The sequence below is a fragment of the Camponotus vicinus genome, unplaced genomic scaffold (assembly GCF_025532165.1).
Source record: "Camponotus vicinus isolate PSW18456_S1 unplaced genomic scaffold, iyCamVici1.0 SCAF_6, whole genome shotgun sequence".
Lineage (NCBI taxonomy): Eukaryota > Metazoa > Arthropoda > Insecta > Hymenoptera > Formicidae > Camponotus > Camponotus vicinus.
The window spans coordinates 14945779-15006726 of NW_028141978.1; the positions used below are offsets into that span (position 1 = coordinate 14945779).

The 60948-nt window shown below is 39.0% G+C and overlaps 1 pseudogene; it reads right to left on the reverse strand.

The window, feature by feature from the left end:
* Window positions 1-27701: 27701 nt before the first annotated feature.
* Window positions 27702-55037, reverse strand: LOC145973279 (uncharacterized; annotated as a pseudogene).
* Window positions 55038-60948: the final 5911 nt, after the last annotated feature.

A 60948-nucleotide genomic window follows, 5' to 3' on the forward strand; every position in this document is an offset into this window, starting at 1 on the left:
CACAGAAATTTGCATCAACATCGCTGCAATGTTACAACATTGCACATTGCAGTGTAATGCTGCAGAAATATTGCAGAGATATTATTTTGTAATATTACTTTGGCAATATTGCAGCAACATTTTAACATAACGAAAATGTATAAAATGTGTTTCTTTACTTGCCGCTACGTGGCGACACCAAACTTAACTAACTCGTATTCGAATTTTCGTCTAAAGTGGATATAAGGTCTAGAAAGGACTAATGCAGTAATTATATTTCTTGTCTTGAGTCGGTTTAATTTCTAATAAATTGACTTGATTTATTTAATATTCTGAATTCTAATAAGGGATCTAGATTATTAAACAAATAATTTATTTAATAATCAGGATCCTTCGTCGGGATTCGGAATATTAAACAGATTTTTCTTCACTGAATGGATAAATGAGAAATAGTTCATTTATTGCACGTATTAAAATATTCTGGTGTCGAGGGTATGTAAAATAATTGTATGTATATTATTGAGATAAAAATTTAATAAGAAACATTTATAGATAAAAAATTAATTATTAATAAATTTATTAATAAGAAACACTAATACATATTTTTTTAAAAGCGTGAAATTTTTTTAAAGGGGAATGTTTTTTTCCTATCTTTCTTAAACATTTTTTTAATATTTTCAAAGTTTATTTATTAAATTTAAAACGGTCTGCATTTGTAGTAAAACGCATTTTAATATTACAAATACATTGCACCGTAATATTACTACAATCTTACATTGCAATATTCCTAAAAGCGGACATTTTAACGTTGCTGCAATCCCACAGCAATGGTGCAGCAACATTTTGCAGTAAATTTGCAATGTTGCAATATTGCGGTGAAAGATTGCTGCAATGTGTATGCAATCTTTGTGTGCTGTATGGGTTTTGATATTTTTAAACCAGGGTTTAAGATAAGGTTTGCTGAAGAATTGGAAGTATTGTTTGTCTTTAAAATTAGACTGCGAATGAAGGAGATTCTGGTGGTCCTTTAGGAGAGTTTCTTTAAGGTGTGTGTAAAAGTCTGTATGTGGAATCAGGGAGTCAAAGTAAGAACCTGAAGTTATAGCGTTTTTAGCTAGGAGATCAACTGTTTCGTTGCCTAAAATACCTGTGTGAGGAGATCAACTGTTTCGTTGCCTAAAATACCTGGGATCCAAACGATGATTATTTGTATTTGTAGGTTTTCTGCTGCTCTAAGCTTGTCTTTGATTAGAGGGATAATGTAACTATAATCTTTGAGCAATATAGGGGAAGAGAGAGCCTCTAGTACATTTTTAGAGTCAGAGAAGATGGTGACCGGAGTTATTTTTTGTTCATAAATGAACTGAATGGCTGAATATAGGGCGAGAGCTTCCCCTGTGAAAATAGAGGCGTTATGATCTATTTTATATAATTTCTGAATATTGAGAGAAGGGGAATAAAATGCCGGTATTAATGCCCTGCTTAGAAGCATTGATAGAGAAGAGATGTCGATTTTGAATTAAGTTGGAAAAAATTGACTGAAATTTAATTTGAGGAAAAGGAGCATTTTTTATATCGCCTATTTCATTTGGAGATGTGAACTCCATATGAGGAGAATATGACACTGATTGATATGAAAAGCAAAATATAGGAGGACGAGTAAATACTGCAATTTTATTTCTGAATTTTTTAAGTGATAAGGATTGATATAGAAGAAAGTTTTTAGAAATATAGTACTGGTTGTTTGTCATTGAGCTTATTTGGAGATCGAGAAGTTTGTCAATTAGAGGATTGTTTGAGATGGCGAAAGATTTAATAATTTTGGAGGTAAGGTATTGGAATCTATGTTTAAGAGTGGGTATTCCGGATTCAGCTAGGACGACATTGGATCTAGGAGGCTATATGAGGCACCTCTTTAACAGGTGCCTCAAGGAAGGTCGCTTTCCCACGGAATGGAAGAGGGCCATTTTGGACCTTCCGAAGGGGGGCAAACCGGGGGACTTACCCTCGTCGTACCGTCCCATATGTCTGCTGGACGAGGCGGACAAGATCCTAGAGAGGATAATTGCCAACCGCCTCGTCCGGCACTCTGTCCCGGATCGGTCCTGACCTTAGTCAGGACCAATACGGCTTCCGCAGCGGGCGGTCCACTGTGAACGCAATATTGCGCGTCAGGTCCACTGTGAAGGCCGAAGTGGAGGGCGGTGGGGTGTTGATGGCGGTGTCTTTAGACATCACCAATGCCTTCAACACCCTGCCGTGGCGGTGGATAATGGGGGCATTCGAACATCATGGTGTGCCCCCATATCTAACCACAGTAGTCCGGGACTATTTTCGAGACAGAGTCCTGGTTTACATAGACCGGGACGGGACGGTGCGAGAGAGGGACATTAAATGCGGGGTTCCACAGGGCTCGGTCTTCGGCCCATTACTGTGGAACCTCGCCTATGACCAGCCCTCCCCCCTGGCAGCAGTGTCGTTTGCTACGCTGACGACACATTAGTGCTTGCCGGGGGTTAAAGCTGGGGGGAAGCGACCACCAGGGCAGAAATCGCCCTGAAGAGCGTGGTGCGCTCCGAGTGCGCTCAGAGTCCTGGGGTTGGAGGTGACGGCCAGAAAGACCGAAGCCGTGATTTTTCACGGCCGGTCGCGAGGCCCGCCGCCTCCGACTCTCATCCGAGTAGGTGAGGCTCGCGTCCAGGGGAGAAGATCAAGTATCTTGGACTCCAACTGGACGCGACCTGGTCCTTCGGCGAGCACTTTCGCTGTCTGGCCGCGAGAGTAGAGGGAGTAGCTATGGCCTTGAGCCGGCTGCTCCTGAACTTCGGGGGACCGGGCGGAAGGGTTCGCCGGGTCTATGCCGCCGTGGTGGCGTCGGTAGCCCTACACGGGGCTCCAGTGTGGACCGAAGACGTGGCAGTCACCCGCCGGCTGCGAGATCTGCTGCGCAGACTCCATAAGGGCCATAAGGGCGGCCAGGGACTACCGCACGGTTAGCCACGCGGCGGCGACGGTCCTGACCGGTATGCTTCCGTTGGATCTCGCGGCCCGAATGTACAGTAATATGTACAGGAGGGTTCGCGGGATCCGTGAAAACGGGGCGGAGATTACCGGTCGGGTCCGTCGAATGATTAAGGACCAGGCTCGACGGTCCATGATACTCGAGTGGCAGAGATCACTCGAGGATCCCCGTATTGCGGGGAAAAGGATCGTCGAGGCCATAAGACCCTATCTTCCCGACTGGATAGACAGGGTCAAGCGTGAAGGCATCACCTATCGGATGACACAGGTGCTCACCGGACACGGATGTTTCGGTGAGTACCTGTGCAGGATTGGGAAGGAGCGCACCGCGGAGTGCCAACACTGCGGTCACTCGCACGATTCGGCGCAGCACACGTTGGAGATCTGTCCGGCGTGGGCGGCCGAGCGTGCGGATTTAACGACCGCAGTGGGGGCGGACCTCTCCCTCCCGACCGTAATAAGAGCGATGGTCGGGAGCGGAGAGGCGTGGAAGGCAATGTCCTCCTTCTGCAGCAAAGTCATGCTGCAAAAGGAGGACACGGAGAGGGAGAGGGAGAGGCGTGGCAGGGGTCGTCGCCGTGGCGCTTCTCCTAATCCGCCGAGAGATGGGGGGATGCCTCCGCCGGATGGAGGCCTGTCTCCAAGAAGGCGGAGACGTCATAGCCCCCACCGCCCTCCCCCAAACACTGATGGGGGAGGATGACCTCGACAGGGGATGGGGGGGCCGCTGAAACGGCCTTCCCGCCCCCGGCCGAGGAGAGAGGGGGTGCTGTTCCGGGGAGTCACAGGGCTCCATGGAGCGGCACCCATAGAGGAGAGATGGAGCTCTCCGGGGGCACTGCCGAGTCCCACTCCCCCAAGGGGAGAGGAGGGAGCACGCCCCCGGAGGGACAACAATGGAAGAGCCCGGAGTGTAAGCCCGAATCCCCGCCCCAATTGGGGGAGGGAAGAAGGCCCACTCCGGGCTCGGGGGGCCGGGCCTCGAGCGGGAGACGAACCCCGACCCCGGTCCCCCGGAAACCCCGAGGGGGCGTGGCGTGGAGGTGATGCCCCTCTGCGCCACAACTAGAAAAGGAACCGCCGCATAGGCGGCGGCGTGGGCGAGCTCCTCAACCCGGCAATTTATTGACGGAGAGGGGTCCGCCCACAGGGTTAGGTCGGATGGGTGGGGGAGGACGTCCGGAAGGAATGCTTCGGTATCCCCGGTCCTCCCCCAGACACCCGAGTAGGCATCCGGTGAGGTTTTAGTCGGTAAACCGGTCCTTCAGATCGGGAGTCCGACATAACCCCTCGCTCCCTCCCCGGGGAGCAGGGGTATCCATAAAGGATTTCCTCATCGTTACAAAAAAAAGGACGACATTTGACGGTGTGGAGTTACGAAGGCCTAGGCAATATTTCAGGGCACGACGTGGAATGATTTCCAGTTTTTCAAAGAGACTGTTATTGCTGTGTGGTAAAAATGGTGAACAGTATTCCATGGAGCCTCTAATTAAGGCCTTATAGATGACAAGTAAAGTACGAGGATCGGAGCCCCACCAGACCCCTCTGAAAGATTTAAGTATATTGCAGAGCTTTGAACATTTACTATGGCGAAACTCGAGATGTGCTTTTCCATTTAATTTATGATCAAGAATGATCCCGAGAAACTTGTGCGAAAGACTGGGGTTAATAGTAATTCCATCGAGATTAATATAAGTGGGGAAAGTATGTTTGATGTTTTTTCTAGTTTAAATGACAAGAGAGGATTTTTGGGGAGAAACTTTTAAGCCTCGAGAATAGAGATAAGGGGATAGCTGATTTGCTGAAGTTTCTATTATTTTTAGCGATTTTTTGAGGTCTCCTGACCTGTTGAAGATAACGATATCATCTGCGAATTGTATAATTTCGCATTTATTGCTGATAAAATCTTTAAGTTTGGCTACGTATAAATTAAAAAGAATAGGACTGAGAATAGATCCTTGGGGAACACCTCGCCGAGATACAAGGAGTTTAGAGCTTTCTCCATTGTAAATAAATTGAGTTTTTCTGTGACTAATTAGATTGTGGATAAAGTAGCAAATTTTTGGAGGAATCCCAAGATCTATAAGATCTTGAATCAGGATATTAGGGATGACGTTGTCAAAGGCGCCGCGAATGTCAAGGAATAGGCATGTGGTGTATTGTCGTAGTGCGAAGCCATTCCAAATTTCTGAGGTGAGAATGCCAAGATTATCATGGCAGGATTTTCTTTTTCTAAACCCGTATTGGGACGAAGGGAGAATGTCGTTATTTTCAACCCACTATTCCAGGCGATTGAGAATGAGTTTTTCCAGAATTTTAAGGAGGCAGGAGGTAAGTGAGATAGGTCTGAATTTATTAGGAGTGGACTTGAGAATTAGAAAGATAAGGGAATGTTGCCAATCATCTGGGAAATAATCGTTATCTAGGATCTCGTTGTATAAATTAAGAAGAATAAAAAATATTCTGATGGAAGATTGGAGATGAGTTTATAATCTATGTATTTGGTCAATTCCTGGAGACGAACGAGTTTTCATACTTTTAACGACAGAATGGAGTTCTGTGATTGTGAAAGGAGAATCAAACAAAGAACATTTTTAGTTGGATGGGAAGTCATTCAAGGACTTGAAGATTTGATGTGAGACAGAGGGAGGAGAGATGTCTACAACTTTCATGACCTCCTCGGGAAACCGTAATTAATGGTTACGGGAGGAGTAAAGGTGTTGAGATAGCGGTTTTTATATCGCTTTATAAATTTCCAAACGTGTGATATGGAGGAATTGTAGAATAATGAGTGGCAAAACTCCTTCCAACCCTTCCTCTTTTCTTTCTTGAAGATTTTTTTGGATAGAGCCTCTTGTTTTTTATATAATTTTTTAAAGAAGGGTCTTTTTTGTATGAAGACATGGCTTGTTTTCTGTTTAGGAGAGCTTCCTCGCAGAAGTCGTTCCACCAGGGAGCTGGGCTGAAGAGTTTGAGGTGTGGCTTGTTGGAGTTATGTTTGGAGGGGGACTTATCTTTTTTGAGTGGGATTTTAGATTTAATGAAGTTAATTAAGATATTGTATTTTTGGGTTGGATTAAGCTCTGGTGCTGATAAATCAGATTGAATAGTTAGTAAAGCAGAGTGCAAAGCGTCTTGTAGGATCATCAAGTCATTTTTTGTTAAATTTATTTTGTGACAAAAAAAAGATTTATTGGTAATATCATAATTAACAAAGGACGAAACAGGGAAGTGGTCACCTAAATAAGTGTCGGAGTGAGTATGGGAGGTCGTAATGGGGAGCAAAGGGGAGGAAACAAACATAAGGTCAATCGTGGTCGAGTGTTGGCCTGGTCTGGTAAGGAACGTGGGAGAACCGTCATTCACACAAGTAAAGGAGGCTTCCAGGGCTGAGCAGAGAAGATAAGATTTTATTTGTTATGTCGCATCCCCAATCTTGGTGATGTGCGTTAAAATCGCTCAGGATGATGGAGGTTGGATAGGGATTGCAAAAGTTGAAGAGGGTTGACCATTCTTGGTCATTGGTGAGAGAGTGAGGATATCTGTAAATAGAAAGGAGCAGATGGGAATTTTCAAATGGGATGGAGACTGCTATGCTTTCCATTTTATTTGGAAGGACGAGATCTCGACCTATAAAATTATAAGGGAGATTTCCTCTGATGGCTAGGATTAATCCTCCTTGGTTGATTTGAGAGTAATTTCTTCTGAGGATGTTAAAATTGGGCAACGTATAATATGTATGATGTATGAAAAAGCCAGGTTTCTGAGAATGCAAAGATGTCGTGATTTTGTAATAGGAATTTGACGGAGTCGATTTTATTGTTAATAGAGTGACAATTCCATTGAAGAATTCTAAGTTGATTAGAGGGATGAATAGAAGTTTGACTTTTAGGGACGGTCATTGAGAAAGTCTGCAAGTGAGTTTAGGAGATTTGCAAATTGATCTTGAAAACCGAGAGCTGTAATTAGTGGGGAGAATCTGACAGATAGAATATTGAGTAAGTCAAAGAGTTGGATTGCAAAAGGGGGGGTGGTGTCATTGTCGGAAGGAGAGGGGTTAGGATTATTTGGTACTTGGGAGTAGTGATTGCTTTCATTTGTAAATTTGGATTGGAATTGTAAATTGGAAATTTGTGGGAATCTTCCATTAGGGGCGATAAGGAGTGTATTAATAGAAGAAGGTTTTTTGGGAGGGGGTGAGTTTTTGTGTTTTATGGTAGAATGGGATTTGGGGGGGAGGAGGAAGAAGTGGAAACTTTAGCAGGAAGAGCGGGGGTATATTTTGAAGGAGGATCTTTCTTTTTACTCCTTTCAATATTTTCCATGTTTTCGCGATGATATGTACTATTGGAATGATGTGAGTATTTGGTGGCGGCTTCCGCGTAGAAACATGGAAAAGAGGGGGAAGAAGAAAGGTTTTGTGATGAAGGGGGAATATGAGGAAAAGGGAGAGAGCCTTTCAGAATGTTGTGACTCACCGAGTTCAGAAAATTCCGAAAATCGGAATTGATGATTTTTTATTTTTCTTGGTCCTTTAATTAGATATTTAGCGTCGACGAGAGAAATGTTTTTATACGCAATCAACTCTCTGATTGTCGCTTGGATATTGTATTCAGTACACCTTTTATTGATGGATTTGTGTTGCCCTTTACAATTAACACAACTTGGAGGTAGTTCATTTGTTGGACAGGGGGTATCTTTGCCATGATCTTTGTCACCACAGTGTGTGCAACGAGGATGACCTTTGCATTGAGACTTTTGATGACCATAACGAAGACAAGAGAAACATAAGGAAGTTTTAGAAACGTATGGACTCATCTCGTATCTAACCATGTATAAGAATACGTATTTGGGAAGAGATTGACCCTTAAGAGGATGCCGAAGTCGCAGTCGAACTCCAACGGGTAGGCGCCCTCATTTTAACATAACTAAAAGTGTCGGTACATTACCAACACTTATAGTTATGTTACCGACAGTATTGTCTAGAATAAAAAGACATGCATATTTTATTTAGGAAGAGCAATGTGAAAGCTTTTTTTGTATTGTGTTTAATTGTTTATTGAAGCAAAAAATATATTGCATTTTTACTGCTCTATCGTCTCGTACAAGCAACGATTTTAGAGCATAGATCTTTATTGCGTATATATATAAACAATTCTATTATTGCTCTCATTAGCTATATCTTTCTTTTTATATATATAATAAAAATAAATGAAAAAATAATAAATGTTCCTTATAAATTTTATGAAAATATAATAAATATTACTTATAAGTTTTATAAATATACAATATTACATCTCAAACAATTAGTATAATTTTATATTGTTAGCTTTTGATTATATCGATTTAACAAACGTCGTGCATAAATTGTAATTTGTAGAAAGTTATATGCAAATATCCTTTTTATTGTACATACAGAGTATCGCAAAGTACTATATATGTATAAGCGCTTGTGAAGAAAGCGCAGTAAATTGAAAAAAATCCCATAGCATTTTACGATTTTCGCAATAATAGAAATATTAAATAAAATCAGACGAATGTGTATCTCTGCGTGTGTGTCTGAAAAAGGGGGGGGGAGAGAGAGAGAGAGAGAAACGCTCGGCCATTCGAGCTATCGCACGGTCTAGCATGATAGACATTTTGTCGGCGCGCGGCAAGGGGAAGGACAGCGCGGCGCAACGATGACGGTGTAACCGATAGTAGCGGCGTGCCGACAAAATGCCAAACACACTGGATCATGCGATAGCTCGAACGGCCGAGCGCTTCTCTCTCTCTCTCTCACAAACACACAAACACACACGTAGATACACATTTGTTCGATTTTATTTAATATCATTATACACTATTCAAAAAAATTAAAGGAACAAAAAATTTTTAAAATTTTTTGGGTCATTTTTGAAGCGCTGTAACTTCTAGACAAATGATCGTACAGAAACGACAAAAAAAGCATTTTGAAGCTTGAAATCTCTAGTTTACAACCCTTACATTAAAAATTTTTTTGGAGCTTCCGTCGGAGAGCAAACAAAAGAAATATGCCGAAACAAAAATTTTCGAAATTTTGTTTCAACTTTAAAGGCATCCACGGACTTGAAAAAATGTTTTTGGACTTTTTCAGTACCAGAGTCAGAAAGCCTGATCATTTAGCTTTAATTTGCTTTTTGAACGAACTATGTACGACCATTTGTTCCGGAGATATTGACGATTGAGTGAAAAGTGACCATTTTGTCTTTAATCTCTGATATCTCATGAACCAATAACACTACAGGAAATCTAAGGACGGTTCTGAAAACTTGAATAAATTCTCTAAAAGAACTGTTCATTGCGTTTGAAGAAAAAAATTTTTTTTCACCTCTCACATTGGTTTGAAAAAAGTACAAAAAAGAGACTTTTTTTGCTTTTTCAGTGAAGTTACTGCACTTTTGCAAATAATCACAAAAAGGCTAATATTTTCAAGTTTTTTTAAGCTTAATGTATCCTCAATAGCCCTGTAAAATTTCAAAGCGATCGGTTGATTCGTTTTTCTTTCCCGAATGATCAAGCTTTTGAAAAAAATTAAAGGAACACGTTTATCACCCTAAAACATCAATTAATGATTATCGACATGGAAAAAACTTTTTTTTTCCTGTTTTTCCTCTACGATTTCACATTCATCACTTGTAAAATTTCGAAAAAAAAAAAATTCCAAAATATTTTTCTAAATTTTTTTTTAATTTTTTTATCAAATTTGACCGCCACCATTAGCATTACCCAAAGCGTACCACGTGGAGGTTGGATGGTCGGATTTACGCTTCTTGTGTGTGTGTGTGTTTGCGTTTCTTAAGGATATAAGACCCCACGGCTCATCAGTTCCGCGGTATTTAATGACTCCAAACTCAATCCCTAAGATGTGTGTTCGTGCGTGTGATGTTAATATCGGGTGTTGCCACCTCTTGCACGAATCACTACCCTCAATCGCTCTGCCATATTGATGCATCGTCTTATCGCTGCTATTGGAATAGTCCGCCAGATGCGCTGAAGTGCTCGTTCCAATGCAGCTAGAGTCTGCGAACCCGGATACTCCCGTCTCAATCGGCGCCCCATCATATCCCAGACATGTTCAATCGGATTTAAATCAGGACTCATTGCTGGATGCCCCAAAACAGTGATTTGATTATCTGCTAAAAACTGTCTTGTGATGTTAGCCGTGTGAGGGCGAGCATTATCCTGCATGAGTATAAATCCTCTTGAACGTTCTCGGAGAGGCAAGACGATGGGTTCGAGAATTTGATCGATGTGTCACCTAGCATTCAAATTCTCTCGGACTATCACTAACGGGGTACGCCTCCATCATGAAACCCCACCCCAAACCATTACCGATCCTCCATTGAAGGTGGCAATAGGTTGAACGAAGTTCTGCTGAAAACGTTTCCCACGACGACGCCAAACTTGAGGACGTCTATCGTTACCGAAGAGGCAAAACCTACACTCGTCTGTGAACAAGACATTACTCCATCGCCGTGTACCCCATGGCAAATGTTGACGTGCGTAAGCTAAACGAGCTTGGCGATGTCTTACATTCAACATGGGAACACGGTTTGGATGTCTTGCTCGCAGTTCCAATTCACGATGATGATTTCTAACCGTTCGGTCTGAAATGTTACGCTGTCGTTGTCGATAACGTCGGTTGGGAAAGTGCCGAGCAATAGAATTTGCCTGAGCAAACGGTTCTCTCCGAACGTGCCGAATAATCGATCGTTCCATGGGGTAGTCACACGACGTCGACCTTGTCCAGGTCGGCGACTGTATGCCGCAGTTTCTTGATAACGCGTGTAGGCGCGATGCACAACGGACTGACTAACGCCCATCATGTTACCTACTTCGCGAAAACGGTAACCTTCCTCGACGAGAGTCAATAGCCGAGCGACTTCGGGTTCTGATAAATGCCGTCTTGGCATGATTGAGAAAAAAAAAGACTGTTTATTAAAAAATTTTCAGTCTTTTTTGATAAAAAAAGGGTAGTTTTGAAAAAAACTGTTTTTAGGATCTTTGCAATTGTAAAAAAACTGTATACCCCAAGCTGTTTCCCGTACTGAGTTTTTACGCATTCGAAAGGTTATTTGGTAAACGATATTTTTTAGCTTGCAAATCTTACAGGTGATCCTAAAAACAGTTTTTTTCAAAACTACTCTTTTTTTATCAAAAAAGACTGAAAATTTTTTAATAAACAGTCTTTTTTTTTCTCAATCATGCCAAGACGGCATTTATCAGAACCCGAAGTCGCTCGGCTATTGACTCTCGTCGAGGAAGGTTACCGTTTTCGCGAAGTAGGTAACATGATGGGCGTTAGTCAGTCTGTTGTGCATCGCGCCTATCAAGCGTTATCAAGAAACTGCGGCATACAGTCGCCGACCTGGACAAGGTCGACGTCGTGTGACTACCCCACGGGACGATCGATTATTCGGCACGTTCGGAGAGAACCGTTTGCTCATGCAAATTCTATTGCTCGGCACTATCCCAACCGACGTTATCGACAACGACAGCGTAACATTTCAGACCAAACGGTTAGAAATCGTCATCGTGAATTGGAACTGCGAGCAAGACATCCAAACCGTGTTCCCATGTTGAATGTAAGACATCGCCAAGCTCGTTTAGCTTACGCACGTCAACATTTGCCATGGGGTACACGGCGATGGAGTAATGTCTTGTTCACAGACGAGTGTAGGTTTTGCCTCTTCGGTAACGATAGACGTCCTCAAGTTTGGCGTCGTCGTGGGGAACGTTTTCAGCAGAACTTCGTTCAACCTATTGCCGCCTTCAATGGAAGATCGGTAATGGTTTGGGGTGGGGTTTCATGATGGAGGCGTACCCCGTTAGTGATAGTCCGGGAGAATTTGAATGCTAGGCGATACATCGATCAAATTCTCAAACCCATCGTTTTGCCTCTCCGAGAATGTTCAAGAGGATTTATACTCATGCAGGATAATGCTCGCCCACACACGGCTAACATCACAAGACAGTTTTTAGCAGATAATCAAATCACTGTTTTGGGGCAGCCAGCAATGAGTCTTGATTTAAATCCGATTGAACATGTCTGGGATATGATGGGGCGCCGATTGAGACGGGAGTATCTGGGTTTGCAGACTCTAGCTGCATTGGAACGAGCACTTCAGCGCATCTGGCGGACTATTCCAATGGCAGCGATAAGACGATGCATCAATATGGCAGAGCGATTGAGGGCAGTGATTCGTGCAAGAGGTGGCAACACCCGATATTAACATCACACGCACGAACACACATCTTAGGGATTCAATTTGGAGTCATTAAATACCGCGGAACTGACGAGCCGTGGGGTCTCATCCTTAAGAAACGCAAACACACACACACACACAAGAAGCGTAAATCCGACCATCCAACCTCCACGTGGTACGCTTTGGGTAATGCTAATGGTGGCGGTCAAATTTGATAAAAAAATGAAAAAAAAAATTTAGAAAAATATTTTGGAATTTTTTTTTTTTCGAAATTTTACAAGTGATGAATGTGAAATCGTAGAGGAAAAACAGGAAAAAAAAAGTTTTTTCCATGTCGATAATCATTAATTGATGTTTTAGGGTGATAAACGTGTTCCTTTAATTTTTTTCAAAAGTTTGATCATTCGGGAAAGAAAAACGATTCAACCGATCGCTTTGAAATTTTACAGGGCTATTGAGGATACATTAAGCTTAAAAAAACCTGAAAACATTAGCCTTTTTGTGATTATTTGCAAAAGTGCAGTAGGTTCACTGAAAAAGCAAAAAAAGTCTCTTTTTTGTACTTTTTTCAAACCAATGTGAGAGGTGAAAAAAAATTTTTTTCTTCAAAAGCAATGAACAGTTCTTTTAGAGAATTTATTCAAGTTTTCAGAACCATCCTTAGATTTCCTGTAGCGTTATTGGTTCATGAGATATCAGAGATTAAAAACAAAATGGTCACTTTTCACTCAATTGTCGATATCTCCGGAACATATGGTCGTACAGAGTTCGTTCAAACGTTCGTTGTAAACTAGAGATTTCAAGCTTCAAAATGCTTTTTTTTTCGTTTCTGTACGATCATTTGTCTAGAAGTTACAGCGCTTCAAAAATGACCCAAAAAATTTTTAAAATTTTTTGTTCCTTTAATTTTTTTGAGTAGTGTACAATTTATTTATTTTATAATTTCTATTATTGCGAAAATCGTAAAATGTTATGGGACTTGTTTCTTCAATTTACTGCGCTCCTCACAAGCGCTTATATATGTATAGTACTCTGCGACATTCTGTATATACAATAAAAAAGATATTTGCATATAACTATCTACAAATTACAATTTATGCATGACGTTTGTTAAATCGATATAATCAAAAGCTAACAATATAAAATGTTTTATGCAAATTGATGTAATGTCATAAAATTTATAAATAATATAAATATTTTCATAATACATTCTTTGTCTCAAAATCATCGAAATGATAGATTTATATCGATAATATAATAGGTTTCATCGTCCATTTCCAGACGCAACCATAATATATATTTTTTTCGTCTCTCCGATATATGCAAATGAGATATTTGTACTGAGGCGTCTTTTTCTAACGATATTCATTGGAATATCGTGATCAGATATGATAAATGTAAGATATATGAATAATTTATCACTTTGGAAAAGGCAATTTACTTTCTGCTATAATTTTAAAAAATATTGTTTTGTACATTTCACATTATTGAAATATTTTTCCTTACAAGGATTTCCTTCTAAGGCTATAGTTTATAATAGTATAGTGAAAGCCGCAGCATAAATTTCACAGCATATGCTATCAAGTCGAAGCTTTTCAAATATTATATTATTTGTAGGCAACGGCAATGAAAGTAATTTTTTTTTAGGCACCAATAGACACCATATAGCCGGGTAGGCTATCGTACATTCGAAGCTTGGTGTCATCGAAAGAAATCGCCAGCGATCAGTATAATTTGCTCCAATAATTTGTTAGCTTTTGTCGCTATATGACATGCTACAATTATATAAGAATTATCGCAATATATAGCACACTTTCAAAATAAGAATCCTCTTATAACGTGTAAAAATCGGTTCAATGATTCATTTTATCTGGATTTTTATTCTTATTAAATATGCCTTTTAGTTGAGGCAGTGTCTTTATGACCTCTGAATTAAATTTCATTTAAATTTCGCTTCCAGAATGCACATGCAAATCGTATCTGATGTAAAACATTTTTGAAAGTAACCAGCACACAAATTAAGATCGCTTCTCGAATTTTCTTTGAATAATCAACATACAAATTAGATCGACTCTAGATTTTTTTTGAATAACCAGCACACGAATTAAATCGCCTCTGGAATACTTTTCGAATAGCCAGCATCAGAATTAAATCACCTCTTGGTTTCTTTTAAATCAGCATACGAATTAGATCGCCTCTGGATTTTTTTTAATAATCAGCTCACGAATAGATCGCCTCTGAAATAAATATTTTAAATAACCAAAGCGCACATGCAAACCGCATCTGATATGAAATATTTCTAAAAACAACCAGCCTACGAATAAATTGCCTCTGGATTTTTTTGAATCATTAGCACACGAATTAAATTGCCTGCGGATTTCTTTTAAACCAGCACACAAATTAGATCGCCTCTGGATTTTTTTTTCAATAACCAGCACACAAATTAAATCGCCTCTGGGTTTTTTTAAACCAGCACACGAATTAGATCACTTCTGGACTTTTTTTTAATAATCAGCTCACGAATAGATCGCCTCTGAAATAAATATTTTAATAACCAGAGCGCACATGCAAACCGCATCTGGTATGAAACATTTCTAAAAACAACCAGCACACGAATTAAATCGCCTCTGAAATTTTTTTTAATAATCAGCTCACGAATAGATCGCCTCTGAAATAAATATTTTAATAACCAGAGCGCACATGCAAACCGCATCTGGTATGAAACATTTCTAAAAACAACCAGCACACGAATTAAATCGCCTCCGGATTTTTTTTGAATAACCAGCACACGAATTAAATTGCCTGGAATTTTTTTTAATAATCAGCTCACGAATAGATCGCCTCTGAAATAAATATTTTAATAACCAGAGCGCACATGCAAACCGCATCTGGTATGAAATATTTCTAAAAACCACCAGTCCACGAATAAATCGTCTCTGGGATAAATATTTTTTAAAAAGTATTTTTTAATTAATAACTAGAGCGCACATGCAAACCGTATCTGGTAAAATATATAATCTGTACGTGTATATATATGTGTGTGTGCGCGTGTGTGTGTGGGTGGGTATGAGTGTGGGTGTGTGTATGGACGTATGTATGTATAAAAGTGATGCGAGAGTTACATGAGGAAGCGAGGTAATAAGAACGAGCGAAATAACAATAAGAGCGAACGAGATAGAAATAGCACGAGCAACGAGGACTCGAACTCGAGAATCGGATCTTTCTTTCACACTATTATTTTCCTCTCGCTCGCATCTATTACTGTCTCACTCGCTCTCGATTCTTGGGTCCGCTTATCTTTTCGAGCTGTCTATCACGATTGTCAAGTGTGACGGAGAAAGCAAGACCATGAGTAAAGAGCGAGCGAGATGATCTATCATCAAAGAGTTCCGAAGTCTCTTACAATCGGTTTCTTTACTTCCTCTATCCATTCCGAATTCATGAAAATGTAAACATCTTATAAAATAAAAATTGAAACTTTTATTTTTAATTTCATCGGTTTGAAAATAATTTTAATGAATTAATAAGATTTTTACGATTAAAATGATATCAAGCACGGCGTAAATCGGGTAATTTTTAATTAGTCTGATAATACAAGTTTTATAATTATATATTTAACTAAATTTATGCCACTTATATCGTGTTTGATATTATTTTAATCGTAACATTCTCATTATTCTATTAAAATTACTTTCAAATGAATAAAAAATGCATTTTATTTTCTGACATATATTCGTGAATATTATAAGTAAAGTCTCATGTAAGAGACTTCGCAATGTTCGACATCGGAATCTTTTTCGTTATTTACAATAATTCATAATAATTTATAATATAATAATTTACGACTTTAAATTGCCATAAAATAAAAACTAAAACTTTTATATTTTATTTGATCTGTTTTGATAAAAAGAGATTAATGAAATTTTTGCGTTTAAAATGACATCGAAACAATATAATTCGGATAACTTTTACTTATTGTTATATAACTAAAAGAATGTATCTAATTGAAAATTATTCGAATAAAATGTTGGGTTGTTTAATGTGATTTTAGCCGTAAAAATCATATTAATTCTAAAATTATATTCAGTAAGATAAATTAAGTAATGTAAAAATTTTAGTTTTTAATACATTTTCAATGTTATCAATTGTGGTGTTCACATGACGTCTCCTGGTCTAAATATGGTCGATATAATTAATATTAAATGATCTATATATTGTGCAGTGAAACAAATTATCTTAATTTATTATACATATTAAAATAATTTATTTCTTTCTTTCACATATTTAAATGTACCAGAAGATGTCATGTGAACATCACAAATGATAACATTGAAAATGTATTAAAAACTAAAATTTTTACATTACTTAATTTATCTTACTGAATATAATTTTAGAATTAATATGATTTTTACGGCTAAAATCACATTAAACAACCCAACATTTTATTCGAATAATTTTCAATTAGATACATTCTTTTAGTTATATAACAATAAGTAAAAGTTATCCGAATTATATTGTTTCGATGTCATTTTAAACGCAAAAATTTCATTAATCTCTTTTTATCAAAACAGATCAAATAAAATATAAAAGTTTTAGTTTTTATTTTATGGCAATTTAAAGTCGTAAATTATTATATTATAAATTATTATGAATTATTGTAAATAACGAAAAAGATTCCGATGTCGAACATTGCGAAGTCTCTTACATGAGACTTTACTTATAATATTCACGAATATATGTCAGAAAATAAAATGCATTTTTTATTCATTTGAAAGTAATTTTAATAGAATAATGAGAATGTTACGATTAAAATAATATCAAACACGATATAAGTGGCATAAATTTAGTTAAATATATAATTATAAAACTTGTATTATCAGACTAATTAAAAATTACCCGATTTACGCCGTGCTTGATATCATTTTAATCGTAAAAATCTTATTAATTCATTAAAATTATTTTCAAACCGATGAAATTAAAAATAAAAGTTTCAATTTTTATTTTATAAGATGTTTACATTTTCATGAATTCGGAATGGATAGAGGAAGTAAAGAAACCGATTGTAAGAGACTTCGGAACTCTTTGATGATAGGTCATCTCGCTCGCTCTTTACTCATGGTCTTGCTTTCTCCGTCACACTTGACAATCGTGATAGACAGCTCGAAAAGATAAGCGGACCCAAGAATCGAGAGCGAGCGAGACAGTAATAGATGCGAGCGAGACAATAATAGAAGCGAGCGAAATAGTAATAGATGCGAGCGAGACAATAATAGGAGCGAGCGAGACAGTACTAGATGCGAGCGAGAGGAAAATAAGATGAATAAGTGTGAAAGAAAGATCCGATTCTCGAGTTCGAGTCCTTGTTGCTCGTGCTATTTCTATCTCATTCGCTCTTATTGTTTTTTTGCTCGTTCATGGGTCTGTTCTTTTTAGCTGCACTGCTGCACTAGTGCAATAAGTTGGAAAGAGACAAACATACTTTCTTTCACTCTAACTAATTGCACTAGTGTAGCAGTGAAGCTAAAAAGAACAGGCCCCTTATTACCTTCTCGTTTCTTCACGTAACTCCCGCATCATTTTTGTACATACATATGTCCATACATACACACACCCACACCCACACACATCCACACACACACGCACACACACACGCACACGCACGCACGCACGCAACACGCACGCAACACACACACACACACACACACACATATATATATATATATATTGGCCCGTATTCAGAACGCGCTTATAAAGATGTTAGTGCGTTGTTATCCAATAGAAGTATCTGTTTTATGTAAAACAGATACTTCTATTGGGTAACAACGCACTAACATCTTTATAAGCGCGTTCTGAATACGGGCCATTGTGTATATGTATAACTTACACAGAATATTTTCTACGCAACACGTTGTAACGCTGTTTTTCCGCAGCTTGTTACGCGTACGATTGTTACGCCGCTGTGTGACAGCGAGTATCTATGACGCGAAATTCGAGAAAGAAAACGCAAGAGTGTAATGCTTTAGTGTGCGCGTACATGTATACTGACGTATACTATTACACGCAAGATGAAAGAGAAGGATGGTACAAGATTGTCTCTCTTTGTCACACAAACCGATTATAGCGCCGTCTGTCGCGATATCGAGCAACTAATCTACAGGTCTGTTTTACTCTCGTGTCTCGATTTCGCGCACACACATATGCACGAAAGTCTTATAGACCGAAACCTTTTTTATTAGACTTCTAAACTCATTTCTGAAAGCTCACTTATATTCCTTCATGCCATCTCTTCCAGGCAGTAATCTTATTTTGCACATACAAACTGCAAAACTTTTATATTAAGCAAATATTGTTCCGACTCGACGCTAGAAGCCGATAAAAAAACTGTAATTTTGCAGTTTTCTTGATTTTTTTATATAAAACCGGGAAGTTCCAGGGTTATTTTTATATGTACTTTAATCGTGCAGAAGCATTTATTATTCTGTGCAACTAATAAAAAGCTTTCGGTCTATTTATTTTATCGATAAAAAAGGAAGGTCCGGCATCCTCTTAAACGTAATCAAGATTGTCTTTGAAGGAGAATATTTGGGAGACGAGTTCTCCGACTCCATTCTTCTGTTGAGCTTTCTAGTTGATATGGTTGTGAAAGGACATTCGAGACCTTGCTTAATTTCCTCATCTGAGAGATCCAAGGGGACTCCTTTGATAACTCCATAACGACAAGTTCTAAATGTAGGAATGAAAGCTGTTAGTTTCTTAATTTTAAGGATAGGATTGTTAATGAAGTTGTTCGCTGCCTCATAATTTTTAAAATAAACCGAGATTTTTGCAAACCCTGTTTTTTTTATTTCTAAGGTCTTTTTTTAAAGAGGAACTGAGGAGACGACCTATAGTTAAAGGATCGAGCAAACCAGAGTGTTTTTTTTCTTCTGGTTGTATGTGGACTTCGAAAGGGCCTTGATTATTTTTGTCGTATTTATAATTTTTGAAGGAGGGATTATTATTAGAGTTAGAGGACGTATCTTGTTGCATATTGCTTGTAGTATTGTGAGATTCAAGTGATGATTTTTTGTCAGAGGATGAAGATTCATTGGGATTACTGAATTTTCTTTTAACGGTGGATTTTTTTTTCTGAAATGCTGCAATCTGTTGGACCTATGGAATCTTTGAGGGATTTACTTGTGTTGGAGGAATTGTATAGAAAAGAAGGATCGGAATTATAAGAAACCGCCGTGGGTAGTGATGCGGATTGGAAGTCCATTGCATGAAGGGAGAAGGATATGGCGGGAAAGACGAAGAGATGCTGTCAAGAATAGACAGTGCGTCGACCGCTTTTTGCGTTTCCAGAACGTAGCTTGGCGAGATCGTCCTGTCTCCAGGGAGGGAAGATCTTCCCGGATCCGGTGTGGACATTATCACTTGTCCGAAAAAGACCGTTTATTATCGAGGGCCAGTCAATATGGCGGCCAAGACAAAGGGACGGCACGTGCCGAGATTTTAGGATATTATTCTGAGTCACTTAAAAAGTTTTGAGTACCGACTCGAGCCTTTCCAGAACTAGAGTGGGTAGTTAAAGCTTTTAGAAGGGCTGATTGCAATCACTTTGATGAATAACGATAATTATATTCACTTTTCTGAGAGACAACGTACGGCTGAACTTCTGTACCTCACAGATGGCGCTCCTTGCTAAAGTAATATTACAAAATAATGTCTCTGCAATATTTCTGCAACATTACACTGCTATGTGCAATATTGTAACATTGCAGCAATGTTGATGCACGCTTCTGTGCTGTATGGGATTATTTGTATATTATACATGTATAATATATAGGGTATCCCATTTAAAAAAACGCACCTAGATAATTCTTCAATGAAGCATTTTCAGCAAAAATGTTTCAGACAAAAGTTGTATAATTTCAAAGGGAACATAAGATGGTGTCATTAATTTGACCTTGAATAGTTACTTGAAGGTCACGTGAAGGTCACCTTTAATTTTTTAAATGGAACCGCTTACTTTTTATTACATATTCTTGCAGCTCATCTCGAGAGCTTTCCAAAACACTATAATTAAATTAGTTTTCATTAAGTACTTTCGGAGTTATGAGGCTTGAAATAATTTCTCAATTTTACATAAACCATAAAATCTAGTAAAATATTAATTTTTCGATTATCTTATCTTAATACTTTTATGCACAAAATAATGAGAGGAATCAATTGGTGTAAAGAAAACACATAATTGTTTCGAAGAAAAAATATGTAAATTGCAATTAACCCCTTCACAGTCCAGCGAAAAGAAACTTTCCGTGCCAAAAGTGTTGAAGAAAAAAAGTTTTTAAAATTGCATGAATACATCAGTATAAATATTATTGAGGTCGCCAAATCCGAATCTGAAGCCAGAATTACAAAATTCAAAATGGTGAATCCAATATGGCGGATCAAAATTCAAAATAATTTTGGATTTCGGACTTGGTTAGCGGATGTGGACGAGTGAGTGTCACAGAGTGTGTAAGTGCGATAATCTAGCGAAAATTTAGAGCAGGCGATAGTTTGTTAAGGTGCGGGGGGCAGGAGTGGGCGAGTTGTGAGGGGTGGAAGCGGCGTAATTGAGGGGAAGACGCGAAACGCGGCAGGGACGCGAATAAGTAAGAATTAAAATAAGTGAGTGGCAGAATAGGTTAATGTAAGATAAGGTAACAACACGCGATAGGCACGGTTAATTTACGGAGGTAGATAGGAAACCGAATCGGTAGGACGGGTGGTGGCTTGCGGCGGCGAAAGTAGGCGGTACTGGGCAGGCGTCCTTTAAGCTCCGTTTACATGTCGGAAGAAGTGCAAGGCATAGGCAAGAAGAGGCCCGCGAGGGAACTGAAAGGAAGGGAAAGAGCAGACTCGTTGAGTATATTGGATTACGTACGCGGTGGGGAAAAGGAGAAGGGGAAGGAACACAACAAGAGGAAATGAGAAGAGAGGGAGAGACTGGCGGATGAAATTTTTAAGAAAAGCAATATGATGGATAGAACACCACCAAGTTTGAAGCAGACAGGAGAGGAGGGGGAGCTGAAGAATGAAGAAGGAACACTGATGGGGATGTTGAGGGAAGTAAAAGTAGAAATGGTAGGAGTGAGGGAAATAAAAGAAGAATTGGTAGGATTGAGGAATGAGATAAAGGAAATAAAAGAAAACTGGGAGCTAAGAGTGGAAAGAATGAAGAGAAGGTTGGTTGAGATGGAAAAGAGAATGAAAGAGATGGAGAGACAGAGAGGAGAATTCGGAGTTGCTAAAGGAGAAAATATAGAGGAAATAGTGGAGAAGGTAGCGGAACTAGTAAAGAAAAATAAAGGAAAAGAAGAGATGCGAGTAATGGAGGGGGAAGCAAAAGACGAAATAGGACAAGAAGTGAGAAGATTGAAAAGAATAATAGAAGAAAAAGAGAAAAAAGAGAGGAGGAACAAGATTGTAATAAGGGGGTTGAATACAAACACAAGGTCGAGAAGTATAAAAGATGTAGCTAGGGAATTTCTAGAGAAAGAATTTGAGGTAAAAGAAAATGTAAAGAGTATACAAACTGCGGGAATAGAAGAAAGAGAAGTGGTAATAATAGAACTGGAGGACTGGGAAACCAAAGAGAAGATAATGAAAGAGAAGAAGAAATTAAAGGACATATCTGCAGGCAGAATTTATATTGATCATGATGTGACGAAGACGGAGAGAAAGGTGCAGAGAAAAATAAGGGAGCGTGCAAGAATAGAGAGAGTAGAAGGAAAGATGTAGTTAAAGTAGGATATAAAAAAATGAATATAGGAGGAAAACAGTATATGTGGAGCGAGGAAGCAGGTGAACTAAGAGAAAAGAAAAATTTCCAGATGGTCGCCAAGTTAGGAGAAGAGAGTCAGTAAGTTATGGTATTCAAGATGGCAATATGCAAACAACACGAATGGAGGTCGGAGAAAAGAAGCAGCAGAAGAAAGAAAATAGGCGAAAGATAATTTTTTGGAATGTAGCAGGTATCGAAAGACAGGATAAAGATTTTTGGAATTACATAGTAGGTTTCGATTTTATAGGGTTATGTGAAACATGGTTAGAGGTTAAGGGGTGGGATAGAATTAAGGATAGACTGCCGGATACGCACATCTGGGAAAACATTAACGCTGTAAGAGAAAGGAGGAAGGGTAGGGCGAAGGGAGGTTTACTAATAGGCATTAGAAAAGATTGGGGGTCGGAAGCGGAGAAAAATGAAAGTGTAATGATCAATGAAAGAATTGCGCGAACGAGAATAGTAAATGAGGAAAAAGGTCTAAATATATTTACAGTATATAATGTAGGGGCAAAGAAAGATGTAGAAGAGATAATGGAGAAAATAACAGAGCAATGCGAAGGATGCGAAGGAGAGGATATTATTATAGGAGGCGATTTTAATATTAGAATAGGAAACTTAGGAGGGTGTAGGGAGGATGAGTTTGACTTTGAAAGGAAGAGTAAAGATAAAGTTATAGGAGATGGCGGTAGAAGTTTCGTGGATATGATAAATGAAAAAGAATGGTATTTTTTGAATGGATGTACAGAGGGGGATTGGGATGGGGAATATACGTATGTGGGTGCGAGAGGATGCTCAGTAATTGACTATGCAATTGTAAATGATAGTGCGCAAGAACGAGTGTTGGAATTTAGAATAGGGGACAGGGTGGACTCGGATCATCTGCCTTTGACCTTGGTACTGGAAGAAGAGGAGAACATGAAACAAATAGAGAGGAGGACAGAAGAGGAAGAAGATGAACGGAATATGTCGAAAAAGATCATATGTTGGAACGAAGTGGCAAGGAAATTATACAGGGAGAGGACGGAGGTATGGATTGAAAATGAGGACCAGGAAATAGAGTCAGTGGATAGGAAATGGAAGAAAATCAAAGACTGGATCCTTGGAGCTTTGGAGTATAAGGATGTCAGGATAAAGAAGAAAAGGAAAATAGGGCACAAGGACTGGTGGGACAGGAGTTGCACCAGAAAGAAGAGGGAGGTGAAAAGGAAATACGGAAGATGGAGGAGTGGCAAGGGGAGGAAGGAAGACTATTTGGAAGGAAAGAAATATCTGAAGGAGTGGTTGGAGAGGAAAAGGAAGGAGAAGAGAGAGAGGGAAGAAGAGGAATTAAGAAAACTGAAGGACGAAAAGAAAATCTGGAATTACATAAACAGTCGAAGGAAGAAGAAAGTATGGAAAGAGAATAATATTCGGAAAGAGAATTGGAGAAGATACTTCATGGAGTTATTAGGGGGCACTGAAATGGAAGTAGGGGAAGAGGCGACGGAGGTATATGACATGGGGACAGAAGAAATAAATGAGGAACAGTTTCAAGATACAGAAAGGGAGTTGCAAGAAGAGGAGATAGTGAGGGCAGTCAGGAATATGAAGTTAGGCAAAACTGCAGGTGTCGATGGAATTCCAATGGAAGCATGGTGGTATGGTGATACAGCAGTAAGAAGAGGTCTAACTGACCTGATAAAGCTCATTTGGAAAGAAGGTAAAATCCCGACTGAATGGCAAACAAGTATAGTTGTCCCCTTATATAAAAGGGGGGATAAAGAGAGAACAGACAATTATAGAGGGATTTCTCTGCTGTGCACTGCATACAAGATATATGCGGAAATACTAAGGAACAGATTGGAGGAAACAATGGAGAAGAAAGGAGTGATACCTGACAGCCAAGCTGGCTTCAGAAAAGGGAGGTCTACGATGGACAACGTTTTTATCTTGAACCATATAGTACAAAGGGAGAAGGAGAAAGGTAGGCGACTGGGAAGGACAAGATTTTCGCAATATTTATGGATCTAAAAGCAGCATTCGACAACGTGGACAGAGGAATTTTATGGAAAACAATGGAAAAGAAAGGGGTGGAGAGCAGTTTAATGAACAAGATAAAGGAAATTTACAATGCGACGGAGGTGACAATAAGGACGAAAGATGGGTTCACAAGGGACTTCAAGACGAAGAAAGGTGTTAGGCAAGGCTGTGTGATGAGTCCTGCCCTGTTCAACTTATACATTGCGGACATTGATAAAGTTTTAGAAAAGCGTGGCATAGGAGGTGTAGAACTAGGAGGAGTGAGAGTGTGGTCATTGGCATACGCGGACGATATGGTTTTGGTAGCGAAAAATAGAGAGGCTTTATTAGATATGATGAGTATGTTAAAAAGATTTTTAAAAGAAAGGAAATTAGAAATACAGAAAAAACAAAAGTGCTGGTTTTTAATAGTAAAGGTAAAAAAGGCAGGAAAGCATGGAAATGGGATAACAAAATAATAGAGGAAGTAGAAAATTTCAAGTATCTGGGATTCACGTTTAATAAGAAAGGTAATTATGCCGATCATATAAAAGAACTGAATAGGAAAGGAAGGATCGCTGCAAATAGGGTTTGGGGTTTAGGAGAAAGATTATGTAAAGATGATTTTTATAGGAGATGGATGCTTTTTAAGTACCTAGTGAAAAGTGTAATGGAGTATGGAGCAGAGATATGGGGGTGGAGTGAAAAAAAGGAGTTGGAAAAAGTCATGATGGATTATGTAAGATGGGTGTTTAGGCTAGATTTTTGTACACCGAGGTATGTTATATTAGGGGAACTAGGATTGGAGAAATTAAAAATTGGTTGGGGTATAAGAGCTATGAGGTACGAGAAAAGAAAGAAGACAGAAACAAGACGGAAGTTTGATAAGGGCATGCTGGGATGAAAAGGACATAATGGCTAAAAAGAAAAAGGATGTATATAATTTGGAACGAGAAAGATTTTATAATAACAATGGTTGGAGCTCAGAAGTAATAAAAGAATTAAATAATGAAGGTAAAAATACTGAAGGCTTAGTAAGAATAAGGGAACGGGACATTCAAGGGCAAATAATAAACAGTAAAATAGCAGAGACAAGGTATAATACAAGGTACAAAGAGATAGAGGTGAGAAACGAAACACCCAGTTATTTATTAAAAGAAAACCTGGATAAAGTAAAAACAGGAGATGAGATTAGAGTGATGGTAAAATTAAGATACGGCAATTTAGAGGATACAAATAAATATTGGCTGGACGAAGAAGATACGAAATGTAGATTCTGCAAGATAGGTAGGGATAATTTAGACCATTATATAAGCGAGTGCAATATCACAAGTAAGTGGTTTGAAATTCTAGGTAGGAATAACAAAGAAAGACTAGAGAATACATGCGATGACAAATTTAGAGTGGAAAAAGGAAAGGTGTTAAATAGATTATGGAAAGGAAGAGAGGAATGCTATAAAAAAAAAAGATAGGATAAAGGAAAAGAAAAATAAGAAAGAGAAATGGGGAAGGAGCGTGAATAGGAGTAGTAATGGAAATAGCTTTAAAAATATAACGGTTGTAAATAATATTGATTGCGGCGTTTATGTAAAGAGGAAAGAGGGATGATGTGTGGATGGATGTGTGTTCTTTTAAGTAAGAAATGTAAACCAAGTCCTTTTCTTGGCGTATAGCTGAAATAAATAAAAAATATATTATAATAATTTTGGATTTCAATAAAAATGTGTATCATTTTTGTGGTTGCAATATCCAAACCTAATAGATTTTCTAAATTGAAAATGGCAAATCCAATATGACGGACCAGAGTTCGAACAAATAGTTGACATACATAAAGGTTGTATATTTCTCTCTTCAATTATTTTTAAATCCCACTCTCTGCCGAACCCAGAGTCACGAATCGAGGACATGGCGGTTATTGACTCCGTTTTTTTATTTTTTTTATTTCTTGAAAATTGGTATACGTTTCCACTTCTGTGCAAACAGCTTGATTTGATAATTCGTGACTCTGGATTCAGCAGATAGCGGGATTTATAAGTAATTGAAGAAAAAAGTGTACATCTTTTATGTATGGCAACTATTTGTTCTGGTCCGCCATATTAAATTTGCAATTTTTAATTTGGAAAATCTGATATTAGATTCGAATTCGGCGACCCCAAAAACGATAAGAAACATATTTTTATTCAAACCCTTTTTTTATATCAAAATTATTTTGAATTTTGACCCGCCATTTTGAAGTTCGAAATTCTGATTTCAGATTCGAATTCAGCGACCTCAGAAACCTTAAAATACCCAAGGACAATCAAATCGTAACAGTAATAACATGTTTTTTTCAAAATGCCCCTATAGGGGCCATGAAGCAAAAGTGGCACGAATTTTTTTGGCCCCTATAGGGGTCCCTGACAGTGAAGGGGTTAACAATTACATATTTTTTCTTCAAAACAATTATGTGTTTTCTTTACACCAATTGATTCTTCTTATTATTTTGTGCATAAAAGTATTAAGATGAGATAATCGAAAAATGAATATTTTACTAGATTTTATGGTTTATGTAAAATTGAGAAATTATTTCAAGCCTCATAACTCCGAAAATACTTAATGAAAACTAACTTAATTATAGTGTTTTGGAAAGCTCTCGAGATGAGCTGCAAGAATATGTAATAAAAAGTAGGCAGTTCCATTTAAAAAATTGAATTGACCTTCACATGACCTTCAAGTAACTATTCAAGGTCAAATTAATGACACCATCTTATGTCCCCCTTGAAACCATACAACTTTTGTCTGAAACATTTTTGCTGAAAATGCTTTGTTGAAGAATTATCGAGGTGCGTTTTTTAAAATGGGACACCCTGTATATTCAATTATAAATAAGTAAAAACATTTTCAATGTTTTTTAAAATTATTCTTAAATTTAATATTTATAACAAAAAATGTAATATTTTTTAAAAATAAAATATATTACAAAATCTTGCTAACGTGCACGGACTCCAACTTGAGTTTACAGGGTGATAGATTGAACACCTCGCACCCCGCCATTACGCGTTATTCATTTACGATTTTATATTATTAATATTTATGTGGGCCAGTATATATTTATATGTGTATATCGGTATAATTGAAAAAATATCATTATTATTTATAAAACTATGATTATGATTGCTAAAAAATAATATCAAATAAAGATTGACATCATGCTATCTCTCTATATCGCTAATATGATGTACGAAATATCGATAATATGAGAAAGCAACGAATTACCGAGTTTGCCTAATACACCCGTGTCATATTGTACGTTTGTTAAAAATGTAATAATTTTTATAATAAAATATATTATAAAATAATTGTTGAACAAAATTGACTTTTAATTTAATAATTTATATTGGTTCAAACTTAATTTCTAATGTTACAGATTAAATATCTTGTACTCAATATTAATAATATTTATATATTCATTATGTATTACTTATATGTGTGGTATCACACTATCAGTATTTATGCAGCAAATGTTTAATAAATTATACACTTTATTTTTTATTTATTTATCTAACTGCTAAGAGAAAATGTTATCTAGGAACTGACTATATATATTCTATAATTCAATATTCATAATAAAATGTATTACATTATGAATACGATTATTGGAAGATGTCAGACAATAATTATCATTATCCTTGTTGCTTCATCAATGCTGCAGGAACAAGAAAAATAATAGCCGATTTTTGTCTGGCATTATCTTTCAATAGCTGTGTGTGCAATATATTGGTGTTTGTATAAACACAGACATTACATACATATGAAATGCAAGAGAGACAAAGAGCAATAATCTCTCCTTGTCATGCCGCCAGTATATTATCACGGAAATTTCCCCATGAACTGTTCCTTAGATAAATCTAGTAATATTCGTAAACACATTTTTTCTCCTCGAAGAAATGAGATTTTTCCATAAATTTTTTTAAATATATTCTTTGTAGAATTACTTAGCTCGCCACAAAGTCGGATTTTGCATTTTGGCTCTTAAAAATTTATAATAAATAAAATACACGGACGATACCTAACTGCATCTGACCCGCGAGTAGCTGCATAGTTCTGCACGCAACTTGAAAATTTTTTTTATCTTTTTTCCAAAACATGACTGTGGCTAGAAATGATCCTGCTGCTTACAAATATCATAATTTTTATACAATTCTCTTTGTATTTTGGCTAAAATAATGCTTTTACGAATTGGTAGTTCCCGACTCTCCGTGAGAGGTCTTCACCGTCCCTCCAGCCGACCCTTAAAGAAAAAAACCGCCCCTTCCCTCTCCTTCCTTTTTTCTCTCCTTCTCCTTACCTACTTCCTTTAATTTGTTATATCCTTTGATTATATATCTATGGACTGCTAACTGCCGACCCTCACTTGTCCCATTTAAGGGTCGGCTGGAGAGACGGTGGAGACCTCTCGCGGAGAGCCGGGAACTACAAATTCGTAAACCCATTATTTTGGCCAAAATATAGGGAGAATCATATTAAAATTATGATATTCGTAATCAGGAGGATCGTCTGCAAGGTGCCACAGAGCGATTTTTTGGATAAAATATCAAAATTAAATAATAAAATTGCTAATAAATGTAAAAGATGCGCACTTAGTAGCGGATCAGGTGCAGCTAGGTACGAGTTCGCGTATTTTATTTATTAATAGTGGTCTAGAGCAGTTGCCCGAAAAGCGAAAGACTCGGGTTCGATTCCCGATCCAGCCACTTGCGCCTCACATATTTTTCTAGTCTGCGAATATTGTTTTCTAGTAATTATTCGTTGGGCTGAAAAATGTATGAATGCTCTCTCCACAGGATATGCGTCGATGCCATTGCCACGAATGGATTCTGTCGCGCGTTAATCAAATGGGCGTATAGACACGTCCGACCTCCTCCCACATACATCCCTATCTTTACTGGATAAATAAATAAATAAATAAAATTTTTAAGAGCCAAAATGCAAAATCTGGCTCTGTCGCACCGTACATAATTTTATAAGGAATGTACTAGAAAAAATATTTATGGAAAAATATCATTTCTTCAAGAAGAAATAATGGGTTTACGAATATTACTAGATTAGAGAGACGTGCAGCTAGTAGCAGATCAGGTGCAGCTAGATACGAATTCGCGTATTTTATTTATTATAAATTGTTAAGAGCCAAAATGCAAAATCTGACTGTCGCACCGTGTATAATTCTATAAGGAATATATTTAAAAAAATTCATGGAAAAATATCATTTTTTCCAGGAGAAATAATGGATTTACGAATATTACTAGATTTATATCTAACAGGGAATGCCTCGTTTGACCACGTTGCGATTGACCACAGCCAATTATATCGACCTGTACCTAGGGTAACCAGCAACGATTGACCAATCAGAGAGGCCTATTTTGAATTGGCCAATTGGCGACGTAGTCAATTGGGTGTCACCCTATCTAACATATGTCTGGGGAAATTTCCGTGATAACATACTGGCGGTTTGACAAGAAGAGATTATTGCTCTATCTTTGTCTCTCTCTTGTATTTCATATGTATGTAATGTCTGTGTTGGTACAAACACCAATATACTGCGTACACAGATGACTATTATTGAAGGATAATGCCAGACAAGAATTGACTATTATCCTTGTTCTTGCTAGCAACCATAATCATAGTTTTACAAATCATTTTATTATTTTTTTAAATTGTAGTTTTTTTTAATAATTAAAACAAAAGAATAAATAATAATAAAAAATAAATAATGGGTGTACTTCCGAAAACCGATTACCTCCGATTTGAATGAAATTTTGTAGAAAGCTTCCTTTTAGCTTAAAATACAAGCCTGTAAAAGGAATTTTAGCGACTGCTACAAAAAAGTCATTTTTTTAAAAGCGAGATTCCACATGAATTTGTAACTTTCCACGCGAAGCGAGGGGGACGGGGTGGGTGCGGGAGGGGGGACCAAAGGCTCCCCCTTGCACCTCCCCCGTGTGTGTATTTGGCTTGTTGCGCGACCTTGTTTACATTTATTACGATTTGTTTACATTTTTTGCTAGCCGTTACTCGTGGTCTACGTTTCGATTTGTGCTGAATACGTATGTATCGTTCAAAGAAGTAACGTTAACTAGTAAGCTAATAAAGCTTTGTTTAGTATTTTTTTGTGTATATATTCTAATCTTATCTATTATTATATATATTTCCCTTATTATTATATTTTTCATTTTCTTTAAAAAAATGACTTTTTGTAGGAGTCGCCAAAATTCTTTTTACAGGCTTGTATTTTAAGCTAAAAGGAAGCTTTTTACAAAATTTCATTCAAATCGGAGGTGATCGGTTTTCGGAAGTTTATCCTAAATAATAATTAAAGTAACAGTAATAATGACTACAAGTGAGTGAGCAAATGAGAGAAAGAGTGAGGAAGGGAGAGAGAGGCAGAGAGAGAGAGAGGCAGAGAGAGAGAGAGAGAGAGAGAAAATCTATGTATTCGCAAGTGTGTATATCATATACAGGGTGATTCAGAACAAACGTTTGTCTTTAAAAAAATAAATTGTCGAGTCTATTCTAAGACGATTTTCCCTTTATCAAAATTGTCTACGAGGCTTAGTTTTTAAATTATTAAATAAAATAGTTTGCGAATTACGGAACGAGTACAAGAGGTAGACAGGGACGGCGCAACTCACCGTCCGATACAGGCGATCATGTGGGGCGCTCGACGCGATCAGCTGATTGCTGCACACGATGAGTGTAACAATCAGTGTGTGTGTGTGTGTGTGTGTGTGTGTGGGGTGTATTTATGCACGCGTATCCACACATGCACCGTACTCTCTCTCTTTCTCTCTCTCTCTCTCCCTCTTTTTCTCTCACTCTCTCACTCACTCACTCACTCACTTATTCTTACCTTAATAATGAGATTCTTCATACTGCTGATAAATAGCAGCGCCCAGTGTGTTGCACGATAATAATCGTCGTCGACGAGACGTCGTTTCTTCAACACGCAGTCTGACACATCGTCAAATAAGCGAAGTTTTTTCTTTCATCACTTTCGACACTTTTACAAATTTACTCGCGCACTTAATCACTCACGATTGATAAAAGAAGGAATTTACCAACGGTTATGGTACGAATTTAATAAACGGTTAACGCATTTAATTATTAATTACACACTCGATTAAAGAAACGCGTTAACAGAACGCGATACTCGATGCAAAGCGCGTAATGCTACACGTTTATGTTTGGCAGCGCTAGAGGCGCTAGTACTAACCTGACCTGCTTGTCGTCGGTCGTCGCATCGCGCGCTTTGCATCGAGTGTCGCGTTCTGTTAACGCCTTTCTTTAATCGAGTGTGTAATTAATAATTAAATGCGTTAACCGTTTATTAAATTTGTACCGTAACCGTTGGTAAATTCCTCCTTTTATCAATCGTGAGTGATTAAGTGCGCGAGTAAATTTGTAAAAGTGTCGAAAGTGATGAAAGAAAAAACTTCGCTTATTTGTGTCAGACTGCGTGTTGAAGAAACGACGTCTCGTCGACGACGATTATTATCGTGCAACACACTGGGCACTGCTATTTATCAGCAGTATGAAGAATCTCATTATTAAGGTAAGAATAAGTGAGTGAGTGAGTGAGTGAGAGAGTGAGAGAGAAAGAGGGAGGGAGAGAGAGAGAGAAAGAGAGAGAGTACGGTGCATGTGTGGATACGCGTGCATAAATACACCACACACACACACACACACACACACTGATTGTTACACTCATCATGTGCAGCAATCAGCTGATCGCGTCGAGCGCCCCACATGATCGCCTGTATCGGACGGTGAGTTGCACCGTCCCTGTCTACCTCTTGTACTCGTTCCGTAATTCGCAAATTATTTTATTTAATAATTTAAAAACTAAGCCTCGTAGACAATTTTGGTAAAGGGAAAATCGTCTTAGAATAGACTCGACAATTTATTTTTTTAAAGACAAACGTTTGTTCTGAATCACCCTGTATAGCGACCAGCTGATCGCAGCAGGCGCCCCGCGTCTGACGGTGAATCGCAGTGTTCCGATTAAGGATTCCCTCTACGCGCATGTGCGGCAATACGCTGTCAGTGAAGTACCTTATACTAATAAAAAAGGGCACCGTTACCCAGCTATATAAAAACGTATGAAAAAATTATAGATAAAAATATGTATGTGTGTATAAAGACACGTTATATATATATATATATATATATATATATATATAATTTAATTATTTTATACATATTAATTATTATAAAGGATAAAAGGAAAGAGGAAAAGGTTATATATTCTTTAAATAACACACTCTATTTACAAAATAAAACAAAAATATTTTATTTGGCAGACATCTCAAAGAATACCAACATTTGTTGCAAGGGTAAGGAAAACTGCCAAAAACCTTACCAGTATTCATATAACAACAAAAAATTTCTTAATTATTAAATAATACTGACAATAATAAAATATAAATATAAAATTAAAATCTGAAATTAAAACTAAAAATTGAACAAATATTAGGTACTGAAACACAAATATAATATCACAGTTAAAATATTACAGTTAAAATAAACATGTTATCATATTGTTAATAATAAAAAATAAAATAAAATCTGAATCTAATATCTAACGTAAGTCCAATACAACAAAATAAAATAAAATCTGAAAACATAACAGCATGTACAAAGAGAGTCATTATGGTTAGATGTATAAAATTAATTATATGAAAAAAATAATATAAAAAACATAATAAAAAATAAAAGTATATTAAGAACCATCACATGAATTGCCTGGTTTTGCATATAAATTTTGCGGATTGTGTAGTTTTAAATGTTCGGAATCTACATCAAAATTAGTACAATTAATGCCTTGAAAACTTGATCTTATTGTACATATCGCGGAAACAGTCTTGTTTGATAATCGATTTCTTTTTTCATTTTTAACATCATTAACAATAGAAAAAATTCGTTCGGCTTCTGCATTTGAATGTGGAAAAGAAAGGACTGTTTCGACTAATGACTCTAAATTTAGTAACATTTTCTCGTCGTCATAATTTTTAAATTCTAATATTTTTTTCCACATTAAATCTATTTCAAAAGACTAATTCTTTTTTTTCTTTATTATTAAAAACGGATGGTAAAAGCATTTGTTTGCTGAATATGTCATATCAAGCTTGGCTATCTGGATAAGTAATTATCTATTATTAGCACATTTTGCATTAACATTTAATGATTTTTGTCAGATATATATTTTTTCTTTCTAGATATAGACAATGCAAAAAGTTTCTATTTTTCGGATGGATTAATTTTCATTAAGAAATGTTTTACATGATTTCTAAGTCTACATATACATACATTATAATAAAAAATATTTAGTATCCATTGGAAGAATGGCCTGTTTATTCTGTAATTTTAGAAGAATATGCCAGTAAGTGTGTATTTATTTCTATTATATGTATATCCATGTGTTTTTTTTATCAAACAAATGGATTAAATAAATATAATACATTTCTAACAGAAACATATTAAGAAGCAGTGGACAAAGTTGCATGCTTAGAAAAAGAAGAACATGTTTTTATTGGAATCTAATAATAATGCCACTTTAATTAAAAAAGAAGCAGAAACCACTATTAAGCAAAATAAATTTTTAAAAATGAGGATTTAAAAAAAGATGGTCCTATTTACATAAGTGTGCAAAAAATGCAAAATTATAAACCTTTTAGATTTCAAAGTTAGTATATATTCTATATGGATGGTTAAAAAACATATATATAATACAATTGATTTGTACATTAAATCGGTAAATTTTCTATTTTGCTAACAATTTTCGAGTTGAATTGTTTATAATAATTGCATAACAAATATTTTAGTCACTTCATCTATTTTGAAATTTGTTTCCATTCTTACTAACTTGTATTTGATTTCATTTACATATATATTAATATTCTGCCTTCTAACGTTTTGCATAATTTCAAATATATATAATTGAGTAGAATCGCAAGAATAATTATACAAGGTATTAATTTTATCATATTTTTTTGCATTACAGTAAATATTATTATTTTTCAAAAATATTTTGTTTATTTCAATAACAGTCCCATTATTTAAAAGTATCATATTATTGGGACATTTTGGTGTTAATAAATATTGTTTATATTTTATTTGCAGAATGTCTTTAGAATTTTTACTTATAATTTCTTGCTCTTGAGGCAAAGTGATACATTTTTTTGCATGAAGTTTTCTTTCATACTCTCGGCGACAGAATTGTGAACAGTGTGATGAGGAGAATGTATAATATTCTTTATTCTTCCAAGATGGGATTCAAAACTATATGCACTTATTAAATTTATAGGACAATTCATAATTTCAACATCATCTACGATATGATGTAAATCAGTGCTCGGAATTAGTTGCCCTTTTCAAGCCGATTTCTGAGGCGACGCCTACGGTTCCCCCACTACCGTCCGAGGCTCGACGGCCGAGCCGCCGATCGCGCGCGTAACGCTATGCTTCAGAAGCGTCCGCCAAGCCGTTTCGCCAAATCGTCATTAAAATTTTCTTTGGTAAATCATTTTTCTTTTTATAAATAATTAAATATTAAAATTTTTATTATTATATAATATAAGTAGCGATACTAGGAGGTTTCTAACTCAGGTCCTCTCAGGGGGGGGGTGAGGCGCGAGGGGAACCGCAGCGCGGGGGAGTGACGTCACGCGCGGGGAAGGAGGAACTGCAGCGCTCAGCGAGTGACGTCACGTGCGGGGAAGGAGGATCCGCGGCGCGAGCGATGGACGAGGGGGTCCGCGCGGGTAGGGCGGATCCGCGGCGCGACCGATGGACGAGGGGGTCCGCTAGGAGAAGGCGGATCCGCGGAAAGAAGACGGTGGTATGAGAAGGATAGCGCTAGTTGTGGGAAAAGGATAGCGCTAAGTGTGTGAAGAGGACAGTGCGACAAGGATAGCGTCAACGTACGACAAGGATGACGTCAACGTGGGACAAGGACGATGCATTGTAAGATGGCGCATAGGTGGGAGAAGGACGACGCAAAGGTAAGTGAGTGAGTGATAGCGACGAGCATACGAAAGAGAGAGGACGATAATAGCGCAAGACAACGCGTGCGAGAGAGAACGATATTGCAAGAACAACGCGAGTGAGAGAGAACGCATACGAAAGAGAGACTTATGATTAACGCGAGACTTACAACTAGCGCGAGAGAGAGAGGGATACCAAAGGATGAGACCGCAAGGAGAGGTATGCAAATAATTAGATTTTTTTTCTTTTTGTAAATTAAAATATATAAAATTTATTAAGTGTGTAAATACATTTGTGTGTGTGTGTGTGTCTAATAATAGTAATATAATAATAATAATATAAAATATAAAATTTAAAATATAAAAATAAGGGTGAGGGGGGGGTGATACGCCGAGCTAAGGGGGAGGCCGCTCCTGGAAGGCTAAGGGGTCGATGTGCCGGGCTGAGGGGGGCCGCTCCTGGAACAGAAAAGGCATACATTTGAATAGTTTTTTAATAATTTATTTGAGAACTTTTGATGTATTATAAATTGGAAGTTACTTACTACAATACTTTCCATGGCATTTTCCATTCATCGTTATACAATAAACACAATTTATATTTTGATGCAGGTTTGGATTCACATATCTGTTTATCCTCTCGTCGGCCATTCATATCATCGCGTAAACTTTAAAATCAAACATATTAATTTTAAGTGTTTTAAATTTATTACACATCGACAAAAATATTTTACCTTCAACGTTTCCAATTTCCGCCGTAGTATATTCTCATGCTCATCTTCTTCCAGTTTTTCAAAATCTTCTATTAATTCGAGATTTTCACGCAGTTTATTTCCAATACATTTTACTTTAGAATTATTAGGTTCTATATTGAAACATTTACATCCATGATATTTTGCAAAATCTCGCGCACATATTTCTCGAGCTAGGAGAAATGTCCTCAACGAATTTGTGCGAGGTTTTTCCAACCCGAGCTCTTGATGTCTTATAAACTGAACGATTGAAGTTTCCAGATTCTTCTTTGAAAGTTGTTCCCGCTCTATTCGAAGTAATTCTTCATCTTGACTAATCCGAAAACGGAAATCAGGTTTCCCATCGGATGATTCCTCCTCCATTTCTCTCTCCTCTCTCTCTCTCTCCATCTCATCCATTTCTCTCTCCATTTCTCTCTCCTCTCTCTTTCTCTCCATCCAATAATCATCATCATCCGTATCGTCATCGATGATAATAACGTCGTCTTCAGCCATTATACGTGACCAGCAAAACACAAGACCAACGAAACACAGAACAACGAAAGAAATAATATTATAATGCTGCAGACTCCTCTTCATTATATATCTTTTAATATCTTTTGTCTCATTCCAACTAGAGCATCACGTCTCATCTACCTCAGCATTTCTCTACATCTTTAGCGGAGCGTGTTGAGAAAAATTGTCAACTATTCTTATTCGTATGAAAGGAAAGAATTAAAATCGCAGATGGAATAAAAATAATTATTTATTGCACGCATCGTAAAGAATATCATTTACAGCGCATGTTAGTAATTCGCAATCAATTAATGATTCGCTGTTAAAGACATCACTATCGCGTATCGTTTTTACAGCATCGCATACAGTAGTAATACTGTTACGTTGTAATACAGTTTCAAATTGTTTAAATTTTTCATTCACGAGATACGTATTCTCGCATAACCAATTGTGCATATGATCGATACAATTTTCAAAATTAAATAAATGTAATAATGTTTGTGGTTTCATGTACAAAGAATTGTCACATAATGTGAGTTTTACAATTTTCGATTGATACATTTCGATCGATAAATCTCCAATCTTTAATGGGAGAGCAGTCGATTGTAGAAAACAGTCAATGTCTGCTTGCTTCTGCATCAACAAATTCCACGTTGAAAAAGGCAACACTATTTGATTGCCTCGATTATCGCCGAGAATCAGTTCCACGTACGATACAGCTCCAACGCTTATTCCAATGTCCAAATACTTGTACGACGTTGGGGTTAGAGCGTATCTTTTTCCAAGTATACGAGTCGCACGACGAGGTTGAATACTATAAAATATATATATATAAATTAGACTAATATTTAAAAAAATTTTTAACAAATAGAAAATTTTTAAACGATCGAAACTTACGTGTCATATTTTTGCTTCTTACACGGTGGAGTTTCACAGTTTCGAATCGGAACGTAAAAATTCATATCGATTTCTTCAGCCGTGAACCTTTTACACGCGCGATTGATGTAATACTAATCGTATTAGAATTAATATCAATTCAAATAGTATCTCAAATTGTGATGTAGAGGGGATTATTGCCGACGCATCATTTTAATTTCCTCTAAAATTTTGTCGCGCCGATGTACGGCTGCGATGACATCATCCTCAGAACAAAGATTTAGCTGAATATAACAAAAATTTTCAAGCGCCGATGTACGGCTGCTCCTGATGCAATCACGTTAGATTTTTCAAATGCACGTGACAAAATGCGAAAAAAATAACTGTCAAGGTTAAAACGCACATCACCCCTAGACAAAGATTTAGCCGAATGCGCTAAAATCGAGCGCCGATGTACGACTGCTCCTGATGTAATCACGTTCGATTTTTCAAATGTGCGTGACAAAACGCGAAAAAGAAAAAATAACCTCCAAGGTTAAAATGCGCATCATCCCTAGACAAAGATTTAGCTGAATACGTTAAAATCAAGCACCGATGTACGGCTGCCCCTGATGCAATCACGTTAGAATCTTCAAATGTACGTGACAAAACGCGAAATCAAGGTTAAATTGCACACGCTATTCCGGGGAATTTTTTAAGATGAAATCATTCTAGAATGTTCGATGATAAAACAATGTATGAGACAGTATATAAATCATGATAAAGAGGCACACCCCGCCAGTACCTAAAGTACATCAGAACAGCTCATTGGAAAGCGCTTTTCGCAAATCTGTTACAATATGGATGAGCAAATTTTGCGAGAGCAATCCACATTGATTGATTCGCTGGAAGATTACATTGTGTGGGAGCAACGATGCGATACGTACATCGAGTAGTTGGAAGAGCAAAGTCGCATCAAGCGACCGCGATTATCGATCGGAAATCGACAATCGCTGATTGCTCGGATCGCGCGTCTCGTAGGGTTGAAAAATTCGGTACGTAGACGTTTCATACACGCGGGTGCCGGATGTAGCGCGTGTCAAAATGGACTTGTGTGGCGTGAGATTGATACGGCGTTCGAGAGTCGCGTATCGACTGGTGCGGTGATAAACTATAATCACATCGAACCTCGTCAATTTCTCGAGGACGCCAAAGACATTGTGAAAGAACATGTGAAGAACATTATGAAGAAACATTATAATGTGAAAGTGAACACAATATTTAATGGTGAATTCGTGACCGGAGATAAACGTGCCAACAAAAGTATCAATACGAGAAACTATGAACTCTTTCGCACGTCCGATTTACGCGAGTGGTACGAACGGCGCGTTATCGAGCCCACCCTAGCGTCGCTGGAAGAATTTCAAGAACGCGATAGCGGGTGGGCTTTGTCGCGAATACTAAATTTAACTGTAAATATAAATAAGTATCATCCTATGCGCGCGGGATGCCACATTAAATTGCCGCGGGAGATTATGACGAAAAGAGCGGTGATTAACGTGCAATCTAAAGACAATGCGTGTTTCGTGTGGGCAGTGGTCGCCACACTATACCCCGCTGAAAGAAAGGCGGAACGGGAATCATCGTACCCGCATTACGCGACAGTGCTGAATCTCCGGGACATTGAGTTTCCAGTGACTGTGAACCAAATAAAAAAATTTGAACTTGCCAATGACGTTTCGATCAATGTGTACAGCATCTAAGACAAGAACAGCATTGTCCCGATACGTCTTTCGCAGCAGAAGCGGGACAAGCATGTGAATCTGCTATATGTGGAAGACGGCAACAACGTAGGACATTTCGCGTGGATCAAGAACTCATCCCGGCTCGTGAGCTCGCAATTGAGCAAACACAAGAATCCAAAATATATCTGCGATCGGTAAGTTTAATTTATATTATTTGAATAATTATAGATTATACACTTTGTTATATAAATCTTAATTAAAATTTTTCTTTTACAGATGCTTACATTATTTTAATTTGGACGCCAAGTTGCAGTCGCATACGGTCGACTGCGGAAAGATGAACGATTGCGCTATCCGATTGCCGAGCGATAAGGACAAGTGGTTATCGTTCAACAACTTTAATCGGAAGGAGCGGCTTCCATTTGTGGTCTACGCAGACATGGAATGCGTTCTGGCCAAGACGGAGGAAGAACAGCGAAATTTGTGCCAGCATCACCAAGTATTTAGCATAGTTTACTATGTACATTGTTCGTACGACGAATCTTTATCGGCGTATCATTCGCGTCGCTGTGCCGATTGTATAGCATGGTTCATTGAAGACCTCAAAAATTTAGCATTGCGTGTAAAAAGTATTTTAACTACTAATGTCCCCATGGTAGATTTGACGTCCGAAGAGTGGGAGAAATTCCATAGCGCTACTCAATGCCATATATGCGAAAAACCATTCGCGGAAGACGATACACGCGTACGCGATCATTGCCATCTGACCGGGCGGTACAGAGGTCTCGCACACTCAAATTGTAATTTAAATTATAAGGAATCTTTTTGTATTCCGATAGTTTTTCACAATTTATCCGGTTACGATTCGCACTTTATTATCGAGGAAATAGCTACAGCGTTCGAAGGGAGAATCGATTTATTACCAATAACAAAAGAGAAATATATATCGTTTACCAAAAATGTTTGTATGGAAGAAGAATCGAAAACTCATGTAAAATTACGTTTTATCAATTCATTCAAATTTCTCGCATCGAGTCTCGACAAATTGGCATCATTTTTGGACAAAGACAAACTCAAAATTTTAAATCAGAATTTCAAAATTTATCAACAGAAAATTTCAATTTGTTAACGCGAAAAGGTATATTTCCGTACGAATACATCGATTCCGTTGACAAGTTGCGAGATACGTGTTTACCACCGTGCGAATCATTTTACAGTTCCTTGACCGGTGACACTGTATCCGAGAGCGATTACGCGCACGCCGAGAACATCTGGACGCGATTCTCCATTCGGACGCTAGGCGAATATAGCGACTTGTACCTCAAAATTGATGTTTTGTTATTAGCCGACATTTTCGAAAACTTTCGAGATAAATGTATCGAAAGTTACGGACTCGACCCCGCGTATTACTATACTCTCCCCGGATACACGTGGGATGCCATGTTGAAGCATACGAAAATTACGTTCGAGTTGCTTACAGATATCGACATGGTTATGTTCATCGAACGTGGTATACGCGGCGGTCTGAGTCAATGTTCCAACAGATACGCTCGTGCTAATAACAAGTACATGGAGTTGTACGATCCATCGAAACCATCATCGTACTTGATGTACTTTGATGTAAATAATTTGTACGGATGGGCAATGTGTCAACCGTTGCCTTACGCCGATTTTCGATGGGTCGATGACGTGACCAATTTTGACGTATCATCAATCGCGCTAGATTCGCCTACAGGCTATGTCCTCGAAGTCGATCTCGAGTATCCGCAACATCTTCACGATGCGCACACTGACCTATCGTTTTGCCCGACACGCGACAAACCACCTGGCAAGCGAGAGCTCAAACTGCTCGCAACGCTATACGATAAGAAGCGTTACGTGATACACTATCGCAGCAGTGTACACGTCACGGTCTTCGCGTTACAAAAATACATCGAATTTTACAGTTTTCTCAATCTGCATGGCTTCGAAATTACATAGAATTAAATACACATTTTAGAACATTGGCTAAAAATGATTTCGAAAAAAATTTATACAAATTGATGAACAATGCGGTATTTGGCAAAACGATGGAAAATGTGCGGAATCGTGTAGATGTAAAATTACTAACACACTGGGACGGGCGGTACGGCGCAGAGGCAATGATCGCAAAGCCAAATTTCCACAGCAGAAGCATCTTTTCAGAAAATTTAATAGCTGTGGAATTGCGCAAACTCGAGGTGAAATTCTACAAACCGATTTACGTTGGTATGTGTATACTCGACATATCCAAGACATGTTTGTACGAATTTCATCACGAGTATATGACGCCAATGTATCGCGACAAATGCCGGGTAATGTACACCGATACGGATAGTCTCATATATCACATTGAGTGCGCAGATGTGTATGAGAATATGAAGTGTGATATCGTCAGATTCGACACGAGTGATTATGCGGTGGATAATGCGTACGGTATACCGCTTGTAAATAAAAAGGTACCAGGCCTAATGAAGGACGAAAACAACGGCGCCATAATGACCGAATTCGTCGGGCTCAGAGCAAAGATGTACGCGTTACGAGTGAATGGGAAAAAGGACACGAAGAAAGTTAACGTTTTCGCGAGAACGATAACGTTTGACGATTACACGCGGTGTTTAAACGAAGAAATTGAAATGACGCGTCAGCAGTCGTGTATAAGATCGAAATTACATCAAGTATACACGATCAACGAGACGAAAATTGCTCTGAGTCCGTACGATGACAAGCGGTATATCGTACCCGAAACCACCGATACGCTACCGTGGGGACATTATAGGATACCTTTGTAAATAAATGTATATTTTATTTATTATTAATTGTGTATATTTTGTACATAACCATGTATATATTTTATATATTTTATATATTATTAAATATTTATATATTAAATTATTTATATAGTTTATATGTATATTATTTTAATAAATGTTTATAATACATTATTTTTATGTATCCAAGAGTTGTGTGATTTATTCATTCCCAACCATTTTACGTATATGTCATCACCCTTTTCCCGCAAAATTTTTTCCACGAGATATACGTCGGGATTAGCGACGCGTTGTAACTCGTATTCGTAGAATCCTCCAGCGACGGGATTTCCACGCGATTCTTTTGAATATGAATGTCGCGGGATTATTCGATCGTCCAATTTGGCATAAAACCTTTTTCAAAGATGATCTTGTCTTTACTTACGCGTACCGAATCATCTACTTTGAATTATATCTTTTTTATCGTATGATTTGGTTCGTAAAGCATATTTAAAAGTTTATCTAAGATGCGGGAGTGACATCGACAAGTCTCATACCGATAGTGTGATGTATACAATACATAATTTTTATATATCCAAGAGTAGAACGATTTATCCATTCCTAAACATTTTACGTAAACGCCTGATATTACATTTCAATACTACTACATTGCGGTACATGATAAAACATTTTAAATATTTAATAGATAATTGAATATAGATTTGCGTTGATAGTCGCTTGATAGCCGTTCGATATCCGTTCAATTGCCGTTCAACGGTCGTTCATTTCCGTTCGACAGCCGTTCGATAGCCGTTCAATTGCCGTTCAACGGTCGTTCATTTTCGTTCGACAGCCGTTCGATAGCCGTTCAACGGTCGTTCATTTCCGTTCGATAACCGTTCGACAGTCGTTCATTTCCGTTCGATAGCCGTTCAACAGAAATGAACAGCTGTCGAACGGCTATCGGACGACCGTTGAACGGCTATCGAACGGAAATGAACGACTGTCGAACGGTTATCGAACGGAAATGAACGACCGTTGAACGCCTATCGAACGGCTGTTGAACGAAAATGAACGACCGTTGAACGGCAATTGAACGGCTATCGAACAGCTGTCGAACAGAAATGAACGACCGTTGAACGGCAATTGAACGGCTATCGAACGGTTGTCGAACGGAAATGAACGACCGTTGAACGGCAATTGAACGGCTATCGAACGGCTGTCGAACGGAAATGAACGACCGTTGAACGGCAATTGAACGGCTATCGAACGGCTGTCGAACGGAAATGAACGACCGTTGAACGGTAATTGAACGGCTATCGAATGGAAATGAACGACCTTTGAACGGCAATTGAACGGTTATCGAACAGCTGTCGAACGGAAATGAACGACCGTTGAACGGCAATTCAACGGCTATCGAACGGAAATGAACGACTGTCGAACGGTTAACGAACGGAAATGAACGACCGTTGAACGGCTATCGAACGGCTGTCGAACGAAAATGAACGACCGTTGAACGGCTATCGAACGGCTGTCGAACGAAAATGAACGACCGTTGAACGGCAATTGAACGGCTATCGAACGGCTGTCGAACGGAAATGAACGACCGTTGAACGGCAATTGAACGGATATCGAACGGCTATCAAGCGACTATCAACGCAAATCTATATTCAATTATCTATTAAATATTTAAAATGTTTTATCATGTACCGCAATGTAGTAGTATTGAAATGTAATATCAGGCGTTTACGTAAAATATTTAGGAATGGATAAATCTTTCTACTCTTGGATATATAAAAATTATGTATTGTATACGAAACATCACACTATCGGTATGAGACTTGTCGATGTCACTCCCGCATCTTAGATAAACTATTAAATATGCTTTACGAACCAAATCATACGATAAAAAAGATATGATTCAAAGTAGATGATTCGGTACGCGTAAGTAAAGACAAGATCATCTTTGAAAAAGGTTTTATGCCAAATTGGACAATCGAATAATCCCGCGACATTCATATTCAAAGAATCGCGTGGAAATCCCGTCGCTGGAGGATTCTACGAATACGAGTTACAACGCGTCGCTAATCCCGACGTATATCTCGTGGAAAAAATTTTGCGGGAAAAGGGTGATGACGTATACGTAAAATGGTTGGGAATGAATAAATCACACAACTCTTGGATACATAAAAATAATGTATTATAAACATTTATTAAAATAATATACATATAAACTATATAAATAATTTAATATATAAATATTTAATAATATATAAAATATATAAAATATATACATGGTTATGTACAAAATATACACAATTAATAATAAATAAAATATACATTTATTTACAAAGGTATCCTATAATGTCCCCACGGTAGCGTATCGGTGGTTTCGGATACGATATACCGCTTGTCATCGTACGGACTCAGAGCAATTTTCGTCTTGCTGATCGTGTATACTTGATGTAATTTCGATCTTATACACGACTGCTGACGCGTCATTTCAATTTCTTCGTTTAAACACCGCGTGTAATCGTCAAACGTTATCGTTCTCGCGAAAACGTTAACTTTCTTCGTGTCCTTTTTCCCATTCACTCGTAACGCGTACATCTTTGCTCTGAGCCCGACGAATTCGGTCATTATGGCGCCGTTGTTTTCGTCCTTCATTAGGCCTGGTACCTTTTTATTTACAAGCGGTATACCGTACGCATTATCCACCGCATAATCACTCGTGTCGAATCTGACGATATCACACTTCATATTCTCATACACATCTGCGCACTCAATGTGATATATGAGACTATCCGTATCGGTGTACATTACCCGGCATTTGTCGCGATACATTGGCGTCATATACTCGTGATGAAATTCGTACAAACATGTCTTGGATATGTCGAGTATACACATACCAACGTAAATCGGTTTGTAGAATTTCACCTCGAGTTTGCGCAATTCCACAGCTATTAAATTTTCTGAAAAGATGCTTCTGCTGTGGAAATTTGGCTTTGCGATCATTGCCTCTGCGCCGTACCGCCCGTCCCAGTGTGTTAGTAATTTTACATCTACACGATTCCGCACATTTTCCATCGTTTTGCCAAATACCGCATTGTTCATCAATTTGTATAAATTTTTTTCGAAATCATTTTTAGCTAATGTTCTAAAATGTGTATTTAATTCTATGTAATTTCGAAGCCATGGAGATTGAGAAAACTGTAAAATTCGATGTATTTTTGTAACGCGAAGACCGTGACGTGTACACTGCTGCGATAGTGTATCACGTAACGCTTCTTATCGTATAGCGTTGCGAGCAGTTTGAGCTCTCGCTTGCCAGGTGGTTTGTCGCGTGTCGGGCAAAACGATGGGTCAGTGTGCGCATCGTGAAGATGTTGCGGATACTCGAGATCGACTTCGAGGACATAGCCTGTAGGCGAATCTAGCGCGATTGATGATACGTCAAAATTGGTCACGTCATCGACCCATCGAAAATCGGCGTAAGGCAACGGTTGACACATTGCCCATCCGTACAAATTATTTACATCAAAGTACATCAAGTACGATGATGGTTTCGATGGATCGTACAACTCCATGTACTTGTTATTAGCACGAGCGTATCTGTTGGAACATTGACTCAGACCGCCGCGTATACCACGTTCGATGAACATAACCATGTCGATATCTGTAAGCAACTCGAACGTAATTTTCGTATGCTTCAACATGGCATCCCACGTGTATCCGGGGAGAGTATAGTAATACGCGGGGTCGAGTCCGTAACTTTCGATACATTTATCTCGAAAGTTTTCGAAAATGTCGGCTAATAACAAGACATCAATTTTGAGGTATAAGTCGCTATATTCGCCTAGCGTCCGAATGCAGAATCGCGTCCAGATGTTCTCGGCGTGTGCGTAATCGCTCTCGGATACAGTGTCACCGGTCAAGGAACTGTAAAATGATTCGCGCCGTGGTAAACACGTATCTTGCAACTTGTCAACGGAATCGATGTATTCGTACGGAAATACACCTTTTCGCGTTAACAAATTGAAATTTTCTGTTGATAAATTTTGAAATTCTGATTTTAAAATTTTGAGTTTGTCTTTGTCCAAAAATGATGCCAATTTGTCGAGACTCGATGCGAGAAATTTGAATGAATCGATAAAACGTAATTTTACATGAGTTTTCGATTCTTCTTCCATACAAACATTTTTGATAAACGATATATATTTCTCTTTTGTTATTGGTAATAAATCGATTCTCCCTTCGAAGGCTGTAGCTATTTCCTCGATAATAAAGTGCGAATCGTAACCGGATAAATTGTGAAAAACTATCGGAATACAAAAAGATTCCTTATAATTTAAATTACAATTTGAGTGTGCGAGACCTCTGTACCGCCCGGTCAGATGGCAATGATCGCGTACGCGTGTATCGTCTTCCGCGAATGGTTTTTCGCATATATGGCATTGAGTGGCGCTATGGAATTTCTCCCACTCTTCGGACGTCAAATCTACCATGGGGATATTAGTAGTTAAAATACTTTTTACACGCAATGCTAAATTTTTGAGGTCTTCAACGAACCATGCTATACAATCGGCACTGCGACGCGAATGATACGCCGATAAAGATTCGTCGTACGAACAATGTACATAGTAAGCTATGCTAAATACTTGGTGATGCTGGCAGAAATTTCTGTTCTTCCTCCGTCTTGGCCAGAACGCATTCCAAGTCAGCGTAGACCACAAATGGAAGCCGCTCCTTCCGATTAAAGTTGTTGAACGATAACCACTTGTCCTTATCGCTCGGCAATCGGATAGCGCAATCGTTCATCTTTCCGCAGTCGACCGTATGCGACTGCAACTTGGCGTCCAAATTAAAATAATGTAAGCATCTGTAAAAGAAAAATTTTAATTAAGATTTATATAACAAAGTGTATAACCTATAATTATTCAAATAATATAAATTAAACTTACCGATCGCAGATATATTTTGGATTCTTGTGTTTGCTCAATTGCGAGCTCACGAGCCGGGATGAGTTCTTGATCCACGCGAAATGTCCTACGTTGTTGCCGTCTTCCACGTATAGCAGATTCACATGCTTGTCCCGCTTCTGCTGCGAAAGACGTATCGGGACAATGCTGTTCTTGTCTTAGATGCTGTACACATTGATCGAAACGTCATTGGCAAGTTCAAATTTTTTTATTTGGTTCACAGTCACTGGAAACTCAATGTCCCGGAGATTCAGCACTGTCGCGTAATGCGGGTACGATGATTCCCGTTCCGCCTTTCTTTCAGCGGGGTATAGTGTGGCGACCACTGCCCACACGAAACACGCATTGTCTTTAGATTGCACGTTAATCACCGCTCTTTTCGTCATAATCTCCCGCGGCAATTTAATGTGGCATCCCGCGCGCATAGGATTATACTTATTTATATTTACAGTTAAATTTAGTATTCGCGACAAAGCCCACCCGCTATCGCGTTCTTGAAATTCTTCCAGCGACGCTAGGGTGGGCTCGATAACGCGCCGTTCGTACCACTCGCGTAAATCGGACGTGCGAAAGAGTTCATAGTTTCTCGTATTGATACTTTTGTTGGCACGTTTATCTCCGGTCACGAATTCACCATTAAATATTGTGTTCACTTTCACATTATAATGTTTCTTCATAATGTTCTTCACATGTTCTTTCACAATGTCTTTGGCGCCCTCGAGAAATTGACGAGGTTCGATGTGATTATAGTTTATCACCGCACCAGTCGATACGCGACTCTCGAACGCCGTATCAATCTCACGCCACACAAGTCCATTTTGACGCGCGCTACATCCGGCACCCGCGTGTATGAAACGTCTACGTACCGAATTTTTCAACCCTACGAGGCGCGCGATCCGAGCAATCAGCGATTGTCGATTTCCGATCGATAATCGCGGTCGCTTGATGCGACTTTGCTCTTCCAACGACTCGATGTACGTATCGCATCGTTGCTCCCACACAATGTAATCTTCCAGCGAATCAATCAATGTGGATTGCTCTCGCAAAATTTGCTCATCCATATTGTAACAGACTTGCGAAAAGCGCTTTCCAATGACTGTTCTGATGTACTTTAGCTGCTGGCGGGGTGTGCCTCTTTATCATGATTTATATACTGTCTCATACATTGTTTTATCATCGAACATTCTAGAATGATTTCATCTTAAAAAATTCCCCGGAATAGCGTGTGCAATTTAACCTTGATAATTTCTCGTTTTGTCACGTACATTTGAAGATTCTAACGTGATTGCATCAGGGGCAGCCGTACATCGGCGCTTGATTTTAACGCATTCAGCTAAATCTTTGTCTAGGGATGATGCGCATTTTAACCTTGGAGGTTATTTTTTCTTTTTCGCGTTTTGTCACGCACATTTGAAAAATCGAACGTGATTACATCAGGAGCAGTCGTACATCGGCGCTCGATTTTGGCGCATTCGGCTAAATCTTTGTCTAGGGGTGATGTGCGTTTTAACCTTGACAGTTATTTTTTTCGCGTTTTGTCACGTGCATTTGAAAAATCTAACGTGATTGCATCAGGAGCAGCCGTACATCGGCGCTTGAAAATTTTTGTTATATTCAGCTAAATCTTTGTTCTGAGGATGATGTCATCGCAGCCGTACATCGGCGCGACAAAATTTTAGAGGAAATTAAAATGATGCGTCGGCAATAATCCCCTCTACATCACAATTTGAGATACTATTTGAATTGATATTAATTCTAATACGATTAGTATTACATCAATCGCGCGTGTAAAAGGTTCACTGCTGAAGAAATCGATATGAATTTTTACGTTCCGATTCGAAACGGTGAAACTCCACCGTGTAAGAAGCAAAAATATGACACGTAAGTTTCGATCGTTTAAAAATTTTTCTATTTGTTAAAAATTTTTTTAAATATTAGTCTAATTTATATATATATATTTTATAGTATTCAACCTCGTCGTGCGACTCGTATACTTGGAAAAAGATACGCTCTAACCCCAACGTCGTACAAGTATTTGGACATTGGAATAAGCGTTGGAGCTGTATCGTACGTGGAACTGATTCTCGGCGATAATCGAGGCAATCAAATAGTGTTGCCTTTTTCAACGTGGAATTTGTTGATGCAGAAGCAAGCAGACATTGACTGTTTTCTACAATCGACTGCTCTCCCATTAAAGATTGGAGATTTATCGATCGAAATGTATCAATCGAAAATTGTAAAACTCACATTATGTGACAATTCTTTGTACATGAAACCACAAACATTATTACATTTATTTAATTTTGAAAATTGTATCGATCATATGCACAATTGGTTATGCGAGAATACGTATCTCGTGAATGAAAAATTTAAACAATTTGAAACTGTATTACAACGTAACAGTATTACTACTGTATGCGATGCTGTAAAAACGATACGCGATAGTGATGTCTTTAACAGCGAATCATTAATTGATTGCGAATTACTAACATGCGCTGTAAATGATATTCTTTACGATGCGTGCAATAAATAATTATTTTTATTTCATCTGCGATTTTAATTCTTTCCTTTCATACGAATAAGAATAGTTGACAATTTTTCTCAACACGCTCCGCTAAAGATGTAGAGAAATGCTGAGGTAGATGAGACGTGATGCTCTAGTTGGAATGAGACAAAAAATATTAAAAGATATATAATGAAGAGGAGTCTGCAGCATTATAATATTATTTCTTTCGTTGTTCTGTGTTTCGTTGGTCTTGTGTTTTGCTGGTCGCGTATAATGGCTGAAGACGACGTTATTATCATCGATGACGATACGGATGATGATGATTATTGGATGGAGAGAAAGAGAGAGGAGAGAGAAATGGAGAGAGAAATGGATGAGATGGAGAGAGAGAGAGAGAGGAGAGAGAAATGGAGGAGGAATCATCCGATGGGAAACCTGATTTCCGTTTTCGGATTAATCAAGATGAAGAATTACTTCGAATAGAGCGGGAACAACTTTCAAAGAAAAATCTGGAAACTTCAATCGTTCAGTTTATAAGACATCAAGAGCTCGGCTTGGAAAAACCTTGCACAAATTCGTTGAGGACATTTCTCCTACCTCGAGAAATATATGCGCGAGATTTTGCAAAATATCATTGATGTAAATGTTTCAATGTAGAACCTAATAATTCTAAAGTAAAATGTATTGGAAATAAACTGCGTGAAAATCTCGAATTAATAGAAGATTTTGAAAAACTGGAAGAAGATGAGCATGAGAATATACTACGGCGGAAATTGGAAACGTTGAAGGTAAAATATTTTTATCGATGTGTAATAAATTTAAAACACTTAAAATTAATGTTTGATTTTAAAGTTTACGCGATGATATGAATGGCCGACGAGAGGATAAACAGATATGTGAATCCAAACCTGCATCAAAATATAAATTATTTGTATTGTATAACGATGAATTGAAAATGCCATGGAAAGTATTGTAAGTAACTTTCAATTTATAATACATCAAAAGTTCTAAAATAAATTATTAAAAAACTATTCAAATGTATGTCTTTTTCTGTTCCAGGAGCGGCCCCCCTCAGCCCGGCACATCGACCCCTTAGCCTTTCAGGAGCGGCCTCCCCCTTAGCCCGGCGTATCACCTCCCCTCACCCTTATTTTTATATTTTAAATTTTATATTTTATATTATTATTATTATATTACTATTATTAGACACACACACACACACACACACACAAATGTATTTACACACTTAATAAATTTTATATATATTAATTTACAAAAAGAAAAAAAAATTTAATTATTTGCATACCTTTCCTTGCGCTCCCATCCTTTGGTATCTCTCTCTCTCGCGCTAGTTGTAAGTCTCGCGTTAATCATAAGTCTCTCTTTCGTATGCGTTCTCTCTCCCCGCGTTGTTCTTGCAATATCGTTCTCTCTCGCACGCGTTGTTCGCGATGTTATCGTTCTCTCTCTTTCGTATGCTCGTCGCTATCACTCACTCACTTACCTTTGTGTCGTCCTTCTCCGACCTATGCGCCACCTTACAATGCATCGTCCTTGTCCCACGTTGACGTCATCCTTGTCGTACGTTGACGCTATCCTTGTCGCACTGTCCTCTTCACACACTTAGCGCTATCCTTTTCCCACAACTAGCGCTATCCTTCTCACACCACCGTCTTCTTTCCGCGGATTCCCCTTCTCCTCGCGGACCCCCTCGTCCATCGCTCGCGCCGCGGATCCCCCTTCCCCGCACGTGACATCACTCACCGAGCGCTGCAGTTCCTCCTTCCCCGCGCGTGACGTCACTCCCCCCGCGCCGCGGTTCCCCTCGCGCCTCACCCCCCCTGAGAGGACCTGAGTTAGAAACCTCCTAGTATCACTACTAATATATTATATATATACAATTTGTTATACATACATATTATACATACATGTATGCTATAATAATATATTTTAAAGTTTAAAAGATATTATTATAACATACATGTATGTACAATATGTATGTATAACAAATTGTATATATATAATATATTATAATAATAAAAATTTTAATTTTTAATTATTTATAAAAAAAAAAATTATTTACCAAAGAAAATTTTAATGACGATTTGGGGAAACGGCTTGGCGGACGCTCCTGAAGCATAGCGTTACGCGCGCGATCGGCGGCTCGGCCGTCGAGCCTCGGACGGTAGTGGGGGAATCGTAGGCGTCGCCTCAGAAATCGGCTTGAAAAGGGCAACTAATTCCGAGCACTGATGTAAATTATGAACATTTATTGTAATAAAATGTTTTCCATATAAGTCTTTAACAATTGAAACAAAACTATTTAAATATTCTCTAGCATAATTTATAAATTCATTATTTCTTCTTGTAGATAATAAGCGATATGACACATGTAATAACAGAAAATGGTTATATTTGAAGTCATCAAGGATGCATTTCAAAACAATTAGACCACAGTACAGCAAGAAGAATCTATATTCTGCTGCCTTATATTTTTCAAAATATTTAATGCTCCGAAATTTTCTATCAAATTCGTATGGAATCCATTTTCTTATCAAATTAGTTCGCCGATCAAGTTCATTTCTTTCCATGACACTTAATTTTACATTTTTATGACATAGCCAAAAATCTAATAATCTCTTCATAACTCCTTCATCAAACAAATGCATTGGATCTAATACGAAATGATTGATCATATTTATATTTGGTTCTATATAAATAAGTGCAGATACTCCAACGTGATGATTTACAGTAAAATTACGAAATTCTATATCAGTACGTTTTTTACAGTGAAGATGTAAAAATACTGTCGTATTTTCATGTTTTTCAACTTTTACATAACATCTTTCACAACCATCAAATGACATATGCCCTTTCACGCACTTTAAATATGAATGTGCTGGAGTATCACAAATGAAGGCTTTTATCTTAACCAAGAAATGTGTTTGTTCAATTATTAATCCTTTGAAAAGTAATTACTAATTCATTAATTTCGCAGATAAATTTGTATAAATACTCTTCAAGTCTTTTTGGCTTATGTGTTCCTGAATATAATGCAACTGTAAAAGGCTTGTAAATATCAGATTCCAAATAAACTTTACATAAAATTGGCACAGAGTTTTATTACTACTTTTGTATGGTTTCATACCATCTATGTTGAATAAAAGTTCTATTTGATGATTTTGATGTAAAATTACATTTACACAGTCTTGTAGTCCTTGCTCAACACCTAAATATGTAAATTCGCCTATAGAATTGTCTGAATCTTCCATTTCTTCTATTTTATACTCTGCAGATGTGGTGTGCAATAACGTTTTTGTAGATTTTGGAAGATTTGGTAGTAATCCGTGTCTTAATATTTTTAATAATTTATCGCTATGTACATGAGGTATTCTGTATGATACTATCCACTTTCGTATTTCCTTTATTTCATTAAAATCTTCATTAAAATTAAAATTATTTTTATTTAAATTTTCATTTGAATCAAAACTATTTTCTTTATAGTCTTCATCTGAATCAAAGTTAAGATTTTCATGTCTTATTCTTTCATCACTCATATCATCAGAATAATCTGAATTCTAAACAATAAAATCAGTATTAGTAACATAAATAAGATAAAAAGTAATATAAAATTCCTTATTACTTACGTATCTTTCATTTGCGTGTATTTCTTGCTTACTTGTCACTTGTAATTTTTGACAATTGTCATTTTTAACCTTTGTGGGAACTTTTATGACAGAATTAGTAAGCTGTTTTAGTTCTACAAGTTTTCTTTTCTTTGCTCTATATTTTTGTACGCGTTTAGACATTTTTATCTAATTTTATTTGCTTATTTTACACATATAATATTAAAAGAAATATATTATATGTATATAATAGGCGATTTTTGGCGATAGTTTGGTACATGTACCAAGGTTGTTTTTGGTAGAGGCGGAACTTATTCTGGTACATAACATCTTGTACCCTGCTTCATTTTTGGTAGCGTGGTATCAACCAGCTAGATACCAAAACGACTAGCCACGCCTCTACCACAAACTACCAAACGCGCGAAAATGTTCTGGTAGAATCTGGTATACTTTGGTTGATATACCACAGTGACGCCAAAAATCGCCTAATATATCGCAAACACGTGCGCGCGCATACGTACATATATAAGCATAAAGCAACTGATCAAAAACTAATCAAAAACTTTTCATAATATTTACTATAAATTTTGTAAAGATTTTACTCACATATTATACAGTAAAATTGCTGTAAGTAATTTTGTTCAGTTACTATGCAGTATTTCTGTATATAAAGAAAAATCAGTAATACTAGATAGTAACGGGTCCAGTGTTCAGTCAAACTGCATGAATTTCTACTAGGGTACATTTATATACAATACGATATGTACACAATTATTACCATAAGTACCATTAATACAATATATTTGGAATATTTTATATTATTATTATAAAACTTATTTTCGTGCTCGTATGCCTCGCGAAATTATGAGTATGTTCGAATATGTTCAGGATATCGATGTTCATCAGTAGCAGATTCAGGATTATCTCATGGCACTTGATGTCCGTCAGGAAAAGCCAATTATGAACTGGCCCACACATTATATTTTGTCGTGGATAACTTCGATTCTGTAACAAATGAAAATGCATTTATTTATTTGTATATATATATTTTTATACTTTTAAGGCTGCAATTCTTTAATATACAGGGTGATTCTAAATAACTTTATGCTTTTGCAAAAACATAATCTTGACTGAATTCTAAGACGATTTTTCCTTTGGCAAAATTTCGTCCGAAGCTTAGTTTTTGAATTATTAAAGGAAGTAGTTAACGTATGACGGGTCGAATACAAGAGGCAGGCAAGGGTGGCGCGATTCACTATCAGACGCGGGTGCTTACGCGGGGCGCCTGCTGCGATCAGCTGGTCGCTATACACATACAGACACACATGCGAACACATACATTCTCTCTCTGTCTGTCTGTCTGTCTGTCTCTCTCTCTCTCTCTCTCTCTCTCTCTCATTCGCTCACTCACCTGTATTTTTTTTTTTACGAGAGAGGGGAAAATGCATTTTATGCATACCCACCGGTCGATCCAGTGAATTATGTGGGACTCGAGTACCAAGTCGAATTACCAACTCGGTACTCCCTACCCACTAAAAACCCCTCTCTTTTCACGAATTTCCTTTGACAGCGGGATGCTGTCCGGAGGATGAAGCCGAATAAGGCTCCCGGTCCGGACGGCATTCCGGGTAAGATTTGAGCCCTGGTCATGGGGGAAGCTGGCGAGTCCCTGAGGTACCTCTTTACGAGGTGCCTCAGGGAGGGGGTCTTCCCCTCTCTTTGGAAGAAGGCGAGATTAGTCCTCCTTCCGAAGAGAGGGAGGGACCCCGACGATCCATCGGCTTACCGACCTCTCTGTCTTTTGGATGAGGTCGGTAAGCTGATGGAGAGGATATTGGTGGGGCGGCTCAATGAGCACCTGCAACAGATTGCGGGGCTCAACGAGTCCCAGTTCGGGTTCCGGGCGGGCCGGTCGACCATCGACGCGATCGATGGTCTGCGGGCCCACTCGGAACAGATAGTCCAGCACGGGGGAGTGGCGTTGGCTGTGTCCCTGGACATAGCCAACGCGTTTAATACTCTCCCGTGGGACATGATAGGGGCGGGACTATGAGCGCACAGAGTCCCGGATTACCTGTCCAGGGTAATCCGGGACTATTTCATGGGAAGGAGTATCTCCTGTCGCGATGCCGAGGGGGTGCGTAGGCGGTGGCCCGTCGTGCGCGGTGTTTCGCAGGGGTCCGTTCTGGGCCCGTTGATGTGGAACATCGCGTACGATGAGGTATTGGGGAGGGTCCTTTCCCCCGGCTGCCATGTCATCTGCTACGCGGATGACACGCTGGTGGTAGCTGGGGGGAAAGACTGGAGGGATGCGACCGCGTTGGGGAACATCGCGGTGGCCGGGGTGGTCCGCGGTATAAAGACGTTGGGCCTGAGAGTGGCCCCCCGGAAGACGGAGGCCGTCTTTTTCCATGACGGCTCCCGGGGAGCCCCCCCCCAGGCTCACATTTAAGGTGGACGGACACGACGTCCAGGTGGGGACTCGGATGAAGTATCTGGGTCTCCACCTGGACGGAAGGTGGACCTTCGAGGAGCACTTTGCCCAGCTGGCCCCCAGGATAGGGGGGGTAGCGGCCTCGCTGGCGGGGCTGCTGCCCAACCTGGGGGGGCCGGACGGCCGTGTCCGCAAGCTTTATGTGGACGCGGTCGGATCGGTGGCCCTCTACGGGGCACCGATCTGGGCGGGTGTTGCCTCGGGGTCCAACAAGATCAAGGGAGTGCTACGGGGGGCGCACCGCCCCATAATATTAAGGGCCGCGCGTGCATACCGCACGGTCGCATATGCGGCGGTAGCGGTGCTGGCGGGGTCGCCACCCCTGGAGCTCCTGGCCCAGGCCCGGGCCGAGATGTACTGGGGGATTAGGAGGCTCCGGGGGAGGGGAATTGTGGTGGGGCCGGGGGCCAAGAGGGCCATCAGACTGAAGGCGGCAGACTCGGTCCTCGTGGACTGGCAGCGGCAATTGGCCGGGCCAGCCCGCGAGAACCAAAGAGTTGTGAGAGCCGTCCTCCCGGTCTTCGGGAGGTGGATGAGGAGGGCCTGGGGGCGGATCACCTTCCGGGTGGCGCAGGTGGCGACCGGGCACGGGTGTTTCGGTCACTATCTGTGCCGCATCGGGAGGGAACCAAACCCCAGGTGCCACCACTGCGAGGAGGACCGGGACACGGCGCAGCACACTCTCGAAGCCTGCTCGGCTTGGGAGGTGCAGCGCCGTGCCCTGGTCACAGTGGTGGGAGCTGACCTCTCCCTCGGCGCCGTCATTGAGGCGATGCTGAGGGGAGAGGAGGAGTGGCGGGCAGTGGCCTCCTTTTGCGAGGAGGTCATGCGGAACAAGGAGGAGGCGGAGAGAGATCGGCGGATGATGCCCGCCCCAATGGCAGCACGAGGAAGAGCAGCGGCCAGGAGGACCCGGCGGGGGAGGAGAAGGCTGATTGGGCCTCCGGCCCCACCGCTGGACAGGGACTGAATGGGGGGAGGGACCTTGTTGAGACCCACTCCCCCCTTCACTGCAGGCTTGGCGGATAGGTGGGAATGAGAGGGAGGTTCCGGGGCTGCGAGGGCCTCCTTATGGCCCTCCTCGGTGGCCCCCCTCCCTTCCCCCCACCACGGCATAAGAAGAGGCCCCGTTCAGGGGCCGCGGCGAGGGGGGCCCCGGTGTGGAGCGGGGAGATCTCCCACCGGGACAGAACCCCATTGGACGGAGCCGGGAGGCGGACGGGTGTCCTCCCTCCCGGCTACAACGAGGGATTGCGGTGGGGGAGTCGCGGAAGAATGCCTGTGGCGTACCCGTGGCTCCCCCGTGACACCGCGGTGGAGGACACCCGCAGGGGTTTTAGCCGGTAGGAGTCCGGCATAACCCTCTCTCTCTCCCCGGGGAGGGGGGGTATCCATGAGGATTTCCCCTGCGTATAAAAAAAAAAGACAGAGAGAATGTATGTGTTCGCATGTGTGTATGTATGTGTATAGCGACCAGATGGCAAAATTTCGTCCGAAGCTTAGTTTTTGAATTATTAAAGGAAGTAATTAATTTATAACGAGTCGGATACAAGAGACAGGCAAGGGTGGCGTGATTCACCGTCAGGTGCTTACGCGGGGCGCCTGCTGCGATCATCTGATCGCTACATACACACACATGCGAATACATAGGGGGCGGAAAGTATTTTGACAAGCACAATTTATAGAAAATAAATATTTATTTCTGAAACAAAGTTATAATATCTGTCCAAAAGCAACAATGCCTCTCAGTTGAAATGAAAGAAAAAAAAAATATCACATTTAAAAACGAAAACTGCGTTATTTTTCACATTTTTTAAACAAATGTAGAAAGAAAGTATTTTGACAACACCATTATCTGTTGCAAATTCCAAACAAAACCTGTAATTAACCACCGAAAATTAATTTGACTACACCAAAAGCTTTAATATTTAGTGGCGAAGCCCTTAGATTTGATCACAGCCGCACATCTTGCCAGCATAGAGTCAATAAGTTTGGTGATCACACTTAATGGTATTTCCTTCCATTCTTCTGCAAGACAGGCCATCAAGTCTTGTTTTCTGGAGAATTTTCTTTTTCTAATCCGTCTATCTAACTCTTCCCATAGATGTTCTATCGGGTTTAGGTCGGGACTCTGACTTGGCCACTCTAGAACTTTAATCTTCTTAGACGTAAAGAACTCTTTTACATGTGCAGAGGTGTGTTTCGGATCGTTATCCTGCTGGAAAATCCAGTTTCTGGCAAGGTTGCGCTTAGCATAAGGGAGCATGTGATTCTGCAGTATTTCGCAATAACGAAATCGGTCCATGATATCCTTCACTTCGACTAACGGACCGACTTCTGAACGAGAGAAGCAGCCCCAAACCATGACATGGCCACCACCGTGCTTAACGGTCGGTACCTGATACTTAGGGTCATCTCTTTTGTTCGGAGGTCGTCTAACATACCTTATGCCATCAGATGAGAAAAGATTGAACTTGCTTTCGTCGCTCCACAGCACACGAGCCCACTCCTGACTAGTCCAATTCTTGTACTTTTGAGAAAATTCGAGACGCGCCTTTCTGTTCCTCGCGGATATGAATGGCTTTTTAGAGGGACGTCTGCCAAACAAATTCGCGTTGCGGAGGCATGTTTTACAGTGGTTAAACTAATGTCAAGACTGTGATTCTCATTTAGATCTCTCTTAATGTCAGCTGCTGTCAGACGTGGATTAGCGACACTCATGCGGCGGATAATCCTAGATACCTTGTCAGTGAGTTTTGGCGGTCGGCCCGACCTTTGTTTGTTGCTAACCGAGCCTGTGGACTGCTGTTTACGGTTCCAGACCGAGATTATTTGTCTGCTCAGATTAAAATCTCTCGCTACTTGAGCTTGAGATTTTCCATTTTTCAATGCTGCAATAACAGCCGACTTTATGTCGTCGGAGTATTCCTTTTGTTTTGGCATAGCTCCTGAACGTAAACAAAACATAAAGTAAGCAAAAACCGTAAATAAAGTAACTTACGTGAGCCCCTGCGTGTCTCTTTTAGACATAATCCTCTGTGTCAAAATACTTTTCGACTTACAGATTAAAGATAATAGCAGCACCTCCGAAACGAAATGTCCACCCGATCAAAACTGATGTTGTCACCGCTGCAGACTGCAGAAAAGTGTTTACTAACAACAACTTCTAATCTGCAGCGCGTCCGATGTGCGCTCTACCGGCAAAAAACGCGTTGTCAAAATACTTTCCGCCGCTACTGTACATTCTCATTCTCTCCCTCCCTCACTCTCTCTCTCTCTCATTTGCTTACTCACTTTAAGTTATTATTACTCTTACTTAAATTATTATTTACTTTCTATTATTATACATTTTCACTTTAATTATTATTATTTTTTTATATTGTACTGGTTTTTTTTTTACGAGAGAGGGGAAGATGCATTTTATGCATACTCACAGGCCGGTCCGGTGAGTTATGTGGGACTCGAGTACCAAGTCGAATTACCAACTCGATACTCCCTACCCACTAAAAATCCCTCTCTTTCGCGAATTTTCTCTAACACTGTTTATTTGACATCCCGAAATCTGTTTTCACACAACATCAAAGAATAGTTATTATTACCTTGTTCGATGCATTGCTGTAATTTCTTGAGAAATGAATTTTCCGACAAATCGTACTTTTACTCAAATTGAACGTAGATATAACGTTCTAAGGGACAGAGATTCACTCTAAATAATTAATCGAAAGTTCTTTTTTCTTTTATAAACTGTATTCTTTTATAAACTTCAACATAATCACATTCATTCACTCACTCGATAAGATGAGAAATTTACCAATGACTCTATCACTAATCACTATCAATCACTGTCGAATAGTCAATGTTGGCAATTAAAAACCACTCGATTAAAGAAACACACGCGCACATACGTTATTACACGACGCGACGACGCGACAACGCGACGATATTTACCCGGCGACAGCAAATAGTTTAGGTTAGTTATCGAGCTTTTCGTGGTAAGATGTCTCGCCTACGAAGGCAAGAGATCCAAACATAAATTCGATTCCCAGATTGGAAGATGATCTAGTCAACCATGGCAAGATCGGTGGCTGATCCACTTCTACCTTCATTCGCGCATTCGTATAATAATACGATAGCTACAGTCGACTTATCAGGAAAAACTTTATAACTTCAATAACTTCGAAACGGCTTACTTAAACTTGGTAAAATTAGTGCTTTGAAAAGGTCTCGAGAAGGGCTACAAGAATATGCAATAAAAAGTGGAGGGTTCCGTTTCAAAAATTCAAGGTGGCCTTGTCGTGACCTTGGCGACGCCATCCAAGGTCAAACACATAGCGCCAGTAAATAGACCTTTTTACACCCTACAACTTGTTTTTGAAACAATTTTTTGTAAAACTTCTATTTTTTGTGATATTTCGAGGTCCCGACTCTTTCGAACACTCCGTATGCCGTAGCGATGTAATCACACGTTTCCGACTCCAGGTTCATTTGCAAAAAATGATTCTTATGGTGCCCCCGACAATCTCTGAAAATTTGTCGATTGAACTTCCGAACATCCTGTATTTATAGTCCTTCCAATATACAACTACATTAATCTTCGATATGTAGTAAATTATTTCCGTTACATCGGTGGATTTAACTTGAGAGAAGCAGTAAACTTTTCCCTGAAGGAAAGTTTAAAGGATTCCGTCGCATCATTCTTTACATGGTGGAGCCGTGAAGGACACCGATCGTTATACAATACTCGTCTTATTATGGCGATTTATGGTACAAGATAAATATATTTGTTTACGTATAATTATTAATATTACTTCGTGTGTTTTTAACGATAATGCAATTTGTCTTTATGTTTTAGATGGAGTGTGTCAAAACAAGCATTTTGAGAAATCAACACGTTCGGAATTCCAAGTGCAAATGCGGGAAGCCTTGAGAATGTCCAAGGAGAGATAGGAGCCGATCGCGAAAGAAGACTGTTCCACGCACCGGCGGCCCAAGGATCGATCGCAATCTGTGGAACGATGAAGCATCGAACGCATCGAGTACAGATCAAGAACCTACCAACGATTAGACAAAGTATGTATAATAAGTTAGATTCCAAGGAAGCCTGCGATTGCAAAGCTCGTTTCTAGGCCTATTTTAAAAACATGAATGAATCAAATTATTCATTTGATGAACTGGTGGATATCCATCTGGTGTATAGCCGTCCCGGTGGAAATAGACGGTTCGCCAGACAATGCGGCGACGTGCGCAGGCTTCCTTGGAATCTAACGGAGGCCATTTCGAGCATTTGCTATAGCAAGTGTACTATCCTGTTATGTCCGTGGCAAAACCGAGGAAATAAATAAACACAGTTTTGTAACACCTATGCGATTTGACGTGATAATTTCTCCAGCTATTGCAGGAAAACTTCGAACCGTCGTAACTCCAGAAGCAAGCGTTTCCAACCCCATGTTTATGGGACATTTTCTGCTTGTTTAGGTTCTTGGAACTTATTCACAAAGTTTGTACAGACCATTCAGGGACACCCTGTATACATATATATATATACAGGGTGAGCCATTTTAATCTATGCACCCAAATTTCTTTGTACCTAAGACAGATACGGAAAAATGATTCAGACAAAAGTTTTATGGTTTCGAGGGGACCATAAGATGGTATCATTGGTTTGACCTTG